This window comes from Astyanax mexicanus, chromosome 14 (genome assembly GCF_023375975.1).
Source record: "Astyanax mexicanus isolate ESR-SI-001 chromosome 14, AstMex3_surface, whole genome shotgun sequence".
NCBI classification, from domain to species: domain Eukaryota; kingdom Metazoa; phylum Chordata; class Actinopteri; order Characiformes; family Acestrorhamphidae; genus Astyanax; species Astyanax mexicanus.
In genome coordinates, this window is record NC_064421.1 from 13,652,655 (window position 1) to 13,724,743 (window position 72,089).

The window sequence follows — 72,089 nt, forward strand, 5'->3', positions numbered from 1 at the left end:
GTAACAGATGAGTGCAGGTTAATATAGCTGTTTATTGGTTTATTGAAGCTTAATGATGATTTTTTTGTCATTTCTTCTTAAAACAAATTGTTCGCTAGGGGCTTTGTTTTAGCCATTATACCCAATGTTTGTGGTAATAGAGGGTCTAAAAGGATACATCAGTTGCATCTTAAAATCGGTACAAACATTGGCTGCATTTCTCAGCTGTGTACAAATTATTCTTTTTGAAACAGCCTTCTATGCCATAGAGGCTGACAAATGGAGACTGCCCATTAGAGATTAGTAATTAGAGATTGTATAGTAAATATCAGGTAAAATCATTAAACAAACAAATGATCACCTTATTTTATTAATCTGTAACAAAGCACATTTTAACATAACTGTTCACACACTAGCAAAATTTCGAATGCAAATAATGTCATGAACACAAGATGAAGTAGATTATTCATATATTTGTTTTATTTTTTCTTAAAAAATAATAGAATAGATTGTTGTGCATCTCTGTGGTAGGGGGAGATTTTGTGGGAGTAGAGGGTATGGAGAGATGTGATACAGTCACTTACTAGGCTGCATTTTGTGTAAAGTGATACTTCTATTTTTCCTTTTCATCCCCTCCTCTCTGTGGTCTTGGGCTTTCCTGGACTCAGCTGGTCTCTGCAAATGCAGTCATTTCTAACTCCCATGGGGCTCTGCACCTCCCCAATGTCCTACACTACTACACCATTCACTCTCTCCCTTCCTCTTACTCTCTCTCTCTCTCTCTCTCTCTCTCTAATTCCATGTCTGAATCCATGCATAACCTTCCATGGAATGATAAAACAGAAATTAAACTATTTATCAGATCATTATTTGAACTGTCATTATTTGTAATGTGTGTGTAGTCTCTGTGTATGTAGTGTAGCATGTAAGTGTGCAGTGTAACCTGCTAGCTCCAGAGCTGATTTATAGAGTTGAGACTGGTACTGACTATTGTTGTGTTCTGAGGAGCTAGTTTTAAGATTTTTTTTATATACAGGCAGATAAATATACAGATAGGTATATAACATATATAATAATCAGGCATTAAGAGATGACTTTCATGATTGTATATAATATATCTAATTCAGAATAACAGTGAGAAAAAGTGTGAGCTTTTTTTTACATTAATTAAAATATATATTTAATTTATTTATTTTTATTATTTATTAAATATTTTGTCATTTCCCAATGACTGATTTGAGAGATTCTGTATATTAATATATTTTTACTTAATGTGTGTTATTTAAATGGTTGGTTATATAGACTCAACTCAAAATCTTTACTGAAGACTCATAAACAATCATTATGTTGTCTGTTTTGGGCGTATTAACATTAAGGACACTTTGATAGCAGCCTTACTCTTCTGTAACATTTAGTTTTTCAGTGCGTAATAAGGCATACAGTTTCTGTAAATCTGCTGCTATTCAGTGTACTTCACACTTTATGGTTTGTACCTTTTTAAGGTGGAATTGAAATGTAAACAAGAAACTAGCTTTATACACTTATGGCTTTAGTAGTTGCTCATATATAAGTAGTACTGCAGGGTTTATGCAAGTATGGGGAAATTAAATGTAAGACTTTTTAAGATTTCGTAATACCTCTCAGTGAAAACAATTAAGACCGTTTTCAAAACAACAACAACAAACACCAGTATTAAGTTTATAGACTTTACAGGAAGTTTGCGATTACTGTATTTTAACCTGTACTTTAAACAAATGTAACTTGCATATGAAATCTGAACACTACAAAATGCAATGTGCAAAAATAAAAGCAAAACTGTGTTTACTGTCCAACATAGAATCTGAATAAAATTTTCAGGGCAAGAAAATAGACAAATCAGTTTTAGATTGTGTATGGTAGCAATTAATAGCATTGTGTGTTCCTGAAGAATTTACTAGCTGTTAATGTGGCTGAATAATATATTGTTTAAGGCCCCCTGGATATAAAGGTAATGGACGAGGCTGAAGTTGGTTTGATATTCGCAGCTCCAGATTCGTTTGGCTCGATATTCGCAGCCTCGTATTCCCCGGCTGAAGTTGGTTTGATATTCGCAGCTGCCGCTTCACTGAACCACCGTGAACTAAAGGGAGCGTTCACAAACACCCGCTGTTTATATTAAACACCTCACAGATCAACACTGAAGGAGATAGAATGAAGAAAAGCAGTACATCTGTTTATTAACAATGTAAATATACAATATCGTATTAAATGTAATTTTGTATATTGTAAAATATTTATTTTAATTACTGAATTTATAATTATATATTACAATAAATAATTAAATATATATTTAATAAAATTATATTTTAAAAGCCATTGCGCTCAAAAAATATGAGGCAGATGTTCAAGTGTGATTTTGAAGAACTTTTTCATGTTGGCCCAGACCAAATACACATGATCTGAAGAGTACTAGTCTTCTTCTTTAAGGAAAACTTGGAATTAGCCTGGCCCAAGCTGATTTTATACTTTAAAATGAACTGGCAAATTTTGAAAGACTTTTTCATCTTGGGCCAGAACACATACACATCAGATGAAGAGAACTACTCTCCCACTTTGAGGAAAACCTGCAATTAGCCTGGCCCGAGCTGATTTTATAGTTTAAAATGAACTGGCAACATAGCATAACAATCCATAATGCACAATTTTTTTATGTAAAGCTGATGTTCTAGTGTGATTTTGAAGGACTTTTTCATCTTGGGCCAGACCAAATACACATGATCTGAAGAGTACTAGTCTTCTACTTTAAGGAAAACCTGGAATTAGCCTGGCCCAAGCTGATTTTATCCTTTAAAATGAACTGGGAACATGGCATACCGATCCATAAGGCACAAAAAAGTTTAATTTAAAGCTGATGTTCTAGTGTGATTTTGAAGGACTTTTTAATCTTGGGCCAGACCAAATACACATGATCTGAAGAGTACTAGTCTTCTACTTTAAGAAAAACCTGGAATTAGCTTGGCCCAAGCTGATTCTCTACTTTAAAATTAACTGGCAACATGGCATACCGATCCATAAGGCACAAAAAAGTTTAATTTAAAGCTGATGTTCTAGTGTGATTTTGAAGGACTTTTTAATCTTGGGCCAGACCAAATACACATGATCTGAAGAGTACTAGTCTTCTTCTTAAAGGAAAACCTGGAATTAGCCTGGCCCGAGCTGATTTTATACTTTAAAATGAACTGGCAACATAGCATACCGATCCATAGTGCACAATTTTTTTATGTAAAGCTGATGTTCCAGTGTGATTTTGAAGGAATATTTCATATTGCGCCAGACCAAATACACATGATCTGAAGAGTACTAGTCTTCTTCTTTAAGGAAAACCTGGAATTAGCCTGGCCCGAGCTGATTTTAGACTGCACAATTAATTGGCAACATGGCAGCACAAAAAAAAATATTATTTAAAGCTGATATTCCAGTATGATTTTGGACTTTTTTTTCAGACCAAATACAACAAACAATACTAGAGTTCTGGTATTCTCAAAATCAATGCTTTATATTCATTATTTCTGTGCAAAATGGCTTTCATGTCATGTTGCCAATTCATTTTAAAGGATAAAATCAGCTTGGGCCAGGGTAATTCCAGGTTTTCCTTAAAGTAGAAGACTAGTTCTCTTCAGATCATGTGTATTTGGTCTGGCCCAAGATTAAAAAGTCCTTCAAAATCACACTAGAACATCAGCTTTAAATTAAACTTTTTTGTGCCTTATGGATCGGTATGCCATGTTGCCAGTTAATTTTAAAGTATAAAATCAGCTTGGGCCAGGCTATTTCCAGGCTTTCCTTAAAGTAGAAGACTAGTACTCTTTAGATCATGTGTATTTGGTCTGGCCCAATATGAAAAAGTCTTTCAACATCAGACTGGAACATCAGCTTTACACAAAAAAAAATTGTGCATTATGGCTCGTTATACCATGTTGCCAGTTCATTTTAAAGTATGAAATCAGCTTGGGCCAGGCTAATTCCAGGTTTTTCTTAAAGTAGAAAACTAGTACTCTTCAGATCATGTGTATTTGGTCTGGCCCAAGATGAAAAAGTCCTTCAAAATCACACTAGAACATCAGCTTTACATAAAAACAATTGTGCATTATGGATCGGTATTCCATGTTGCCAGTTCATTTTAAAGTATAAAATCAGCTCGGGCCAGGCTAATTCCAGGTTTTCCTTAAAGTAGAAGACTAGTACTCTTCAGATCATGTGTATTTGGTCTGGCGCAATATGAAATATTCCTTCAAAATCACACTGGAACATCAGCTTTACATTAAAAAAAACTGTGCATTATGGATCGGTATGCTATGTTGCCAGTTCATTTTAAAGTATAAAATCAGCTCGGGCCAGGCTAATTCCAGGTTTTCCTTTAAGAAGAAGACTAGTACTCTTCAGATCATGTGTATTTGGTCTGGCCCAAGATTAAAAAGTCCTTCAAAATCACACTAGAACATCAGCTTTAAATTAAACTTTTTTGTGCCTTATGGATCGGTATGCCATGTTGCCAGTTAATTTTAAAGTATAAAATCAGCTTGGGCCAGGCTATTTCCAGGTTTTTCTTAAAGTAGAAAACTAGTACTCTTCAGATCATGTGTATTTGGTCTGGCCCAAGATGAAAAAGTCCTTCAAAATCACACTAGAACATCAGCTTTACATAAAAACAATTGTGCATTATGGATCGGTATTCCATGTTGCCAGTTCATTTTAAAGTATAAAATCAGCTCGGGCCAGGCTAATTCCAGGTTTTCCTTAAAGTAGAAGACTAGTACCCTTCAGATCATGTGTATTTGGTCTGGCCCAAGATGAAAAAGTCTTTCAAAATCACACTAGAACATCAGCTTTACATTAAAAAAAACTGTGCATTATGGATCGGTATGCTATGTTGCCAGTTCATTTTAAAGTATAAAATCAGCTCGGGCCAGGCTAATTCCAGGTTTTCCTTTAAGAAGAAGACTAGTACTCTTCAGATCATGTGTATTTGGTCTGGCCCAAGATTAAAAAGTCCTTCAAAATCACACTAGAACATCAGCTTTAAATTAAACTTTTTTGTGCCTTATGGATCGGTATGCCATGTTGCCAGTTAATTTTAAAGTATAAAATCAGCTTGGGCCAGGCTATTTCCAGGTTTTTCTTAAAGTAGAAGACTAGTACTCTTCAGATCATGTGTATTTGGTCTGGCCCAAGATTAAAAAGTCCTTCAAAATCACACTAGAACATCAGCTTTATATTCAATTTTTTTGTGCTTTATGGATCGGTATTCCATGTTGCCAGTTCATTTTAAAGTATAAAATCAGCTCGGGCCAGGCTAATTCCAGGTTTTCCTTTAAGAAGAAGACTAGTACTCTTCAGATCATGTGTATTTGGTCTGGCCCAAGATTAAAAAGTCCTTCAAAATCACACTAGAACATCAGCTTTAAATTAAACTTTTTTGTGCCTTATGGATCGGTATTCCATGTTGCCAGTTCATTTTAAAGTATAAAATCAGCTTGGGCCAGGCTAATTCCAGGTTTTTCTTAAAGTAGAAGACTAGTACTCTTCAGATCATGTGTATTTGCTCTGGCCCAAGATTAAAAAGTCCTTCAAAATCACACTAGAACATCAGCTTTAAATTAAACTTTTTTGTGCCTTATGGATCGGTATGCCATGTTGCCAGTTAATTTTAAAGTATAAAATCAGCTTGGGCCAGGCTATTTCCAGGCTTTCCTTAAAGTAGAAGACTAGTACTCTTTAGATCATGTGTATTTGGTCTGGCCCAATATGAAAAAGTCTTTCAAAATCACACTGGAACATCAGCTTTACATAAAACATTGTGCATTATGGCTCATTATACCATGTTGCCAGTTCATTTTAAAGTATAAAATCAGCTTGGGCCAGGGTAATTCCAGGTTTTCCTTAAAGTAGAAGACTAGTACCCTTCAGATCATGTGTATTTGGTCTGGCCCAAGATGAAAAAGTCTTTCAAAATCACACTAGAACATCAGCTTTACATAAAAAAAACTGTGCATTATGGATCGGTATGCTATGTTGCCAGTTCATTTTAAAGTATAAAATCAGCTCGGGCCAGGCTAATTCCAGGTTTTCCTTAAAGTAGAAGACTAGTACTCTTCAGATCATGTGTATTTGTTCTGGCCCAAGATTAAAAAGTGCTTCAAAATCACACTAGAACATCAGCTTTATATTCAATTTTTTTGTGCATTATGGATCGTTATTCCATGTTGCCAGTTCATTTTAAAGTATAAAATCAGCTCGGGCCAGACTAATTCCAGGTTTTCCTTTAAGAAGAAGACTAGTACTCTTCAGATCATGTGTATTTGGTCTGGCCCAAGATTAAAAAGTCCTTCAAAATCACACTGGAACATCAGCTTTACATAAAAAAATTGTGCTTTATGGATCGGTATTCCATGTTGCCAGTTCATTTTAAAGTATAGAATCAGCTTGGGCCAAGCTATTTCCAGGTTTTTCTTAAAGTAGAAGACTAGTACTCTTCAGATCATGTGTATTTGCTCTGGCCCAAGATTAAAAAGTCCTTCAAAATCACACTAGAACATCAGCTTTAAATTAAACTTTTTTGTGCCTTTTGGATCGGTATGCCATGTTGCCAGTTAATTTTAAAGTATAAAATCAGCTTGGGCCAGGCTATTTCCAGGCTTTCCTTAAAGTAGAAGACTAGTACTCTTTAGATCATGTGTATTTGGTCTGGCCCAATATGAAAAAGTCTTTCAAAATCACACTGGAAGATCAGCTTTACACAAAAAAAATTGTGCATTATGGCTCGTTATACCATGTTGCCAGTTCATTTTAAAGTATAAAATCAGCTCGGGCCAGGCTAATTCCAGGTTTTCGTTAAAGTAGAAGACTAGTACTCTTCAGATCATGTGTATTTGGTCTGGCCCAAGATTAAAAAGTCCTTCAAAATCACACTAGAACATCAGCTTTACATAAAAAAATTGTGCATTATGGATTGGTATGCTATGTTGCCAGTTCATTTTAAACTATAAAATCAGCTCAGGCCAGGCTAATTCCAGGTTTTCCTCAAAGTGGGAGAGTAGTTCTCTTCATCTGATGTGTATGTGTTCTGGCCCAAGATGAAAAAGTCTTTCAAAAATTGCCAGTTCATTTTAAAGTATAAAATCAGCTTGGGCCAGGCTAATTCCAGGTTTTCCTTAAAGAAGAAGACTAGTACTCTTCAGATCATGTGTATTTGGTCTGGCCCAACATGAAAAAGTTCTTCAAAATCACACTTGAACATCTGCCTCATATTTTTTGAGCGCAATGGCTTTTAAAATATAATTTTATTAAATATATATTTAATTATTTATTGTAATATATAATTATAAATTCAGTAATTAAAATAAATATTTTACAATATACAAAATTACATTTAATATGATATTGTATATTTACATTGTTAATAAACAGATGTACTGCTTTTCTTCATTCTATCTCCTTCAGTGTTGATCTGTGAGGTGTTTAATATAAACAGCGGGTGTTTGTGAACGCTCCCTTTAGTTCACGGTGGTTCAGTGAAGCGGCAGCTGCGAATATCAAACCAACTTCAGCCGGGGAATACGAGGCTGCGAATATCGAGCCAAACGAATCTGGAGCTGCGAATATCAAACCAACTTCAGCCTCGTAGGTAACGGTGTGTTTTGTGCCATACCAGCTGGTGTAATGGATTTATCATTTCCACGCTGTAGACATTACAGTATGCCAGAAAGACACTGTAAAACTTCAGTTCACTGAAGAGTCTGTGCTGTACTGGTTTCCTTTACAGTCTGAAGAAAAACCTGACCCAGCCTTGTTAGCCTTGTAGCTCCAGAGCTGATGTAAACAGTTGAGACTGGTCCTGACTCTTGTTCTTGCCCTGCAGAGCCCTTTCCTTCTAGTTTTGAGGACCAATTGTCCCTATAGATAGATGGCCAAATATGTAGACACGGATACATTTATAGTGATTATCAAGCTTTAGCTTATTGTAAAACTTAAATTAGGTCAAATTTATGTTAATATACAGAACATGCCATATCAAGCATTAGTAAAATGACAAATCTTGCATACTTTTTTCATTTCACTGTAAATGTAAGTCAGCCTTAATAATGAAGAAAAAACATTTTACTTAAAAAATAGTTTTAATATATGTAAAAGATATTAATATAAATATTTTAATAAATATATTTTTTCATTATTTTGGCTGACTTTCCCGATTTTATGTGATGTATATAAATTACTGTTAAAAAACGAATACAATTAAATAAAACTAAAAGATTTTTTCTTTGTTTTAATGTTTTGATAATTTTGAAAAAAAAAATTACATTTGTGATAGCTTCTTTTTGACAGTGAATTGAAAAAAAATATGTAAGAATTTACGTTTTATTTATATATTTTTTAAATATTTATTATTCATTGTTTTGACATTGCCTAGTTCCTGACATGAGATATTCTGTATGTTAACATATATAATATGTTTTTCTTAACATATGTTACTTAGATGGTTGGTCTAAATATGCGCAATAAATATATAAGTAATATAAATATATATAAAAATGCGTATTTATTTTATATATAAATAAATGCGTATTTATTTATGGAGCTTTTTCCCCATGTCGCTTTTGTTTTGGTGAAAGCTGCCCTCTAGTGGGTGCTGTATTAGTGACATCATCTTTGGCCAATGAGAAGCGGCGCTGTAGCCCCGCCCCTCCGGGGCCGCGGAGACTCGCCGCGCTGCGTGACGCGCACCGTCACCCGGACCGAGTCACGGTTCCTTCAATACGGAGCTCGGCCCGGAGATCAGCCCGGAGACACCGCAGCGCTGCCGGAGGAGCAGAGGACACGCGCCAGACACGGGGCCAGCCTGCGACCTACTGCAGCCCGTGAAGGTTCGTTAAACCAGTCCTGTGTGTGTGTGTGTGTGTTAGAGCAGGGAGGATGCCGAGCACAGCGAGATGCTGCAGAGTGAGGGAGGGGTGGAAATGGCTGACTGATGCTGGGCTGTTGTGTATGTTTTGGACTGTGTGTGTGTGTGTGTGTGTGTGTGAGAGAGAGAGAGAGAGATAGAGAGAGAGAGAGAGAGAGAGAGAGAGAGAGAGAGAGAGAGAGAGAGAGAGAGAGATTGTGGAGGCTGCACTGTTGTCCCCTCCCTCTCCACTCCCTTGCTTTTCTCTTTATCATCATCAGCAGCATCATCATCATCATCATCATCATCATCATCATCATCATCATCATCATAGTGTATGTGTGTGCTAGCGTGTTTATTATGTGTAATTAGTAAAACTGAGCTGCATGTTTTCCTGTGTGTGGAGGAGGACCATGAATCATAATTTCCATGCTGGTGATTGGAAAGGGTTTCTTCTATTGATTGGACCCCATTTTACAGTAATTTAAAGCAAATATATAACAATTGGTCTGATTGTCAGTTGATTTGTAGGAGCAGTTTACTCATCTGATAAATGTATTCAGCTACTTTATGTTGCTTGAATTCAGTAAATATAATAAAATTCTATAAACATGAATTGTCACCCTGCTTAACACCAGGCATGGGTTAAAGGTGTAAGTGGAAGAAGCTCATCTGTTGCTACACAGTTTGTGTTGGTCATCCTCTAGTCCTTCATCATCAGTGGTCACAGAACGTTGTTATCATGTTGCCACACAAATAATGCTATTGGTGGACTGTTCTCACTCCAGCAGTGACACTAAGGTGTTTTAAACCACCACTGCTTGAACCACTCCTCCCAGAACAAAACAAACTAAAACAAACCAATACCATGTCAATCAGTGTCACTGCAGGGCTGAGAATGATCCACCACCCAAATAATAGTAGCTGCTCTGTGATGGTTTAGTGGTGGATCCTGATCATTTGTTGATCATTTGAACAGGGTGAATGGAGGAGGATAAAGTGTGCAGATAAACTGAAAGACTACAGTAAGCAGAAATTAAAATTGACACATATGTATAATTATATAGAGTACCAGTTAAAAGTCTGGACACTTGCATCCAGGGGTGTTTAATTATTTAAAATGTTCTGCATTGTATATTAATACTAAAGTCATCCAAACTCTAAAGAAAAAAAACAGGTTCAACAAACCAGAAAAAAAACAGTTAAACAAACCAGAATATGGTTTATATTTTATTTTATATTTTAGAAGAAGGCAGCTCTTGCTTAGATGACAGCTTTCCACATCTTAGTATTTTCTCACTCAGATTAATGAGGTAGAGTCATCTTGAAGAGCTTTCAGTTAACAGCTTAGCTGAACTAGTCAAAAGTTAATTACTTGAGTTTCTTGCCTCTCAATGCGTTATCATGAGATCATCAGTTGTGTTGTGAAGAGGTAGAGTTGGTCTACAGAGAATAGCTTTATATGTTCTAATCCATATTATGGCAAGAACTACTCAACTAAGTAAAGTAAAACATTTAGAACTCATCAGGACTGCCTCAGGAAAGGAAGAGCAAGAGTTACCTCTGTTGCCCAGGATAAAGTAATCAAGAGTTACCAGCCTCAGAAACTGCAACCTAAATGCTTCACAGAGTACTTTTAAGTTTATTACATAATGCGTGTTGTGTTCTGCTTCATAGTCTGGATAATTCAGTATTAATGCAGGAAAAAAATTAAAAACATTGAATAAGAAGGTGTGTCCAAACTTTTACTGGTACTGTATATAATAAATAAAAGTCTACTAGATTTAATTCTGCTAGATCATGTCAAATTGGATAGAGAATCATCATTCCTCAAAATGGTGTCAATAGGTTTGCTTATCTGAGTCTGCGAAGTTACACTGCTCCTACATGCATAATTTTGATCTGCTTGATGATCATGACACTCTGATATATGTGGTAATGGTGTGAGGCTGTTTCATGAGAATGACCCAGATGCCTGCATGTTGACAGGATGACGCATGTTCAACCACTGGCAAAGCCATAATGGAGGATGAAACGACTGCTACAGGTCATGAACTTTGCATGTAATGGGTATAATAAGAAGAGGCCTTTTGGGTGTGTACATGCCTGTTATACATCTCTGTGATTGCTGTTAAAAATTAAAAACTGAACTGTGACCTTTGTGTGCTAGTGCTTCTAAGAGTGTGTTTTGCTTTATGACCGATCAGTTGACATTTTATTGTCTGACAAGTCTAACAGGATATGATTCTTTCCAACAACATCCATCGTCATTCCATTACCAAATATCTGTGCTAATCTGAAATCTGGTGCAGAGCATGCAGAGACTGTTGTACTGATTTTTACCTTTTGCTTTTATTCAGGTGGAGACTGCAGTCTGAAAAAGTGCGACTTCCATGCGGAACAACAGGAGAGGAAGTAGAGAGATACTCCAGCATGACTTTCCTTTTTGATTAGAATTTGCAGGTAAATATAGGTTAAGCTGGGGTTTTGTATTCTTCTGTGATATATTTTAGGTACATAAACTATGAAGCTATGACAGGGCTCTACACTAATTTGTTGTACTGGTGCCCATAACTTTTTCTATTTTTCGACCGCATCACATTAAACACTGCAATTTTACATGTTCACTTTTTTTTATATTGCCGTCTGTATAGGCAATATTGACTTGTAGATGATTAACAAACAATCTGTTCAACATAAAGTATTTGGTAAGTTATAGAAGAAAGTGTTTGTGAAACACTGAGCTGAAATTCTAACTTAAAATATCTCAAGACGAATAAAATAAAAAGAAACTATAAGTTATAATGCAGCTGTTGTAAGAGCTTAAACCTGAAAATTTCATGGCTCAATGTCTTATGGACTATCCTCCATTGTAGTCGCATTCCCTTCAAATGGCCAACTCCTGCAATTTGCCCTAATCACTACAGGTTAGGGCTGGACGATATGGCAAAAAAATAATATCATTATATATGTTTTTAATTTTGTTTAATGTGATATAATTGCAATACTGATATGAGCAGTAAAAATGACACCACCTGTGGTGTACATCATCAGCCTCACTCACAAGATAACACCTCACCACGTATACAGATGTGGGCATTACCAAGCTGATCTCATTGGGTAATAATTCATGATTAGTTTGCATACTGCTGTTAATTGACTTTTGGTATGTCAGTGTTACTAGATATAGTTGGTGGGGTTTTGTGAGTAACAGGCTGATCTTTAAATAACTGGCTCTGTTCTGATTGGTTGCCCTGCTCTGAGCCACGATCAAAAAAATCAGTTCAACAGGCTGAAACACTAATTATAACTTCATTAGGAAGGGTAGGGAGAAACTGTCATAGGCTGAGTAGGTTTATAACAAAACCTAAATTTGTTTATAATCGTTTTTTTAATTTATATGTATTAATTAACTTGTTTTTTCCTCATTTAGCAGAGCTGAGACTGCTGTGAGGAAGCTTGCCATGCAGTGTCTGCAGAGACTCGTGGAGGACTGATTCCACCTTTTCCATATGGCTCTTCCTAAGAGCAGTTCCTTCCATCCATATCTTCTGCTCTGTCCTTTACTCTGTGGACTCTGGTTCTTCAAGGGCTTCAGCAGAACTGACCCCAAGCAGACATGGCTAAAAGAGACTACCTGGTGGATGCAGCCAAGCAGATCCGCATGGCACTGGACAGGGAAGTCAATGAGGACTATGAGGCTGCATTCAGCTATTACAAGAATGGTGTGGACCTGCTGCTAAATGGAGTTCAAGGTAGTGGGTTTTAATTTAATTTAAAGCTTTAGATTGTTTCTGCGTATTGTTATATAAGTTCTAATGGTATTCCATAGTTAGATATCAAAATACTTCCTCCTGCGTTGTACAACTCTACACAACAAATCTAAAACATGACTGATCAATTTTGACAGATTTTGAATACAGTTTAAATGTATTCATGTGTAAGGGGTGGCATGGTAGTGCTGGAAGATCCAGAGGCCTGGGGTTGTGAGCTCATTCTCTGCTCTGTTCTCTGTCTGTGTGGAGCTTAGTGTGTTCTCCTTGTGCATGGGCTTCCTCCATGTGTTCTTGTGTCCTCCCTCCTCCCAAAAGTACACAAATGTACACTTGTCCCATGCTAAATTCTCCTTGAGTCTGTGTATGTTAATAGTTGAATATAGTTGCAATGAACTGGCGCCTTGTTCAGGGGGTATTCCTGTCTTGCACCAGTGATTTCCGGGTACATTGTGGGTAAGGACAGTTTGGAAAATCTGTAAAGGCTGACAGAATATAATGAAACAGGAACATGGTTATCTCTTAAGGAAATGAGAACAGAAGCTTATACATATAAAAACACAAAGAAGTATAAATATAACCGTTAAAACACATTTCCACACAGAAGCTTCTGACATCCTCTTTTAGCATGCCCTGCAGGCACATAACAGTATTAGACGTTATCCTGATAAACTTAAACATTTTGTCATCTAACATCATGAACAACATTCAACCTGACATTAACTTCTGTTGACACTGAATATCTTGGATTCCAATGTAGCAGATAGCTTCAGTTCATCTCAGTCACTTTGGGTTTATGGTAGAGGTGACTGAAATATAATGTTTTGGTTGAAACCAAACAAATGAAACATACGCAAATCATTTACTTATGATTATTCTAATCCTGAAAGTACCTCAGTTCTACTCAAGTCACTTGAGTGAAGTTCACACAGAGAAAGGCAGCCAGTCTTGTGATTAACAAATGTTAAGGCTAGGGTGCCACAGCTAACATGACTATTCTAGTCCTGTACAGCTTACATCTTTCAGAGCTGAAAAACAGCCAGTTTGTGAAAGTGTAGTAAGCTGATTCCAGTCATGATAAGTAATGCTGAATGCTTTATTTAAGAGTAAAAGATAACAACACACTTCAAAACTACAGTTTGTCAGCTCGTCAGCTCTCTCCCTTACTCTCTGCTCTTTACAGCCTGCTACTGCTTAAAAAGCCTCAATTCCTGTAAAAAGAAACACTGCAAAATATAAAATTAATGAGCCATTGTTCTGTGTTTATTATTTTGTTTTTAAACTTATTCAACCAAAACAAAAGTGTTTTTGTGCCATTTTTATCTAAACATTTTCTGTTGCCAAATATTCAGTTCACGTGTAGATCAAGGTTTTCTTGAGGCAGTACAATGAACCAGTTTTCTATTACATAAATTTAGTTTTATAGTTCAGGTTATACTTCAGTGTATACTAGGGGTGTGACGAGATACTAATATTACGAGACGAGATGCGATACTGGGTTCACGAGAACGAGACGAGATTTAAAAAAAAAATTTAAAGAGAACGTCAAAAATGAAAATGAGTTTTATTTGACAAAATCATATAACGCAACCTTAACAGACTGGTTTCTCTCACACATTGATTCTATAAGAAATAGAATAAGAATAAGAATGAAAAATAAAAATACAACTTTTTCTAGGTCTTACATAGTGCAAACAATAAGTGCAAACCATAACCAGTCATATTAAGCCTATGGTTTGTGTTTTTTGTCTTCTAAATCTCTTGTAATTTAACTATTCATAACCATAACCAGTCATATTAAGACTATGCTTGAAGTGCAAACAGAGACAGAACATGTTTTTAAATACAGTACAGAGCTAAGGGATTAGTACAACTGCCTATGAGTCATGTGTGTCACATGTAGGATTTACTTACAGAATTTACATATGGTTTGTGTCTTGTTGGTCACTCTGTTACTGTTTATTGTTTCCACTGGAGCCAAAATGCAGCCAGACATACTTAAAACTTAAAAGTAGCAGAAGCATCTTCTATACAAATGCCCGAATTTTCCTCTTCTGGTGAGAGCTGCTCTCACTGTTCAGCCACCACACTCGCTGCTATCACTACTGGGTTGCCAGATCCCTCCTAAAAAGTCCACGCTAAACTGTTTTTTTGTCCCGCAAGACAGGTTTAAGCTTGACGAGAAATATTGTTGCGGTTTAATCTCGCGAGATCTCTAAAAGGAATGTTAAATGCTTTGTTTCATTTCGTATTACATATTATTAAATCCAGCCTAAGCTTGGTTTGCCACCAGCATCTTAGTTCACTGTTGATCCTGAAAGGGTTAAAAGACGATCATATATTTAAGATTATCTTAACTCTGAGATGCTGTTGGGAAATGGGGCCCTGATATAATACTGGAATTTGAGTTGACTTGTCTCCTGTCTTCTAGTGGATCCAAACAAGGAGAGGCGGGAGGCTGTGAAGCGGAAGACCACTCAGTATTTGAAAAGAGCAGAGGAAATCTTCAACTCTCATCTGCTGAATAACCTCAGCAAAGGAACCACACATTTAGGGGTATGTGAAATGCATGCAGGTGTACGAAAATACATATGAAATAAAACATTGAAAAACAATTTACAAATCTAATCTAGGATAAAATTACTATTATAATATACTCTGTATACGTGTAGTCACTTTCCCTCGAAAATATTGTATTTTTGTTGTTTTTGATCTTTTGAAACAATGTAAATCTGGTTATTGTTCTTTTATGATAAATTAACAAATAGAAATGCTTTTTATTCTCCTGTAAAGTTGCCATTTTGGAGACACACATGCCTGTTACAATAACTAGGTTATTGACTTTTTGTACAATATATGGTCATGGCCTCAATTATTTTGCAGACCTCACTACTGCTTATTAAATTGACTCATTCTGAAGAGTAACTTGAATGAGCTCATATTTTCACTTTGTTTATTTTAACAAATTTACATTTAATTTAGTAAGGATATTTATTTTTGTATTTTAATTCCAGTGTCTAAATTTCTTAATAATTAAAATTATTCACTATTTAAAATGTCAAATTATTATTATTATTATTATTATTATTATTATTATTATTATTATTATTATTATTCACTATTTATTTAATGTCAAAATGCATTATTATGTTACTGTACTAACATTATATTAGAGGCAATAATATTTCAGCTTTGACCATTTTACTCACATAATGTTACTCTGTGCTCATTAATACAACACAAGCAATGGAGCTAAGTGTACAGAATCTCAGCATCACTCCCAATTTACACACAGTGTAACAGCTGTCTCATCCAGTAAAGCCAATCTGAGCTGCCTGTCTGTTCCTCTTTGGATTTAAACTGCACAGTGGTATCTCTCTCTCTCTCTCTTTTACTTTACCATGAAGTAAGATTAAGCCTGGATGCACTGAACTCTGAGCTCTTGCAAGTTGTGTAATTTCCAGATGTGGGCCTCCTTCTGCAGCTGAGAGTTTGGACTGTTAGACTGTTGGCTTTGAGGTCATTAACCCTAGAACGCTAACGCCGGATGATTTTCACCCACACAATTTTTTCATGTAATTTTCATTGTGTTGCTGCTGTCTGAGTTGCATGGGACTTTGGGTAGCTTCAGGGCGCTCATTAGTGTCATTAATGTTATGGTTGATTCCCTCCTCCCATCTATGTTTTTTACAAGAGGCATGTGTTTGGCTGATTTTCATTCAACGTTAGTAATGGAGAGTATCATATTTTATGGGTGTAATTTACCTGATGTTAGTGTTTGTGTGTTTAAATCAGGCACTCACATGTCTCAGAAATGGGTGGACGAAAGACCAAATTCCCAGCAGCATTATTTTTTTGTTAGGACAGTACCTGTTAAGAATTACCTGGTTTTCCAATATTTTTTCTGCTTTAATATAGGGTCATCCATGGTACCTTTTTTATTTTATGTGATGATGTATGTTGTAAAATTAAAGAAGGGTTCCAAACGTGTCATACAGTGTATACCCAACGTTAGTGATTGTGTTACTAATTTTAACGCCAGTGTTCTAGGGTTAAACATCAGGTGACTAAAACAGCTTTGATTCTGCACTAATATGTAGCTAATGTGATTTTTTTCTTATTCAGGGTTACAGCAGCCTCAGATTCAGGTCTATCAGACACCTCAGCTCACCTGTGGAGGATCTGGAGATGTGCAAAGTTGTGGGGATTATTGATAAAGTGAGTAAAACAAATCCGTTTTGTGATTATTGACTGTTTTGTAATTTATAAGTTAAGTTGTGTCCTGTCTGGTGCAGCCAGGTGAAGTTGTGGTCTGAACTGAGGCAGCAAACAAAACACTGTTTTCTAAAGATAAATGTAAAACCACATAAAAAACTGAAGTGAAACTTCTGTTTAGAAACTGTCAAATGATATGCAGTGCAATACACAACCCAAACTGACACAACCAGTTGGTTTCTTTTACTGTTGTTCTGGCATTGTGTGATGAGTCAGTATAAGTCTTGCTTATGTTTAATGGTACTTATTGCAAGATTAAAATACAGGTAACTTAAATACATGTAGACTGACTGTCTATTCTTCATTGCCACTATAACTTTACTCTCCGGAGCATATACAGTACCAGTTTGTTTTTGTAAACAAAAAGAAACCAGAATATGTTTTCTACTTTGGATTCTTCTAAGTAGCACATGTATCTTTGAGGACAGATCTGCACACTCTTGGTATTTTAATCTCAGTGTCTTCATGAGGGAGAGTCACCTGGAAAAGTTTTCTGAGCGTCTTGAAGGAGTTCCCGGAGGTGCTGAACAGTAGTTGCTGCTTTTCTTTCACGCTGTGAAGCTCCAGCTCATCCCAAATCACCTCAAATCACCATCTCAGTTAATCAGGTTTAGAATCGGGAGTTGTGGAGGACAAACAACCTTTTTTTTACTGCATAATCCCATATTTGTCCCCTAATTATATAATTTCATGCCTTTAATATTAATGCACAATTTAAAAAGTGTATGTATTCTGTGGTTTTTGTACATTTGGAATCACTGACCAGGTTGAGTGTGAACTGTGTGAGCCCAGAGCTTTGTGTATTGTGGTGCTGTTACAAATTAATGATCAGTCAACACTGAAATGTGTTAATACATTTTATTGATATAATTTATTACTCTTTAGTTATTCATTGCAACCATACTTTTCAAAAGTTTTACTTAATTATATAATGGATTTGCAATGGATGTGTAAAAACATTTAAATGTGAGGTCAAGTGTCGACTAATTAGTAATTTGTTACAGCACCGCACTCTTACCTGAAACTAAAGAAATGCTGCCCACTCACACAGGATTCTAAGCAGGGATTTTACAACCCTTCCATTTTAGTTCTTCTGTTGAATGCTTGCTTTGCGCTCTATGTACCATCTCCCTAGTGACTAAACCCCAGAGCTGAAAGCTGTATGTGTGTTTTGTGTCTGTAGGTTCTGACTGTTCAAAACCTGATTAGTAAGGATACATTTGTGATTAAGGTAAGTGTTTAGCCAGCGGCCATGTCTTATTGCTTTAACTGTAGCTTACAGAAGAGATTGCACAGTGTATTTCTGTATTTCTCTGTTGCTGTCTGGCCAGAAGGCTGATAACATCGATGGGAATACTCTTAGGTCTCCTCCCCTCCCAGTGAAGCTGTCAGCATTGATCCACTTAAAAGCGAGTGTGCCTCTTAGTCTGAGGCGTCTCATGTTCCTAAAGCCAGACAGAAGACTGGCTGTAAAAACAGACAACTATAGCCTGAACATAAGATTTAAATGTGTTTTTTATTTAGGCACTGGTCATTGTTAACTGTGATTTAATAATAAGTAGGTAACAAATGTGCATTCAGGTTTGTAAATCATTTACACAATAAACACGTAGTATTCTGGGAATTTAGTTTACACAAAGAATAAAAAAAAGATTACTGGTTATTACAATTTATGTGTATATTTAATACATTAATACATCTTTTGTGTGTATAGAGCCTTCCTAAGTCCAGCTGGGAGAGCCGAGAGCGTCCCACTATCATTCCTCAGGGGGTTCCATTCATGGTGAAGCTACTGAGGTACTACATCAGTGAGGACTCAGTGTTTCTGCATCTGGAACATGTTCAAGGTGAGTCAAGTACTCAGTTGGTTTTGTGCCAAGCCAGTGGCCAATCGGGTACATAGTGCCAACTTTTTATTATGCAGGAATTTAAAGAAACACCCTAAGAATTGGAATGTAGTGTGGGTAAATGTGCTTGTCTTAAAATCTTTTAGTATTCAGTTATGTTTAACATTTGTACAAACGTGTAAAACCAAATCAGAAAACCAGCACCAATCCAGGCATTATGCAAATTCCAAAAATGCAGTGTTTTTTACATTTATTTATTGTAAATAACAAACAAGATATTTCATATTTTGTCACCTCATTTACTGATGTTTTTGGAGTAGATTTTATCAAAAATAGCTTTTTTGAGATACTTTTCAGCTATTTTGCAGTAGCTAGTTTGTTCTGAATAAAATCACTTTGCTTTTAACTGTAAATGTCATGGCATGTCACACTAACTCAGAGTTCAGTTGCACCAGTTTTAAATAATTTTTTACCATTTAATTGGAGACACGATGAACCCAATATTTTTTTATTTATTCTGCTCAACGTAATAGAAACAGTTTTTGTTAATAGAAACATAATTAACACACCCCAAAAATAGTAAACAGTCTTCTTTTCAAATATGTTCTGCACCTATGTAAATATATGTTAACACCTGTTTAAAAAGAAGTTGAGATTTTTTTCTAGAATCTATAGGGACCTATAGGGACCTATGAAGTATTTTTAGAAAATTGTGTGTTGTTTTCTGTTTTTGTTTTTCCATTACATTTCTGATTTTTAGGTTTTTATTTGTCCTGTCAGGCGATCAAAAAATAATCAGATTAATTACGTGATCTGTGATTTAATGTAAATTCACCTTTAATCACAATCAGCATTAAAGTATTTTGAACTAGCTGAGGAGCAAATTAATGAATGAATGAATAACTTAGACTAAAGGCTCCCTGTAATAAACATTAGTCTAACATATGCTGTAAATACTGTAAATCTCTTACAACACTCAACCAGTTTTTATAGATTCACCTTAAAAGTACATTTCTAGGATTCTAGGTAATATTGTTTTCAATTAAATAAGTCAGTGTAAGAAACAATGAGCTATTTTAAATTTGCATTGGTACACGGAAAACTCTCTATTTATATATAACTTAGAGCTGAAATATGTTGCTCTGTGATATAAAAAAATATATATACCAGCCCTTCATACAATGCTAAAAATAAGATTCATATATAAACAGAATTTAGATATTTCACCATATTATTTTTTTCTGTTAAAGGTTTTCTTAGTAAATAAAAAACATTGGCTGTTTTTCATGATTTTTTTTCCTGTCGTGGGACTTTTATTTTGAAGAAAAATGGCAAATTAGTCTGTCAGCCACCTGGCGGTGCTAATTTTTAGAAAATTGTGTGTTGTTTTCTATTTTTGTTTTTCCATTACATTTCTGATTTTTAGGTTTTTATTTGTCCTGTCAGGCGATCAAAAAATAATCAAATTAATTACGTGATCTGTGATTTAAGATCACAGATCCATGTCCATTTTGAATCCAAAATTAATGGACTGACACTCATTTTGCTTTTGCACTGTTGCTCCACAGCTATTGGCACTGTGTCCTAGATGTCCAACTTTCCATCAGAGATTTCCTGAAGCAATCAGACTGCTAAATGAGCTTTGGCAGTAATTGCTTTGACATTGGATGTGGATCATTGTTTCTTGTTTGTTGTCTGTTGTTCTGCAATGTTGTGTCCAGCTTTGCCCCTCAGGAAAATAAAGTTAGTTCAGTTTAGTTCAGTTCAATTAAATTCAAACCTTCTTGTTTTAAAATAGCACTTTGTCCTTGTCCTTCAGGTGGTAGACTCTTCTCCAAACTGCACAAGATCAGGAGTGAGCTGGCCAGAGAGCACCCTGACTGCTTCAGCCCGCACCAGAACAAGATCCAGCTAAAAAACAGCTATACATCCCCTGCTCTGAGTCAGCTCTACCACCTGCATGGAGGGGATAACCACAGGATGCCTGCAGTTCTCGACATGGAGAATTTGGAAAGCTCGGATGTAGACTCGCTGGCTTCCTGGAATGAGACCCAGCATCAGCTAGAAAGCTGTGGAACTCACTCCTACTGTGAGGAAACGGGATGTCTGCAGAATTCCAGATATGAAAAGAATGGATTGCAGCAGCAGAAATCCTCAAATTCTGGTGCAATAAGGACAAATTCGCTTTCCTGTGTTGGTCCAGCTAATGGTCAGCATAATCGTCTTGTATCTCAGGACAGTTTTCCGCTTCCTGTTCATCCCTGTGTAATAGTGGACACTCGAGATCCACACAGTGTCACCACTGACCTTTTAGGAAATGATGTCCGCATTGAGTGGGCCGACTCCAGCATAGATCTGGACAAAGCCTGGAATGCTGCTGAACTTGCTCAGGACCACAGTGGTTTAACAGCTACAGGGTCAAATTCTGATATTCTCGGTATCAACAGTGTACCTCAGATCACTCTGAGCTCCTTATTTGGAGGTGGCACCCAGCCAACCCTCTGTAGCACTGTCAACGTCCTTCCACAGAAAGTCCGCATAATTCCCAACAACCTGCATTTACCTCTGCAGAGCCAAAACCAGGAGGACATTACTCATGAACAAAACATGCAGAACTCACAGCCTGACATGAATGCTGAAGGTTCACATTTTGTCACAAGCTTGAACTCAGGAAATTCTCAACCATGCACAGTTTCTCCAAAGGAACACAACATTCAGAGACCTGTGAGTTTCTCCTTCGACTTCGTGAAGATGGACAGAGAGAAGGAGGAGCAGAGAGAGTTTGTGGAGGTTGGAGAGGAGAGTTGGGAACTTCTTAGTCCTCCGTTTACAGAAGGAGCGAGGGATCCTCTCTCCAGCCCCCCTTCCAACACTAGAGAGGCTGGCGGACTGCATTACCTGCCCGAGGTTAGAACCCAAAGCTTCAGCGCCAAGCCTCAGCAGGGTCGATGGGGTCTTCCTGAGGGGGAGGTACGAATGTGGGGTGCTCAAATCCTCCTGGCTCTTGAGAGCCTTCATGAGCAAGGCATTGTGTGCCAGGATCTCAACCCCAGGAACATCCTGCTCAACAGCAGTGGTGAGTATGTCACTATTATTCATGCTGTATTCATGCACTATTATGTATGCAGAATATATAGCGTACTTTAGGTAAAAATTTGCTTGTAATATATTAAAGGAGAATTCCAGTGTGAAATGGACTTGGGGTTTAGTGAAACATAATGACTATGAACTTTAGTTGAGTAGCCCACCTCTGTTTACTCCCAGCATTTTGGAATACAGTACTTTTAAACAACGTTCCCAACAGGCTGGTAGCTGGTTTCAGATGATCCACTTAACCCACCACCATACTTTCCATTTCAAATGCAAAGAAATACAACACAACTACAAATTTAGCCCAAAAAATATTTTTATTGTGAAAGACTCGGATTTTAAACAATTATATATGATGTGTAATACAATAGACTACTATAATATTAATGTAACTAGCTTGCTAATCCACTAGCTAGCTTTGTCTGGCATGTGACTGTACTATCAACAAGATTGGTCTCAATATAATGTGTTCTTCAAATATTTTACAGAATATCTGTATCTTAAATCTTAAGTGTGCAGAATACAAAATAAGAACATTTTGGCTAACAGCCTCCCAGCAACAATACTCTATTGGAGGAGACGTGGCTCACATGTTGAAGACCACTGCTGTTTACTTTTAACTTACTTCATTACTCATGGAATTATAGGCTTTACAATAAGATTACTTAACAGTACTCAGCTGATTATTAATAGACCCTAGTTAAGGCATTATTAATCATATTTTTTTTCTTAACTAATGTCTCAATTTATTATTAATTACATTTCTTAGGATTAAAATGTAGTAATGCTTAATACTGCCTTAAATATAGTCAATTAATAACTATTTCAGGCATTACTTAACCATATAACAGTGTTTATTATTGTTGTAAGTTTTATTAGTAAACCTCATTGTAGTGACCTAATTATACATGACACACGTAGATACAGATAGCATGTAATTTGTGCACCTAATGGTGATACCCTCTATTCTCAACAGGAAACGTGTGCCTGACCTATTTTGGGCAATGGACAGAGGTTCAGTATGAAATGAGCCAAAAAGCGATAGAACAGATGTACTGTGCACCAGGTAAGCAAACCGTTCCAGTTCATAAAAGAAGTGAAGTGTTGTATAATATAATGTTATGTACATGTATTTTATCTGTATGTAAACTGTCGTTTGTGCACAGAAATTGGGGGTGTGTGCAAAGTCACAGAAGCTTGTGATTGGTGGAGTCTAGGAGCCTTACTCTTTGAACTTCTTACTGGAATGGTAAGTATGTTTACTTTAGTGAGTAAAATAACCATACAGCATGTATTACTTAATGAGTCCTGTTACTTATTTTGTATTGCTTAGTGTAACCTTGGTTCAAAAGCCAATTTCAGTACGCATATAAAATAGGGTTGCAACAATGAGATTTGCATGGTATGGCAACTGTTTCAAAACTGATTCTTTTAATCTTTTTTAATCTGATGTCTTATCAATTGACTGATTGATTTTTATCTTCTAAACATAGTAACAAATTGTTGGGATACTCTGTTTGGCTCTATTGTTCCCCCAGTAGCAGTATATTAATAGAGCAGAGTATACCTAACATTGGTACACTGCTGCAACCCTAATATAAATACGATCTTTTTTTTATATGCAGATTTTTTGTAATTATTCAGCTTCAGCTCAGTAAAGGCTTATTAAAGTTGAATAGCTGGGTCAGGGGCCAGTCAGTAAGCTATCTAGGACCAAGGTTGGGAATCATGTCTTTAAATAAATCTTGTATGAGTATCTTTTGGTTAAACTGTGAATACTGCTTACCTCTTTTCTGTGGCATCAGCCTCTTTGGCAGTGCCATCCTACAGGAGTGCATCCACACACACAACTCCTCATCCCGGACCACCTGAGCACTGCTGCTGCCTCTCTTCTCACAGAGGTAAGTCTTTTGGACAAACCGGCAGTGATTTTTGGTGGTTAGCATGTTCACCTACCAGCACTGGAGCGTTAAGTTCAAGTTCTTATCTGGGTGGAGTTTCCATGTTCACCCCGTGTCTGTGTGGGTTTCCTCTGGGGACTCACAGTCAAAAAACATGGTGATCAGGTTCATTAGTCACTCTAAAATTGTCCTTGTGTTGGCTTCTTGTAGGTGTGTGTATGTTTGTTGAGTGTAAAGAGTAAAGGTTGTGTAGAGTTGATTATAAGCATCCTTGTATTCTATAAATATGATATATACAATGATAGTAAAGCAATTAAATACTAGATCAGGTGCATATAGGACCCATCCTTATATGTTTAAAAAATAGAAAACTATTTTTATTTGTGTGAACTGGGAACACCGCTTTATAAAAATGCTAATCTCAAAAAGCATGCATGTTTCTGGTTGTATCTCAAATGTCTCTGTACTCCCTACATAGTGAATTACATGTCATAAAACTACAAACCTACACACAGATAGCACTAGATTTTAGATTTCGTCATACAAATAAAAGTAAATAAGCTACAAAAGTACAAATCAATAGATCTATAGATATAGATAAAGAGTAATGTATAATTTGGAATTAAACCTCAGTTTTCTTCCTTCATCGTGGTGGATTGATGTTTTTCTTTATGATGTACAATCAGCCCACACAGAGCTAGCAGATTTATGCAAGTGTCTCCATTTCACAGAAATATTTGTTAAATGTCTGGACTAGGGGTATGCTGTTATGTATCGTATAGTACACAATATATAATAAAACAGTAATATTGGGATTTTAAAACTTCATATTGTGATTTTAACAGTATTCTGTTTGAATTACATAGTTTTTGTTACATTATTATTATTTTATACAAAGTATGCGTTAAGTTACTGTTGACAAAAGACAGAAAAGTTTATTTTTTTGTTTTATTACTGATTATGTGAAACTGTTATACATGAAGTGAAACTTTACATGCATTTTGTTTGTAGTATATCCAAGTAAATATTTGTCAGTGTTCTGACATTGTTAATATTGCAAAAACACTTGTATTATTGCAATATTTTCCACCCTTAGCCTGTAAACAATTTAACATACTTTGTGTTGTGCTTTTGTGCCGCAGCTCCTGCAGTACGACGCTGGCTGTCGACTGGGCTCTGGAGGTGGAGGTGTGAGTGATATTAAGTGTCATCCCTTCTTTAGCGCTGTTGCTTGGCACACACTGAGCAGTTAATGAACACAGAGGTGAATATGACCTGGGCTGCAGCACCAAACACCATGGTTGAACACCACCTACCGATTGGAGGTTGCTGGATTAACTGTCCAGTGAGTGAGTGGCTCCTGGGAAGGATTATGAATACATCTCTCCTGCCCCCTGGTGGTGAACAGCAGATGCAACATCAGTATTCTCCAGCCAGCCCCTCCCCTGCAGTCCTGAAAATTGTATCAGCCAGGTATGCAGAGTTGCCAATTTATTGGGTGCAGTAATTGTTGTCCATTTTTATCAGGTATAATTGCTATATAGGTGCACTTTGCATCAAGGGTATAACGACTTCGACACAGGTTTCCACAAAAGATGTTACTATTTTTTTTCCACTGTCATGGCCTAATGTTATGCAAGTATAACTGACTGATTTTAAGGGTGCATTTTGTCAGAGGGCCAAACCGTGGGCTCTGAAAATGATTTAACTGAACTAGACTGTGGAGTTGACCAGTAGAGCTCTTTAAACTGAACACAAGGCACATATCATTGCTGTCACGCAATAACCTTGTATCTATATATTTTTTGGCTATGTAAATTTTATTATTATTTTTTTGCCTATAGTGTTTCTCTGTAAAAGATACAAGGTTTTAGCATGACCGTGGCTACCACTTCACATTCTAGGCATCTATTTCATCAGTTGGATTCGTCCTTGCCCAACAATGGAAAGGTTAGACCACCACAGAACCACATTTTCTTTGAATAGTGAACCCCACCAAGCTCAATTTTTTTTTTTCCCCCCTCCACAATCTCTTCAAATTTACTCTCAAACACACACTCACTCTCCCCCTCACATACTTACCCACATTCTGGTGCTTACACGCAGTCTCTTTTTCTTCACTTGCTCTCTTCACACACACACACACACCTTTTCTCTCTCTCAATCAATGCAGAGAGGTGGCCAGTAATTGGATGCCTAAAACAATGTAAAGTGCATCTATATAGTAGGTGTGGTCATTAAGTGCAGCACTGAGGCAGATTGTGCCTAATAAATATAGGACTGAATTGACAGTAATCGCATGCCCTTCCTTAAATTCAGTGATAAATGTTGATTCAGGCTACCCTCTATGTGTTTATTCATCAGCCTTTTACAACATCTTGGGCATTAACATATAATTTGCACTTCTGTTTGACCAATGATATGCAATATTACCAGTATTAGCACTGCATTTGACCATATTTTACAAGCATGAAAAGTATGACCCTTTTTACAAATCTTACTGATTGATATTTTCAACATTCATGTTCTTACATTACTAAAAGTGAATAAAATAACTTTTACTGGGTTGTCTGTCTAAAATTATGTTAGTCTGTTAATGGCCAGTTTCTCAGACAGGGATTAATCAATGGAAAATAACCATTTAAAAATGCTGCATAGTACAAAACTAGGCTTAATTCCTGTCTGAAAAAAGCGTGACATTTACAGAATCAGTCATTAACTGTTGTTCATTACATAAGTTGCAATTTTGCAAAGGTTTTCTAATTTGAATGATCTTAAATGTAAGCGATTACTTTTCGCAAAATAAAACTAGCACAATTGTGATCTGGAACAAAAATGTGGACATATAGTGCACCTTCCAAAATTCGCTCCAAGAGTGAGGTAGTCAGTCATTTTAAACACGTGCTTTGTGCAGATCTCTGAGCCTGAGAATAAAACTACTAATATTACCACAAGCCCCCTCAGTAGGCATCCAATCTAATAGCACAGCTACCACATCCTGTCTTGCAGCGTAAGTCACAGATGCAGCACGAGTCTGACGATTTTTTTTTTTTTTTTTTACTTTCAGATTCACGAAAGCTCTGCAGACTTACCCGCAGTGTGCTTATATTTTTAACCACATAGTTTCCATGTCTGTCTGGACTGTCCTGTAAAAAAAAGAAAAGCAGCGACACGGCTGTTCCATATGTTATCCATAATTATTAGGACAAGGTTGTGAAGACATGAACATACCAAGACAAGTAATCATTTTCTTCAATTTATTTGTTTAAAAGCTTTCCTCATTAAATATTAATTTCTTTAAACAGCATAGACAGAATCTGTTCCCAATGAGTCTGATCTCAGTTGTTTGAGGGACATACTAGTTACGTATGTATCAAACATTGAAAGAACAAAAAATAAACAAAACAAAAACAGAAAAATAGAACTTGAGACCAATGGCAAAATGGAACAGTGTTTCTGGTCTGCTGTTCATTTGATGGATGACAACTTCTTCAAATACTCTTTACACAGAGAATATGAAACATAATATACTGTATACTAGTGCGCTTGCTTTGCCATTCAGGGGACAAATAACTGGACAGTTTGAGCAACTTAGTTATAGGACTGATAATTATAAAACTTGTACAATTATTTTAAATTAACTGTGTAAGGATTACAATTATACAAGTGTTTAAAAAATGGCAGAAGCATTGGGAAACTGCATGACAGCCTTCCTGCTAAGAAAATAAGATCCCAGCTGAGAACATGTTATACTATAATACCCTCTCCATAATTCTAGCCCATGCGAATTTAGATTTCCCTACTCCCTCTTTCCAGTGAATGAACCATTGTGAACCAACATAGTGAAGTGTTCTTTCTCTAGTTAACCAACATCGTTAAATCATATGCAGCAAGGAATATCAGGGGACATTACCACTGTGTGAGATGGGAACTCGTTTGGTACTTTGAGGAAGTCTGCCATTCATGTGCGTTTCTTTAAATCCTCACATGTCCAGGAGAAGCACCCTGGGGTCCTCGACAACAGACTTGATCTTACGGAGGAAGGTAACTGCCTCTCTGCCATCAATTAAGCGATGGTCGTAGGTCAAAGCCACGTACATCATGGGCCTGATCTCAACCTGAAAACACAGAGAGAGATCAGAAGCCAAACTGTGAGGAGCTGGTGTAAGAAAACCAAGAAACAGCAAAAAAAAAATAAATAAATAAAAATCGCACTCTAAGCCAGTCAGTATAAATCAATTTATTTTGGACAATATATTGTAAACTTTTAATTATTAATAATATTTAGACATTGGAATATAATATTTCATTTCTTGAATAAAGTAAGACAAATTAACACTGGCTAATTCAGGTTTAAGGGCTCTTCTTCCAAAAAAACACAATGGGCAGTATTGAGGTCAGCAAACACAAACATACAAGCATACAAGCATGCATATCATCACTGTCCAATGAAAATCACGTATCTTCAAAACAGCAACTTCACAGGAGAGAGAAAAAACCTTGTAAACTTTCAATGGAAGTCAATGGAAAAAGAGTTTATTTCAGGTCATTTGGAAGAGTTTCTATTGGTCTGTTCATCAAGACATTTTGGCACAGTGTAAGGGACAGTTTGACTTCAAATTATGTAGTAAACTGAAAATCGACAAAAATGAAGTTGTGTTTTTCATAGGACAGCGACGATATAGTCTAATAAGATGATAATTATTGAGAGGCCTATTACAGTCATGAATTTCTCGTACCTTGCCTCCAACAGCCACCGGCCTGTCAAAGATGCCGTGCATGCCCAGAATGGCAGATTGTGGTGGGTTGATTATTGGTGTACCAAACATGGAACCAAACACTCCTCCATTGCTGATTGTGAACGTGCCACCATCCATGTCCTCCACCGCCAGTTCATTCTTACGAGCCTGTACAGAATAAAGCATTCAGTTAGCTTCAGAATACAAAGCAGCAACAGTCAGGCTATCTGCAAATGTTATGGGCAATTATTACATATCAACTGAAAAAAATCCCTTAAGGACATTTCTCTTCACTACAGTTATGAAAAAAACATTAGATCACACAGACTACCATAAGCAGAAGGGAAAGTGTTAACAGAGTCTCATCTTTACACCCATTTGCAATCTTTTATGGCTATACTGTTTGGAGCCAGGCAGGACAAGCCTGGGCCCACATAATGAGGGCTGTAATCTCTGTGCCACCATAACAGTCTTCACCACACATATGAGAGAACACGTACTAGACAGTTCTGAAAGAGCAGGCATTTTTTACACAAGCTCTTATGGAGTCATTATTGAAGAAATAACTGGATCTACAGATGGTCTAATCAGCAGATCAGAGAATCACGTGACCTATGACTTGATAAATCATTGTTTACTGTAAAAGACATTTTTCACCACTTTGTTGCATTTTGGTGTTCTTAACTTTCCCACTTTCAAGTCAGCTTTTCTATCTACTGGTTTTTAAAAGTACTGCTAGTGTTTACATTAATTACTCTGATGTCAATGATCATATTTTCCCAGGAACCATTTTATCAGTTTGGTTTGACTCTATTCTGCTTTCATGTATACTGACATGCATTTAAATGTCTCACATTTTTTACGTCCAAATGTATTACAAAGTAAAGTCGTAAGTTACAAAGAAACAATGTTACAGAATCGGATTAAACTCAGTCTTAAGTTTCTAAAAGAGAATATCAGCATTTCTTCCAAGAATTGCCTTGAAGAGCATTTTCATTAACCTAATGTTTATTATTTTAAGGAAAACTTTTTGAATCTAGCCTCAGGACCATGTACTAACAGAATTCTGTAAAGCATAAAGTTATATTATTGACAAACTTGACACTACATGACATCTGATATAGTAACTCAAAACTACATAAATTAGTTTCAAAATTAGTAACAGAACAATTTAGAACAGTTACTGATTAAAGTCCAAGTCCAGTAAGAGTACATACAAATACATTTTATAATACAATAATTTGTTTAATGAACACTTATACATTAGTGTTTTTTTCCCGCATATTGTTAATTAACTATACAGTACATTTACTGTAAATTCATAATGTATTCATAACGAAGCCACCAAAAAAAAAAAAAAATAATCAATAGTCGCTAGTCAATTCTAAAATGCAAAGTCAAGGATAAATATGTAGAAGAAACTGTTTTATTGTATTAAAGGAAATACTCTACTTGTTGAACCTCTGTTTTTTAGTACTTATGAAAATACTAAGAATTTGATGTTCCAGTGCATGCTAAAGGGCACTATGCTTGTTTTTCTGAAGTTAGGCGGTCTGAGTTTCCCCCCACTTCACTTAACATCTGCTTAGCTCAAAATATAAACCACCATTCATTTAGGTCATATCACTAATTTATCTAAATAAGGCTTCTGGTTAGTTGCTCCATTTACAACAGATACCAGAGTCTGCAAGCACGGCTTGTTCACTTACGTTCTCAGTGTTTTCGACCAAGACTTAGCTAATGGTACAAAGTGCATTATGAAAGCTTGAAAACATCTAACATTATTAGCCATGACATACAGAGTGTGACGCACTTTGAAAAACCTTTTATTTTAGAGACGCAAAAGATTCCTACCTTTTCTCCAAGCTCATTTATGGCTTTCTCAATGTCCGTAAAGTTCATTCCTTCCACTCCTCTAACTACTGGTACCACTAGTCCCTGTGAAGATGACAGGTGGAGGAGACAGATGAATGTGTGAGACATACAGATCTTCAATACTAAATGTATTACATATAATGTATGCATGTATCTTAGATTGATGCCTATACACCACACAGTCATTTATCTTGACACACAACAGATACAGCAAAACAAATCTCCTGTAAAATAACTTAAAACAATCAAGCGTACCTTTGGTGTTGCTACTGCCACACTGATGTCCACATAATCCCGGTAAACAATCTCTTTGGTTGTGTCATCAATAACTAAAAGCAGGAGAAAATACATAATAAACCAAGCTTTCAGTGTTTACGAGTTACATGGTACATATTACAGTATATTAGATTAAGTATACCATGACGCAAAGCAATCCAATAGACTTGCACTCTTGTGTATTGGCAGGAACCAGGTAATATGACATGAGTCAGGATACAGGGGTTGCAATTTAATATATTGCGACACTGTAAATAAAGTGATATATTGGGCAATATATTTTTTTAAACAACATTTTAGGACAACATGGTGTAGCCTTATTTAGTGGTGGGATTTTAAGCATTGTGTACAATAAACCCCTTCTGCCACCATTTTTTAAATTTCAATAATGATGATAATTATTAATATCATATTTAAAAGTGTTTAAAGAAACAGAACTACAGTCTCTGATTATTAAACTACAATGTGCTCATAAATGGTCAGTGGCTCTAATAAAATGAATTATTAATAGAAAAACAGAGGGGGTGGTAATACTATGGGTAATATGGCTGATACTGATGCTACTTCATGCAGCAAAAAATTGATATGGCAGAAATAAGCTTAAGCAAACTTACATACATTACTTATATAAGCAATTAGTGTCCATCAGCAACCCGATTTAATGAAAGAGATCATGTACAACTTGTGAGTGGAAAACCGCTGGCCCTTTTAGATGCAGTACACAGTGGCTTGCTACTCAGATAAAACCTGGTTAAATGTGGCTTGCCTATGTAGGCCAGGCTTCTGTGGTTTTGAAGGAAGCAGCGGGGCAAAGGTAGTCTGTAAATCGTGATCTTAGACTCTGAACGTACGACCACAGTAACCACACACACTTGCTGCTAGTCGAATCTGAAGTGGTGACATGAAAAACGTGACCAGGACTGGAGGACGTACCGGCGTTGACTGCAGGCTGGTCCATCAAAGCATAGGCAGCGGCTTTCACGAAGGCAGACATGAAGCCCAGTTTGATGTTGTGCTTCTTCAGAAAAGCATCTTTGTACACCTTCCTCATCTCTGTGATGTTGCTAGAGTCAGGGACAAAGAGGACAAAATTAGCATGGACAGCAAGCTTCAGACAGTCATTTCCAGTGGCTGAAGCGGTGCTTACATTAGATTAGAATTAAACACTAACAACGTTTACAGAAAATGAGCTAGACGGTTTTTGATGAATAGTCCACAAGGTTGCTACTGACAGCAATGCAAAATTTCCTGTAGAAGCAACAACCTTGAAGTCCTACACCAGGGATTTTACTGACAGTGGTCTGAGTGTATGATAAAAATGGGGCACTTGCCCAGCTCTTTTTAATTGTCTGTTTTCCTGTCTCTAACTCCGCTTAAGCTCTAGGGTTTCTCCGCTAACAGAATTAGCACCGTCCCAAGACACACACTCTCCGAGAAAGGAGAGAAGACGAGATAAAAATCTTCACTTTCCAAACCTCTCAAATCTTATTGGCCTGTCATAAAAGCCCATAACGTTGCACGCCGGCCGCTCTCCGAGGGCCGCTCTCAGGGGAGGGCCGGGCAGATGCTCTTGGCCCCTGACCGACCGTGCTCCTTCGTCTCCAGACTAACCCTGGCCTGCGGAGTCTTCCTCCATCCCATCAATGCCAACTAGATTTGCGCGAGTACGAAACCACCGAGCAGCCGAAAGCTGACACCACCATTTGCGGCGGGGAGAAATCCTCAAAGTGTCATCTTCTAGAGTGAGGGAGGGGCTCTGAGGACATTAACGTTTCCTTGTAAATTAATAAACCGTGTTTTACCCAAATCTTATCTTTGTTTTACCGACATTAGTCCCAAATATTTACATTCCACGCTTTAAGTGGGCATTGGGTTTCAAAAAGCCTTTCCTGTAGGGCAGATTCCAATCTATAACCATTTGTGTTAGCATTGCTGAGGTTCTAATCAGGTTTGGGCAGCAGGCAGGATTTTCACTGCTCTGGCACAAGACGAGAGTGAACTCTCCTAAGAGAGAGACCCATTGTTCTGTATCGGGAGAACCAATAACCGTCCTTTTAGATTAAACAAACGAGGTGCTTGTAGTGAATCTGACCTCATGTCCACTTCGTTGAAAGTTGTCAACATGGCGCAGGTGTTCTGGGCTTCCTTCAGCCTTTGAGCAATCCTCAGCCTCATACGGTTCATCTTAACCTGCAGGTTGAAAAAACAAAATTAGAATTTATTGGTTTTAAAGTTGCATGATCATGAAATGACAGAAAATGCAGTACTATGTAGAGGTTTTAGGCATCCAAGCATAATAATTAAAGCAATTGCTCTCAGCAATGGGAGAGTACCTAAAACGTGTGTAGTACTTATAATAATTATTATACACGGACAAAAACAGTATTGTTTGGTTGAACAAAAGCTTTGCTAAGAAACAATTTTAAACAGAAGTAAATTTAAAATGTCTCCTTTTGAAAATACACAAGAAGGCAGGTAAAGAAATATTGTAAACTATTTTATTTCCAGCTCATTGTTAATTTAATATGGATGAATCTGCTGATTTCTAAGGCTAATGTGCACTATGACAACCATGAATTTCCATACCACGGTATGTCTTTAAAAAAAAAGTATACAGCTTCAACCCTACACAGCTACAATGTGTAGCTAACTGTCTTTTACTGCTCTAAAAAGAGGATGACCTCAATGCATGCTCTCTTACCCTATGTTCTGACCTGGCCCCCTTGGCTGTGTCTGCAGGTGCAGCAGCAGGAGCTGCAGTTGGTTTGATGGCTGAAACTTCAGGGTGAAGGGGTGGGGGAGAAGCGGGGAGAAAAAGAGAATGTGTGACGTTAAAATCATGGCTGAGGATAAAAGACAACCCATGTGACTGAACATCTTTTAAATAATTTACAGAAAATTTTAATATTTAGTTACAAAAGACATGTGTGTTAAATGCATTTCTGTAACCCAAAACAACTCTAAAAAGCCAGATATTTTGTATTATTAATAAATCATGTTTGCAAACAATGTTCCTCAGCCTTCGTCTTCAGGGCTCACCTGGTTTAGAAGCGATGGGCTGTGCTGGCACTGGTGGCACCGGGGGCATGGTGGTAGGGATGGGCCCAGCTGCAGCAGGGGTCGGAGGTGGTGGGGGAGGGGCTGCAGCTGCAGGTGCTTCTGCTGCTGGGGCAGGGGTCGCCTTCGCAGCACCAACAGCTAAAAACAGCAGGAAACAACAAAGCAAGACACATTAGTTTCCATTGTTTACTGACAACTATCTACTGTGCTGGCAGTACAGGTCACTGTAATTTAAGATTTAAACATTTATGCAAAAATAATCTATTATAATTATGAATGCATTGTAAAAACAGTGACTATAGTATACTCTACCCTTCTAATGTTTATTTTTAAAAAATCAAGGGATGGATACACACACAAAAAATAAAAAGAAAAAAATGAAACTTAGGGTCGACGCAGAAGTATAAATTGGCGAATAAATTTCAACGAATGCTGCCACCAAACATAATATCTAGTCTGATGGCCAAAAAGCTCAAATTGGGTCTCAGGCCTCAGGGTCCCATTGTATGAACCATAGTCAATATTTATGTTTTGGTGACACTCTCCCATGAAGCTTTGGCTGTTCATTTCACCAAAAATTATGAAAGCAATTAAAGCAAAAAACATCCAAGAGAGGAAATATTTTTTAATAGGCAAGGTACAATACCATTAAATGTGACAAACTTTCACTCTTGCAATTTAATACTTGATACAATACGAACCTCCTTTTTTCAGTTTGAACAGAGGAGTGCCTCCTTCCACTTTGCCTCCATCAGGAACCAGCAGCTCCTCAATCACTCCAGCAGCAGGAGACGGTACCTGCACTGATGTCTGCAGAAAAGGAGGAGGAGAAGCACCTCACTGCCACAAACTGCAATTAATCACCTGCTATAATTTAACCTTTATACATCAATCTGTCATTGTTGTAAGTCTAGCAGCTAAGGCTTGATCTGCATAGAGAATAATAGCCATTACACATATTTACACATATTCATATTTGTTGATAAAATAAAGTGAGTCAAAATTGTTTATGCACAAGGTAAACTGAAAGCATGTAATTATGTAGCAATTTTAATTTATTATTAAAACCTTTAATGGCTATTTTAGGGCCGCAATGATTTGTCAATATAATCAGAAATGTTAGTGCCAACATATTGATTCCTTAAACACAATAAAACAAATAATAATACATAACATAATAAAGGACACCAATATTAAAACTTAATATTAATATATCTGTCAATCTAATTACTAAAAAACTCAACTTAAAATAACAGAATTTTGAGGACAAATGTAAACAAAAATATAAATTCTGTTAATATTCACATATTCTACAATCTCCTGAAAATGGAACCATCTGGCATGTTTGTGGCTGTCTGCTATATTTATAGTTATTTTCAGATTAAACTCTTACTTTTACATAAAGGTGCCAAACTATGAAAATTAGGGCTGCACAATATATCATCAGCATGTGCAATGTTTTGTGCAATGACAAACAACTAAATATCCACCCATACTTACTGTGCTCCAATCATTAATAAATTACATTATTAATATCTTGATGTGTTGGATCTTTGATATTAAGCGAAAATTCCTGTATTTTCCAATATTGCGACATATATTATAGGACAATATTGATTAGTGCAGTCCTGATTAATGTCCTGCAAAATTGCCCGAAGGTCCTAAGATTCAAGCTGTTATGGGACTTCTAAAATAAATCATTCAGGTTTTTTCCTTTTACCTTATCAGTCTCAATTTCACAAACCACCTCATCTTCTGTGACTGTGTCACCAACAGCTATAAGACAAGGCAACACAGTTCATGTGAACAATGAATTAATGAGATATAACTATGAGCATAAATGTAAGATATAAACTGTTTTAAATGAGGTAAAAATAAAACATTCATACCTTTTTCCCACCTCACATCCCCCTCTGTGACAGACTCCGCAAAGGCAGGAGTCTTAACAGTGATAACCTCATTCCCTGTGATGGGAAAACAACATTTCAGTTTACCACCAATTACCACACAAGTAATACCACAAAGGACACTCATTTTAGACTGAATTGTTGCATTTTCTTGCAGTAACACTCACTTTAACGAAGATAAGGCATTCACGTTAACTGATTAGTGATAGAGATGACAGAGAAAGCAAAACCCTAAAATAAGCAGGACTGAAAAATTGCAGTCAAGTGTCTTGTGCAGTGGCACAGAGCATTCTAAAACAAGAAACATTATCATTATTGGACAATTCAAAGAGCTTCTTTACCAACAAGTATCTGCAGAGCAACTTCACTTGAATTCACTTAATTTTTTAGTGTAACAAAATAACATCCTACAAAAAATAATGTTAAAATAATTAAAGTAATGTTTCCTTGCAGTGCTTTGTAGGCAGGGCAGCCGGCCTTGACAACAAATGCCACCAGCCTTGACTATTTACCCCAACAACCCCGCCTTCATCATCAAGCAAGAAATCTCCAGCACAGCCAGTGTACTCCAAACTCAGAACAAGACACAAGAACATCTAAAAGTTCATCAAAGGTTCTGCATAGGCCTGTCAAGATAACTGTTTTTAATGAATAATGCATTGGCCCACAAATGATTGAGAAATGATTTTTGTATAATGTTATAAAATATTGTTTTGCGGCTATTAAAATAAATAAATAAATAAATTAATTAATAATAATCATTTGCACATCATATTAAGCAAAATCAGTTTATTGCTGTGTAAATGCTGTAAGTCAAGCAATAAGAACAAAACTAATTTAATGATATGTTATATTACTGGATGTTTCACAGTTTGGTTTTAGCAATATTCTGACATTTACATCTCATCCTTATATAAAAGTATTTATGATACTTGAGTAATTTTGACCTTTATTCATTCAGGTTAGGGTAAATTTCAGAATATTCAAAAAATATTAAATTAATGAATGAAGGGTGTTTTCTGTGAATACAAGACTCAACACAACTCTTACTGTGTTGGACATTGAACAGTAAGGAAACTATAGAATACAACTAGGAACTATAGGATAACTATGCACTTCCCTTTCCTTTCTGAATTCCCACAGTGACAGTTACTTTTTCCATTCACAAATCTAAACCTGGGTTGAGCAACAGGATTTAATTGGAAAAAAATTGGAAATTGCTAAAAAATATGCACTAAAAATATGCAATATCAGCATAGTAAAGAAAAGCTGAATCCTAGTTCCATGCACCCGCCATACCCATCTTTTACAGCATTATTACCAATGAATTACATACTGTGAGCCGCAGTGGTCTTGAAGTATCTGATCTGGAAGATGCTGGGCCTGGTCTCACAATTCCTTTAAGTACAGAAGACATTTTCACAACATTTTAGTGTACATATTTAGAAACGGGAGGGGTAGAAACAGCTGATGCATTAAATTAGACCTAAAGAAATACTTACAAAGTGTCCTTGACTGAGATGCACTGAGAAGATGATATGCCTGGGAAAAAAATCAAAACCATTAACTTTTCAGACTGGATACAAGCAGTGTCAAGACTCTTGCCTACATAATTTTAAATGCATGACGTTTAAAAGAACAGTTTATGGAATTTGACACTTCTTTAAACAGTCTGCAGCCAGCAAAGACCAGAGATTTTGCTAGAGGTCATACCCAAATCTAGTGGGTGACTTTGGGCACAGTTTACTAGTGAACAATCATAATAAAGTTACTGCCATTATTTAAGAACCCAAACATGTTTGTTTAAACTGCTACTTTCAAATCAGACCAGATCAGCCAAGCACATCATTTCAAAATTTAGGTAGAATTTTAGCCTATTCTTCCTGGCAGAACTGCTTTACCTCAGTCATATTCTTTGGCTGCCTCAAGAATACAAGAGAACAACAAGATTACAATCTTACCTGAAGCAGCTCTTCTTGCTAGGACATTGTTACTCTAGAGAAAAAAAAGAGAACCATTAGCCCATCAAGGTCTAAAACAAAAAGTTGCAAAAAAATTACCAAAGCCACAATTAATCACTTCACCAACTCTTTAGCCTTATTAACCATATTAACCACATGAGACCATGATTATAGAAGAGTAAACAGACAGCACTCTTCTGGAAGGAACATGTACTTTAAACCTAGCCCCCCACTAGCTATATTTAACCTGCACAGCTGACATGTTACCCGTCATTGGAGTTGGGAGTTAAATTTCACAATATATGTAAAAGAAAACTATGGGACTAAAAGTTAAAAGACAGCCTTCTAACATAACATTGACTTTGATAAGATTGAATTTAAGAAGAAACACTCAAAAGTCCCGCAACCTGCACTTCCAGATTACAAATTTGTAGAACACAGTTGGAAGGCCCTTTATTGACAGGTACAGAGGTCATAGAGACAAAGATTACACAGAAGGTACGGGAAGGCCTACCAACATACCACCAAGAAACCTATTTATCAGTTATTTTATGTTTCTCAAAGACAAATGCGCTGGTATTGCAGCAATTTTTGCCATTGGTTTTTCCCAAAAAAACATTGAATAACAAATATGGTCTCCAATTCAGTCCTTTTTCTCAAATTGTGTGCCAGTTTACCCTATGCCATAAAACCAACCTCAAAATGGACACATGATTTATTTCAGAAAATAAAACTGTAACCTACAGGCCACTACAGGGTGTAAACAAGTCATGCAAGAAATTAAAATGGACAATATCAAGGTCAGCAAAAATTAATAGGGTCATGTCCATTTATTGTACAATAACAATTATTGTGACAGTTACATTAAGGATAACACTTAAGATTAGAAAGTAGTTGTTTAATAATATAATATAATGTAGTTTAATAAATAAAATTTAAATAAAAAAAAGTAGAACAAACAGACATGGCCTTAATAATTTGTGCAGACCTGAAGATCCACTGTGTTCATTTAATGGGGAGATCACATTAACGCAATGTACTTCTTACATTTTTTTTTAAACTTCTTATTAAATCTTATTATATTGAGTGTTAAAACTTCGTTTGAATTGAATGTCCAAATATTCTTAATAATCAGATGTTTACTGCTTGTTAAAAGACTGTAATTGTAAAAAAAAAAAAAAGAAAAAAGAAATGTTATGATTATATCAGTTGTATAAATTGATAACAATAACAGTGTTTGTGACTAGTATTGTGACTAGGCAGCTTAATGGCATATATATATTAAGAAAGCTGAAAGGTCACTCAGTAAATGAGTTAATGCTGCAGTGTTTACAGAAGATAACTAGCTAGTGTAATCAGCAATTAACCTTTGAATAAAAGTAAAAAAAAAATAATTTCAAGAACACACTACTGCAACAAAATTAATGCAAAGTAAAAGTAATGTAATTATCCTGAGATACTAAGCGATCATTTTGAGATGTTCTCATTATTTTGAGGTAATAACAGATTGTACACATGCTATGTAAAGGCTCAAAATACTGACCTAGACTCTTAAAACTGAGATAGTACCTTTAAAAGTAAGATAGTAAAGTAAAATAATGACTTAGTATCTTACACATAAGACAGTTTCTCAAATGAATGACTTGAGGTTCTTAAAACCTAAGAAAGCAGCTTAAAATAATGACTTTAGTCTCTAGAAAAACGACTTAGTATCATTAACCCAAGCTAGTATCTCAAATTAATGACTTAGTATCGTAAAACTAAGACAGTGTCTTAAACTAATGACTAAGTATTTTGGAAATTAAGATAGAATCCCAAAATAATGACCAAGTATGTAAAAAGATTATATCTTAAATTAACGACTTAGTATCTAATAATTGCGACTTAGTATCTCGGAATAATGACATATTACGAGAAGGTCTATTAAAATGTGTTAAACGGTGTTAGTGAGTTTATAGTGCAACAGTAGTGAAACTAGCTTGGTTACCAAGGTGTACAAGGAGGACTTTGCCATGTTAGCTTAATGCTAGCTAGGAAAATGGAGCCACAAACTTTACAAAGCATATTTTAAAATATACTGACTCCCAACTTAACTACTTTAGTTTAGCTTAGTATTTAAAAACTAGGTGTCAGGTCTGAAATAAAAACAGTGCTAATTAGTTAGGTTAGGATAACTAAAACAACTACTAGACATAACTACAGCAGTTTGTAGCGAATGTGAAACTGGCAAACCAGCCATTTGCATTAGTGTTAGCCTAATGTACAAACCAAAACACGGTGTACAACAGTAAATTAAAGAGAATAAACAAATAGACAGCGTTACTGTAGACACATTGGTATCCTAATAAAGCTATTTCGATAGCTAGCTAGCTAACGCGGTGTTGTCTGACCTCTGTAAACGGACAGATACTGGAGGAGACAGGAAGGTTTAATGCTAGCTAGGTAAGCTGAGCTAAGCTAAACTAAGCTAAGCTAACTAGCATTCAACATGGAAGACCCTTTAGGGAGAGTTTCTGCAATGACCTCAGCCAAGCATTCACTAAACCACAGGAGAAACTGCAGGAATAAAGGCCGTTTCCAGCGTATAAATATGGTGTTAATGCCATTAACTTATCTACATACTTATGTTAATAAACGGTTATCTAGATAACGAGGTAATGGGGTGGGTACGGCAGCGGTGACATACTGCCCTTGGTCCAGCGGGCGAGGCCTAGCAGAGCTACAGCCAGCGCCGCCCGGCCTGCAGCAGCGGCTGCCCGTGAAAGCAGCGCGGGTACAGTCAGCCCTAGACCGCAGGAGCTCAGCGCACGTACCTGCCGGAGGGCGGAGATGGAGCGGCCGAAGGTGCGGGTGAAGCAGCGGGAACGGGACAACATATCGGCAATCCGCGCCTGCCGGACACAGAGCGGTAAAGGCCCGCAGGAGGGAGCAGGAGAAGCGGCAGAGAGACACAACCACGCCGGGGCGAACCAACAGCAGCCAGCGGGAGGGGCGGAGGATCAGCGTGGATTATACCAAAGCTAAAAACTCCCTCACATGTCCAAAAGTTTGTGGACAGCTGCCCAACCTGTTCTGTACTGCAGTAGGTTAGCTATGCCTAATAATTTAGTGGACACTAGGTGTGAGCAATATGGCCCTAAAATAATATTACGATATTTCTTGGCGACATGACAAAACATTGAATTAAAACTAATAATAATTTCAAGAACACACCACTGCAACAAAATCAATATTATTTGACAGTATTGTTGCATACGATATGAAATGGCACACTACTAATTGAGATTTCCACCAGATTATAATATTAAGTAAGTAAATGAATCAACATGTCATTATACTAATAATGCACTCCATATATTCAGGATTGAAGTAAAATAAATTAAATTAAGATAGTATATCGAAATAATGATTTAGTAACTCAAATCTGAGATAGTAAATCTAAATAATAACTCTGCATTTAAAAACTGAGATTTATTTTAACTGAGTTTATTAAAATAATAACTTGGCATTTCAAAACTAAAATAGTATATCAAAATAATAACTTGGCATTTCAAAACTGAGATTGTTTTTCTCAATGATCAGCTGGTCTCAAGCTGGATTTTTTTTAGCAGGGAATGCATTCCATATATCCAACACTAAAGTAAAAGAAATTACACTTCACAGATATTATTTCTCTAGTAGATATGTAAAGGTAAGTGTTAACAGTGTGAATTTTTATTTTGCTGCAAACAGCAAAAAAAGTTGTACCCTGATGGCCAATATGGCCCTAAAATAATATCACAATATTACAGGGTATTTTTGCATTAACAATATTATTGGCGATAAGACAAAACATTTATAAATAATCATTTCAAGAATACACTACTGCAACAAAATGAATATTAAATCTGCCCATAGTGTTGCATGCGATGATATTGCACACCTTGAACTGAGATTGAACTAGCATTTATGGGTAAAAAGCTACTACCCTCTCCCTAACACCCAATTTCTAAAAGCGATAATGACTATAATGTTATATTAAAATGTTAATGCTGATAAATTTGGGATGCACTAGGCTTCCTGTTTCAGCTGCATATATGCCCATTGGAAATGAATGTATTTTAGTACAATGTAAATATATTAAAGAACCCGCATTTAGATATTTTTTGCTCGAGTTCTTTTGAGTCTCTGCCACAGACATCCTGAGGTGTGGCTGAGGGGCTGTAGTGGTGGCACTTACAGTCCACAAAGAGGGCCTCTTAAACTAAAAAGTTTGAGAATCGCTGGGCTACAGGGGTATAATGACCCACAGTATTATGCTGTGGAGTAATGAAACTGTGTTCTTTAGATTGATGGTGCTTCTTCCAATACTTTAGAGATGAGTTGTGGAGATACAGGGAATTTGGGGATGAGGTATTTTGGAAGACATTCAGCATTCTGACCTCACCATAATGCTCTTTGAATTGAATCAAATGCTCACAGCAGTGCTCCACTCCATAATCTAGTGGTAATCCATTCCTGGGCAGTAAAGGCTGCAGGATAAACTATTTTAATACCCTTTATTTCAGAAGAAACAATGAAAAAGCAGGTGTCCCAATACTTTTGTCCATATAATAGCATATTAGTGGTATTCAAATGGACACATTTAAGGTATTTAGCAGACGCCCTTATCCAGAGCGACTTACAACAGTGCTTACTTCAGAATATCCATAGCTAGTTTGTAGAGACTAGGATCGAGAGATACACCAAGCTTGATAATGTTTACAACCCTATAATTATTATTATTATTATTATTATTATTTTAAGATACGTTTAAGAACTCTTTGAAAAGATGTGTCTTCTGTCTGCTTTTGAAGAACACGAGTGACTCTGCTACTGGGAATATTTTATAATAGATGCTGGAACATTGCTTTAATGATTAGACTGCATATAATTTAAATAATTATTAATTAATTGTTAGTCTTTTAACATAACAATCTGCACTAAGCATGTCTGTAAAATTAGTTAAATTTCATATTAAATACAAAGGTTGATATTAGTTTACATTAGTTAGCAAAATCTTCTATAATAATCATGTATCAGCTATATAAAGCATACCTCTTTTTGGGAGAAATTAATCATGGTCTTTTTTCTATTGTAAGTTATTTAATGTGCCTTCATGAATAGATAAATAAGTCCAAGTAAAACAAATTATGATATATTTAAATAACTGTATTTTCCCCCAAAAAAGAAATGTTGATATATAGTTATTTGCAGGAAGGGCATTATGAGGGCTACATTACAGAATATCTAGATTTGGGTGTTAAACGGCAAACGGGATGATAAGCTTGTCTGATTGGCTGTTGTAGATGAGAAAAGTGAGGAGAGTGGTGTAAACGCAGGGCCTGTGTGAGTTGGCCTTGTCTGTGTTCTGATGCTCAGGCTCCTCCTCTCCATCCTGCAGAGAGGGGTTGGAGGCGCAGCCCCACTGACTCTCACTGCCACTCACAGCGAGCAGAGCAACAGGTAAGACACGCTTCTCTCCTCACTCTTCTCTCCTCAGCTCTTTTACCGCATCACAGGCCTGTACAACTTCTGTTTACAGCAGTCTGCATGATTAAGAGTCTGTGCTGTTCTGTATTTTGTTGTTTGTATGTGGATTTATTTAGTATATTTTAGAGTTTTGGTACAATTTTAAAGCCTAAATGCAATTCAGAATGAGTATTTCATTTGTAGCACATTTCATAAATATTATAAATAATATATTTGTATTGAAATGTTTATATATTTTTTGTATGTTTTTCATATTATTTAACATTGTTGCTGTTGCAAAAGCCTTGTATCTACATTTTCATATACTTTTAACTAGTAATCTGTAATAGAAATGCTCTAAAACTGACTTAAAATAAATATTTTTACACTGATTTAAAAGTTTAGAAAAATGTTTTTTTTCTGCTGTGAAGGTGTCATTCTGGAGATACATATTTAGGCTAATTGAATCCAATGTAAATGATATTTTTTTCCGTAATGCTCTCTGTTTAGGTCCTTGTTGGTAGCTGTTTAAGCATCATCAGTCATTCCAATAACACATAGTTTTTGTTATACTACAATATATCATTTAATACTGTACTTCACTATTTAAATTATATATTTCTCTTTAATCGGGAAATATATATATTTCTTTGGAATAAGTAGATTAATTTTTACATCATAGTTTTCCTTTTCCATGAATACTTGCTTATTAAATAAACAAACAAGATTTGATCAGATAATTGTTTCTCTGTACATAAAAAATAAAAGTGATGCATAGCCCATATAGCCCACATTACTGCACATTTAATAAATATTAATATTAATATCAAGCAATTCCATTCTGTTTACTCGATTAGGAAAGTGTGTACATTTTGTTGTAATTTGTTGACGTATACCAGACATTGTGAAGTACGGAACTGCTCTTACATTCTTCCTCAAGCTGGTAAAATGAAACAAATGAAACATGTGTTTCACATTAAAGTTTTAATTTTTACTATAAATGTTTTTTTCCTAATTTTTGTTTTTATTTAAGTTTTTTGTTTTGTATCTTACTTAATGTGTTTAATGTAGTTTATTTTTTACATGTAAAATCAGTAAAATAGTAAAAGCAAGCAAGAGAAAATACTAACACATATGGAATTATACAGCGGTCAAAAAAAAAAGAGTTTTAAAAATATCTTATATATTAGATTCTTCAAAGGAGAAGCAGCTTAGTCTTGATACAGCTTTGCACGATCTTGGCATTCACTCAAGCAGCTTCATGAAGAGCCACCTGGGATGCTTTTGCGATAGTCTTGAAGAAATTCCCACATATGCTGAGCACTTGTTGGCAGGCTTTGAAAACAAATTTCAGGTATTTTAGCATGAACCTTTAGAACCTTTAGATGAAAATGTCTAGAAGGTTATGAAAAACATATCCTCAGAAAGGGTCAAACGTGACTGCTGCTGTGTGTGATTATGTGTTGGCTTGGATGTAATTTTAACAACTGATTTTTTCATTTTTTCAGATTGTTTTTTAGGTACTCCCTGAGTCACTGTATGCTAAGTGAGGTACTGTGTGTAACGAAAGTAATCTAGCTAATTGCGTTAAAAACATGAATCTAACGCCACCAGACCAAAGCATTCATAAGCCTAATGAGGGCTGTCTGGAGGACAACAAAACAGACCTAATGTTGCCCTGCTTTCGCAGAAGCATGTATGAGGAGCCTCTCTCATCTTATCACAACGGATCCCTGATCTCTCACCTCCTGCGCAAAACCATCCACAACAAGCGGCCCGCTCTCAACAACAGCCACCTCTACTTACCGTCCACCTCCGTATCTGGAGCCGGATTGGTTCCTGAATCAGGATCTACTATGGCTGAGTCTGCTCATGAGGACCGAAGCAGCATGTCTTCCAAGGACAGCCTGGGGGAATCAGCATCCCCTGGGGGTCCCGCCTCTGCTGAACGAATGAGTGTCGAACCTGAACGTCCACTGAGCGAGCATCTCCAGGCCAAGCGGGCCAGGGTGGAGAACATCATACGAGGGATGGCCGGGTCACCTAGTAACAGATCACACGGAGAAGTTGAGGGTGCAGAGGGTGAAACCTGCAGGTACAGTGCAGAAGTGTATAAGGAGAGCAAGCGCAAGAGGAAACTTCCGCAGCACCAGGATCACAGTCATTCCGCAGTGTTGACCCCAACTGGCAGCCCTAACACAAGCAAAGACGAAGAGTGTCACAAGCTGCGAGAGCAACTGCAAAGCATGCAGCGCCTCTTACGCCAACTCCAAGAAAAATTCCTTCAGATGTACGACCACAGCAACTTGGAGAGCGAAGAAAAAGGGGAAGGAGATGTTCAGGAAGACATCAATGAGCCGCAGCTGGATTCGAGCACCTCCTCTGACAACAAAAGGCTCGCCAACAAGGATAGAATGAAAGTGGACGGCGGCTATCTGAGCTCAGAGCGAGATCAAAAGAGCCTGCAGGAGATGCTGAAGTGCGAGCTGTCCAGAGCTGTGAGTGAAAGTGTTGATATGGTGTTCCGAAAGCTCTCCATGACCCTGCAAAGCCAGTCACCACAGCCACAAGTGTGTCAAAGCCCAGAATACACATGTGTCGAGAAGCGAGGACAACAAGCCTGTGCTTCAGAGCTGTCTGACTGTGAAGATGTCTCAAAGCCCAAGCCCCTCGAGTACTATGAGAGCACCCCAGTCGCCAGCCCAGAGCACCAGACAGAAGCCCTGTCCCTAGTGGTCCGTAAACCTTCCCTAAACCAGCTGAGTTCATTAAGTCAGCAGGTGAAGAGGCCGTATCCGCTGCACCAGACTCCTTTCCAGTTCAGTTACAGTGCCCCCCTCCACGACAGCCAGATCCTAGAGCACCTCCTCAAGTTCGGACCTCACGCTAATTTCGCAGGGATCCCATGCCTTCCCCCCTCCCTGGACCGCTCGTCCCCAGATTCGCTGGACCTTCCGTGGGAAAGCATTGCCATGAGGTCCAAGGTGAGCTCGGGACATCTTGGTCAGCACCATCGCCCTGGGGCGCTGGGACAGGTCTCCATAGACAGCTTGTGCCTCCCTCACGTCAAGATGGAGTGCGGAGACCTGCAGAGCATGGCAGAGAGGAGCACCTTCATGTCCCTAAATATATCCTTTTACAGAGTTCTGGGTAGGACACACATTGGGCAGTATTTTCAGGTCAAGAAGTTGCTTTGCAATGAAATAGTGAGAAGTGAGTAATTGTATTTGTTAAAATGTTTTTTTCTGATTTCTTACAGTATCAGCTAAATGTGATACCAATTTCACATTCTTCCAACTTCAACAAAAAAAGTGTTTTCCTGCACTAAGGCTATTTTCAGACCCTTAGCCCAAATCCTATTGTTTCTGGCATATTTTAAATGTATCCAGATTGATTTTTGATACTCCGGGTGGCAAAAGTTAGTTACAGACTCTGACCTCATGAACATAGAGCTGATTTAAAAAGAAGAAGAAAAAAAAAACTGAAAACAAACAACCTATCACACCCCTTGTAATTCTGAAAACGCTTGTTAATGAGCTAATTATTATTAATAAATGTAGGTGTGTTGGGAACAGGGAAATTACTAAAATGTGCACGGCAAAGTGCCTCGAGCACCAGGACCAAGAAACCCTCCTCTTACTTAATATTCATGCAAATATCCACACACTTTGCTTAACTACTTTCAGATCCACCTCACTTGCTCTTCAATTTACTGTTATTTGCTATGTAGTGGTATATACCAGATTTAACACAGAGAAACAGCTGAACAAACTACCAGCTCTCAACCCTACCTTGGCGAACAATGACTCGTTGAATTGAGTGCTGCACTGAGCAGTTCCACTAACACAGACTTCAAGGAGAATTTTTACTTTGATCTTGGTAACCCCAAAGAAAATTGTAGCATCTTCTTTAATCTGGGCCCAGTAATGACTTTAAGTCCAGAAAAAGACAAATAAAAAGGAATACAAGGCTTTGATAAGAATTGTCAGGAACAAAAGCCAATTTTCAAAGGCAGAAAAAGCAGCAGTTTCTGTTCAGGAAATTCTCTTGATTTTTTTTTCTCTTGACTTGAAAAGGTGCGGAATATGTTTCTGTACTCTCAAAGTGATTGGAATGGATCAGAGAGGTCACTCTCGGTTGTTTGTGAAAAGGAAGCTCTCTGCTATCATTATACTTCAGCCTCGCTGCGCAGCGTATGGCATATGTTGTTATGTACACATGTTGGGGAGCATCAGACATTTGGCCTTTTATTATTACGCTGGAGTATTTTTGGAAGGATGATTACCTTGTGAATTTCACTTTTTTCACTGTTATTGCAGCTCGAGCGAGTGGTCAGAGCTGGACTCCATCCATGGAGCGAGTGATTTAAGATGCATTATCAGCTCTCTTTCAGGATGTGCTTTATCTTCCCCCTGCATTGGGCTACAGCTTGCTTCTCTTTGAACAAATTCTCATCAATCTTTTATTTCACTATCCACATTTCAAAGGCACTGTTTCCTAATAAATGCATGCACTGTTATGACCTTCCAGTGGATAAAAAGCGATTACCTGAGGTGTGGTTCCTTTCTATACCGTGTTGGGGGAAAAACTCGCGCAGACCCCTTCCTCGGCCTAAACAATTACAGAGCGTTTAAGTGCCACTCGGCTCGGGTGTAAGAGATCCAAATTGGGCTCTCAGTGTTTTCACAACAAATCGGTTACTATTGGCAGACGTGAAACTAAATCCGTTCAGTGGAAGTCTCTAATTGAAGTCCCTGATCTAATTTGTTTAGCTCTTTTTTTCCAATTAGCACATGCTGTTGTGTGTTAATTGACTCGATGGTTAGAGTAGAGTCGTCTAAATATATTTCATTTGCACTGCACAGTAAAGTCACCAGTGCCAAATTAAATCCTAGAGACTTATATATGTGGTTACGTGTGGTTTTCTGCCATGCAAAAACCTTGCTTTTTTATGTGTTGTATGTTTGTTATGGATTGATTTTGACCTTAACTGTGCTACATCCAAGAGGGCCTTACACCCAACCACCTGAAGAAAGCCAAACTGATGTTCTTCTACACACGCTACCCCAGTTCAAACGTACTGAAGACTTTTTTCCCTGATGTAAAGGTACGTAACATTTCAGATCCTTACTCATTTCTAATCTGGCTTTAAAGCTGCTTCATTTTCAGTGATTTTAAAAACATTTTTAAAAATGTACACAACAAGTAATTAATTTAGTAAATCATTAAATAATGTAAATGTAATAATTATTGTGGCATAAGTCAATATAAAAGTATTTGATTCCAAGTAATTTTGGACATTGTAAATATATATTTTTTATTTATGTAATATCTTTATGTAAATATTCACATTATTTAAAAAGTGAAAAATATAGAGAATGTGAAAAGTGATTTTTCTTCAAATGTTTGACAGCACCTACTTATATTATTTACTATGTTTCAGAATTTATGAAGAAAAACAGTAAAAAATATATTATATACAATAATGATACAAAATAAAATAATAACAATTTTGGATCCTTCTTCAAACTATTTTTTTGTCTCTTTTTTCTTAAACACATTGAGGAAACATGCAAAGGTATTTATTATTTATTGTATATAAAGATTTTGTATTGCACATATATACATGCATTAATATATACTAAATTAAATAAAATTTATTTTTATAAGAAACTTCTTTATTAAAAATAGATTTTTTTTAAATATATATATATCTGTAAATTCATACAGCCAAAAAAAAAAGAACTATTAGAACTAAACCTTCAGTGTTTTTTCCTCCATGTGACACTGAAGACCGGCTAGACTGAGACTAAATATCTGCTTTAATTTGGTAAAGGACTTTAGGTGCCAGGGGCTGCTGGTTTATCTTTAACACAGTGTAAAAAAAGTTCCTCAAGTCAGCAAAAGAAGACAAAAAGAGAAAGGAGATGAGGCCGCTGCCTTCTGTGTTCACAGTTAACCCCTCGCTGCAGTGCAGCCAGTGAGCTGTCAACACACAACAATAGAGCTGCGTCGTTGAGCAGCGGAGAGAAAAGAGGAGTTTAGGCCCTGCAACAACAACCTTTTCTAGCCCCACATCCTGTGAGTGCGGTATATGTCCTGAGGCACAAAACTGGGGATGACTCATCTAAACAGGCAGAGCGACAGCAACCTGTTCGGATGGACTTGTTATCTCCTAAAATCCTAAAAATAGACCTTTAATTGAAATTATTATGTGATCTATATACAGTGAGGATATAGAGGATGATGTATAGTGTTTTTACAGTGATGCTAAAATCTGGTTTTACATCTCACCCTAGATCCGAAATATCTTTGTGTTTTATAATTAGTAAACTTTTTTTTTTTCAAAATAGTTACTTTACTTTTAATTTACATACTGAAGATTCTGAAAAAACATTTCAATTCATGTTTTATAAACAAACATATTTATTAATCTAACTGTTGTATTTCTGTCAGAAAAGAAATCTAATTTATTTGGAATTTTAATATTTAGAAATTTCTCAAATTTGGAATGCTTCTCTAATGTTTTTAAGATGGAAAAAACAAAAACAAAAACCAAAAGCACTATTTTGAAGAATCTAAAATAAAAAAAATATATAGAAAATGCACCGAAAATATATCATGCTGCAGTGTTCTATCCTGTATTTACTATTTCTTACACTTTAGAATAATAGTTGTCACTCACAAGATAATACCTCACAACGTTTATAGGAATAATTAACAGTTAAGTAACACTTAATGATCAATTAACACATTGGCATCCCATGACTTTTGGCATGTCAGTGTATTTGAGATTCTTTAAAGTATGTGCACTTTTCCTCAACGAGAGTTTGACTGCGGATTCTTGGTAGCTTCATAAGGAACCACCTGGGATGGTCTTCTAGCTGTCTTGGAGGAAATTGCCACTTGTCAAATGATCTTAATGAAGAACACATAAGCAAACCAGATTATATTTTTGTTGCCAGGACTGGCTGTATTTAGGAAAAAAAAAGAAACACATAAACACATATCAGCATGGTTTCTTAAATCTTGCCCTGGATTTTTGGATAGCAAAATTTTTCTTCTTGCACACTTCCAATGAAAATCAAGCTTGTTTGGTCTCTTCCTGATTGTATCTGTGGTACTTTGACAACAGCAGCTACTTGTAGGTCCCGTGATGAAATTTTAGAATGGACAGTGAAACAGTTGATTTCTAATTGTTTTGAGAGCTTCTTTAAATCCTCTATCAGTCTCATCTATATCCTTACTTTCCCTACTGGTCCAAATGTCTCAGAAAGCTCTTTGGATCTGGATATGGTGATCCACTCTCTTGAGCAATCAAGATCAAACCAACTATTTAAATGTCTGAAGAGGCTGAAATGAGATAAAATCCTCTCTAATTATGCTCTAATTAGTTGATGTGCTGCAACTCATTTTAAGTTTACATGTTTTAAGTAATTATAAATGTGAATGTGCCCTAATGCTTTTGTATTAATATTCATACCATTTTATTTTAAAAAGGTTTAATATATGTTTGTAGTTTTAATGGATTAGTAATCTTATCTGCATCTGTTAATATTGTTTAAATGAAGACAGTCCAAGACCACAGGTTTTAATGGGGTGTCCTCTTTTTTCATTTGACTGTAAGTACAAATGGAAACTCTTGTAGGAGAAGGAAAAGTACTTTAAACATTGTTATACATTAACACGATTTCAGCATTAGGTCATTTGATATGACAGCAGCAGCAGTAGGCCTATATGACTGCAGTTAAACTTTCCATATCATTAAATGATTAGTTCCTCCAGACGTGTGTTGAACAGCGAGTGGTGCGATTGCTTTAGAGCAGGTTGGCAGACAGCATCCTGTCTGGTGTGGCTCCTTCCACCCCTGCAGCACTTCCTGCCAGGGCCGATGGGACTGCTGGGCTCCCCTGACCTCCAGGGGTCGGCGAGGAGAGCCTGGCCGAGTCTCCTCCTTGTCCAGGGCCGACCCTTGTGTGGGAAGTGACTGTGAACAAAGGCAAAGTTAATCCCAGTGTCTGATTCCATTCCTATCAGCCAAAGTCACTGAGAGGGAAGCTTCCTTCTGGCCTCTTACACAGTCGCGTTCTCACCCGGTGCACAGTGAGGGAAGAAATGTCTTTGATGGCGGTTCAGCCCTTGGGCGTTTTTTTTCCTCCCTCCTTTTTTCTTTCTCTCGGTTTTTGGATGAGCAGATATAATAACAAGGCTAATGTCAAGACTGAGTTTAGCCCAGTGTTTTCATAGCGGCTAGTTTGGGGGCAATAAGCCGGTGGGAACGAGGAATTGGGTAATGACTTAAAAAGATTGGTGAGTGCTCATGAAACCGACCATGTAATCAATGAGAACAGAGCGACGGAGGAGAATGCAAAAGATTCTGCATTCGTATTGACCACAAATACAATAAAGCCCACCACAAAATAGAAAAAGCTAACACAAGTAATAAACCATTACAAGATTATGTACGACTACAAGAAGAAATGCAATAAAATTCTAAATATTTGTCCGAAAATTAAAATGAACAAAATGAAACATTTTTACTGAATACCGAACAATTTGTTTCTCACAGGTTTTCATCACTACATAAATTAAATAGCCTAAATTTATTTTAAAAAGCAGTTACAAACAAAGAATGTATATTTATTTAATAAAGTTTTAACTATAAATTTACTTTAGCAGTGCTATTACAGTCATAAATGTGCTGCTGCTGCTGATGATTTAAAATCCTCTGTTTCTTCACTAAAATAAACACTAAAATATAACACTTTTCCTCAGTATAAATTATTCTGTCTTTCAACATATTATGCCAGTTTCAACTGAATATTTTCAAATGCTAAATATTCGGCGCATCCCTTACTTAAATTGTTGATCCTGTCTAACTAGGTTTTTTTTTTCTTATCCTTTTTCAGTTCAATCGCTGCATCACTTCCCAGCTGATCAAGTGGTTCAGTAACTTCAGAGAGTTCTACTACATACAGATGGAGAAGTTCGCCCGGCAGGCTATCGTGGATGGTGTGAGTGATGTGAAAGACATGGCTGTAACCAGAGACTCTGAACTGTTCCGCGCTCTCAACATGCACTACAACAAGGCCAACGACTTCCAGGTACCCTTACTTCTGCACAAATTCATAAAGTCAAGAAATTAAAAACAGCAAAGTAACAGACGAATTACAGATTTTGGTATATAATATATTGAGTGCTATTATACTAAATAGTCCACATCATACAATTATATATATATATATATATATATTTTTTTTTTTTTTTTTTTTTTTTTTTTTGCATTGTTCTTATCACATTTGTGTCTTTTGCATCAAAAACATATCCTTATAATCATATTTACATTAACATTTTTTAAGAAACAGGCAGTTTCTTATTGTGCTTTAAAGACTGATTCCCTATGATCAATATCATGCACACATTAATGTATTTAACTGTTTCTATTTCACATGTTTATTTGCAACCAAAATATAAAATTTGTCCCTGTTTAAAAAAAATGGTAATCCAAGTTACAATAAAAGAAGCATTCGTATTGGTTTGTTTATTATAAAATTGCTATATGATGTCAAGAAGCCACTGCCAGATTACAAATTATTTCAGATTTTTAAATACAGCATGACCTCTGTCCTGATAGGCTGCCCTGCATGTGTTGTGTTTCATTAAAAATAATAATAATAATAATCATTTAGAAAAAGCATCTAGGCTCAAACACTAAAACTTCAGGCAGATATACAGTACATAAATATGTTAGAATTTATGACACTGAAACAGGCTGCTTTTGTGTACGGACTAGGGCATGAAAAGCACAATTGGAAAATTTTACAGTGTTTACATTTATATTATTATTTTATTCAAAGAAGACCCCATATTTTTCTTAATTTAAGTGAATTAAAACCACTGTTGCGTCTACGAATGTATGCGTTTTTATGGTTTCATAAGTTTTTGTGCTTACTGAAAACTAGTTAACTATAAAAAGTGATCATATAACCTGTGTTATATGTAATATTACATGATAATTTATTAGCCAATGGCAAAATTGTGTATACATACAAATTACTTTAATAATTTGTGTTATTCAGTGTAGATGATACAGAATTTCACAAATATTGGCTAAAGAGAAAGCAGATGGATGTACTTTAGATGTAGATATAAACGCATAGACCTAGATGTAACTATCCAAGAAATCATTATTATCACATCAGAATCTTCTTTTTTCTTCTACGCATTTCTTTGTTTCTGTAGGGTCACTTTGAAGTATCTTTCTTTGCAGTTCAGACTCGTCATTTAAAAACAGGGGAGGAGGATGAGATGTGAGGTGTGATGAACGCTCATTATGTTAGACACTGTGAACAAAGGTTAATAATGTTCTGGTCTTCATGTTCCATGTTATATAATTGTATAATTGATTTTATTGTTTTATATAGAACTGTCTAAAAAAAATATTGACCACACAAAGAACCATTTGAGGGTGTTTTGTCTTTGTGGATTTTTACATTGTCATAGTCCAATACAGAAGCAATGCTTTTCTAAAGAGCCCTTAAAGACCAGATGATTGGCAAAAGTCATGGGACACAGTGTCCATCTTAAGCTACCCTCTTTATATGCTCTTAAAAGTAAGAGATTGGAATTAATATAAACGGTGTAAAAATAATATAAATTTCCCCCGATAAGATAACAAATAGAAATATGTTTATTAACATACAAAATAATATGATTTTCTTACTTGCTCCTCTCCTGAGTTTTCTGTAGTCTTCTTGCAACCCTAATTATATTTTCTTGATTTCTTCATTCAGAAGCTCCTGAGGGCTTCATTACTTGAGTCAGGTGTGTTAATTTAGGAGCCTGGAAATGATAATAATGTTAGGGAGATTAATGAAGAAGAGTATAAAGGCTTTCCTCATATAATCATAAAGTAAGAGTTCATCACTGCAGACCAACAGTCTGTTTTGAAAAATGTTTTAATTAAACGAGAAGTCAATCAACATTTGCATAGCCAAACTGGTAATACAGTATGTGTCTTGGTTCTAGTTAGAAGTGGGACAATATTTCTGTATCACATTATATATCGTAACTTGTTTGTTTGCAATATATTATTGACAAATGGTTTCAAATATTAATATTTTTTTGGAAACAAAAGGTGCTTTAAGTTCCTCAAGCCAATATAACTTAATGAATTTATTGATTGATTACTCCACATGGAGTGCTAATGGTGGTGGTGCTAATCAAATAAATAGGGTAAACCTGCTGTGAAGAATATTGCTTAATAAATAATTCCTGTTATTTGCTTATTTAGAAGTGTTTTATCCTCTTCAGTAACACAGATGATGTGAAGTATAGTATAGAATTGTCTTGTGACATATTAAGTATTGCAAAATCACAGTATTGTGATATCATCGGTATTGTGAGCAATGTATCGTGATAATATCGTATCATGAGATGCCTTGTGATTCCCACCGCTAGTTCTAGTGAGGTTTCTATTGAGTAAACAGCAGGAATTAGGACAAAGTCCTGCATTAATAAAATGTAGCTTGGATAACCGGCTAAGAGGTTGCAATCCAGTACTGATTTGTACTGTTTTGTACTGATCTGGTCAGCCCACGATCACGTATGGTCAGTGTCCTCGGCCTGACCCGTGTGTCACACTGCACCTGTGGCTGTGCGGCCTTTCGGGAGCCATTATCCAAGGGCCCAGCGCCGCTTTAGCAAACTGTGGGAAGAGGAAGCCACAGAATCCTGCTAAAACAACTCAGGATTAGGAGCTGGCCACGCCTGAGCGAGGCTGGGATTGCTACTGATGCGGAATGCTGAGAAAGAAGCTCCAGATTCCGAGGGCGAAGGGCCGGCCGATGGGAACGAGCTGAGACAGTTGTCTTTACCTTGGGACTAAGACATTCCTTTCCCAGGGCCTGCTTTTGTGCTTGGAGAGTCAGGGAAAGAAAATAGCCTGTGCTGACCATCAACAGCTCGCTTAGCTATTCTACGGGAAATAATGGCACCAGATAGATCCACCTTCTTCTCACTACAAACCCCCCCTCTCTCACACACACATGCACGCACACACACACACAGACACTTGACAAGTGTAAATGCATGCTTACACCTGGCATTAGTATGTTTTTTTTGTATACAGATAGTATCTGGACATACTCCTACGTTTGAATGTACGTAATTAATTTTATATAATTTTATTTCTAATTTTATCCCATTTTCTCCCAATTACATGGCCAATTACCCAACCCACTCATTAGGACTGCCCCTATCTCTAGTGATGCCCCAACACTAGAAGGGTGAAGACTAGCAAATGCCTCCTCCAATACATGTGAAGTCAGCCACCGCCCCTTTTTGAACTGCTTCTGATGCAGCATTGCCGAGTAGCATCACAGCGCAGACTCGGTTCTCATACATCAGCTCACAGACGCGTTGTGCTGATTGACATCAGCGTTCAGATGATGTGGGTAGAGAGCGCCATCTACCCACCCAGAGAGAGCAAGGCCAATCGTGCTCTCTCAGGGCTCCGGTAGCCGATGGCAAACTACATGAACAGGATTCAAACGATTCGGAGATCTCCTGATCATAAAGGCAGCGCCCTAGTCTGCTGGACCACCCGGAGACCCTAATCTTGAAACAATAACCCATATTTTAAAGCAAATAAATCATTTTTAACAAGTTTGGCCACAGTATTAGTATTAGTAATATGTTAAATATGGATTAAATCTCATAACAAACTTACTTCTCCCTCCTCTCCACACTCTCTTTCTCTTTCACACACACACATACAGTTACTGCTTCAGTAAAGCATAGGTTTCCCATATTTTCACTCCTACCTCTTTGCCAGTTTACCTGTTAAATGTTGTGTTTGTAGTATCAGTGTCGGTATTAAAGTGTGTAGTGAGTGTCTTGTCTGATGTCTATATGCTGTGTAAAAGTACAGGCCGAATTCCTGGGAAAAGCCAGAGTTCTTTCATTCATTTTCCAAACAGTTAAATACGAAGCAACAAGCTAGGAAAAATCAAAGCGTTCGTCCAGGCTGGTCCACTAATGAGCCTGACACTGTATTTGCTTTATACACACCAAGAACAAAGGCTGGAGGAGGAGTCTGTTTTGAAGTGAGCGCATTAAAGATTGCACGTAAAGACGGGAAGATCTAGCGTGTTGCTTCAGAACACCATGCTGATGAACAGTTTAAAAGCGAGGGAGAACACTCTTGCCTTTCGCCTTTCACTTCATGCCATCATGCTGCGACATCAAAGGCTGGAGGTTCATTTATTGATTTAGACCAGGAGTGTTTTGCCACTGGCCTCAACTGCTTGCAGTGCTGAATAATATGAGCCCACAGGCCGATGCCCGCATACAATTCACCCACTCCCTCTTTAAGAAGTGGCTCCTTTCATTCTCAGATTGTTAAAATATAGGCTATGCTTCATAGCCGTCCAGCACTAAGACATTCTGTTTTATAATCTTTTGATGGACAGGTCCCTGACAGGTTCCTGGAGGTGGCTGAAATCACTCTTCATGAATTTTACAACGCCATTTCCCTCAACAAAGACTCTGACCCCTCCTGGAAAAAAGCCATTTACAAAGTCATCTGTAAACTGGACAGCGATGTTCCTGAAGAATTCAAGTCACCTTCATACCTGTAGGTAAAGTAGTGACTGTGATTTTCCTTTTCCCCCAGAAGAACATGAGCTTTCTGTAGGCCTACAGGGTGATTCTAGCTGGCGACTCTGATCATTTCACTTTTAATAGTGAAGTAGTGGCTGATATCTACTACAACTACAACTGCAAAAAGTCCAGATATCCTCAATAATAAACTGTAAAGCTGCACCTGTACATGACTTTATATGTGTAGCAAACTGATATGATACAGTAGTAATGTTACATCATCATCAATTTGACTCTGCCATGCTGACTGGGTGTTATCTCAGATAACGTCAGATAATGTAAGCTAAGTTTTCTTTAATCTAAAGTTGTCTTTTTGTTTCTTTTTATTAAGTGAATTGTACTTTACTTTTATACTGCAACTCTAGGAGTGGAACTATTTATCTGAAGTTTTGTTTCTGTTTAATGTTTTGTTTTTGCCTAAAATGTAAAAATAATAAAGTGGGTGTTTCAGTAATTGAACTTGTTTAATTAAGATTAAGACGTCATTTCCATGTGAGTCTCTAGGTTTGGATTTATGTACTGGATTTATGTCTGGAACTCTTAATAACTGTGATATATTGTGTACAGGCTGGGACTTTTATCTCATCAAGTGTCTGTTGTGAATTCTAAATATGTTTTAAATATATGCTTCTTACTGTAGTTGTGTAGTTGTATGGTATCGTAAGACAAATGCATTATTCAAATTATGCTAGTTTTGATTACACAGATAGGCAGCAGTATGTGGAAAATAAACCTATGCGTGTGAAAACCTTGACAGTGTTCATGTAAAATGGATTTTTTACACTTGCTTTTTTAAAATGTATTTCTTTAGTTTAACTTAATTTAAGCCCATTTTAATGCCTATTATTTTAAACACAATTTACCAAAACTAATTTTAATTTTCACTACTGGTTTCACTTTTTTTATGGTCCACACTGCAGATAAAGACATTGTTTTTTCATTCTCTGGTCAACTGTGAGATTTCGGACTATTTGGGCAAAATACACATTTAGGTATTTAATTTTTTGGCAATTATTTTGTCTGGATATTTCCTCAGTTCCTCAGAAGTGTACAAAACGTTAATATTCTAATTCAACATGCCAATTAGATTTCATAATTTGTACAATATAACTAAAAGTGTACCCCAAAAAATGTGTGATATTTGCATTAAGATTTTGTACAAATTAAGAAATTCACACTACAGCTTCTGTACACTGGTGATGCTGTTTTGTAACATTTAAGATTAAGATGTTTTTGTATTATTCCTGAGTGGGGAAAGGGCAAAATGTTATAATAAATGGCATAAATGTCATCATTTCTGCAAAGCCACATATTATGTTTTCTAAAACTGGGGTGTCTGGCAGGTCCTAGGGCCTTTTCTCTTGGCTATAACAGCTTTTGCTGGTTATATAAGCAATAATGGTGGAGCTTATGGTGTTGATACAGAAAGTACTACAAACATGGAGAAATTAAACACAGATTATAACTGAAAAGACCTTACTAAAATCCCCAGATTCATTCACGCTGAAAAGAGACTGTACCACAAGGCATGTTTTAAAAGTACTTTTTTATCATGCTCGATGCAATTACAGACCGATGCTACAGCTACATTCATGTTGTTGTTTCTCTCCATTATGAAGCTAGTTGGGAAAAAATGAATAGTTGAAAAATCATGCAGAAAGAGTAAGAATTTCTACTGTGATTACTGTGGTTTGGGAAAGTTTAGGTCACGTTTGGGCTGTAAATTGAGGAAAAGATTAATTTAATAAAATGTACACATTGTTACTCACAATTACACATTGAACGAATCCTAAATCCTGAATTCTGTCTTTTACCTGTTACATATGTGTGAATTCCTCTTGAGGCGAAGACAAAAATTCAGTAACGTGTTGTCTTGCACCATGTTGTCACCGGTATTGTTTTAAAGATCTCTCCCTCTCCTGCATAATGTTCAGTTCAAATCACCATCCAATCATGAAAGGCAAAATGTGAGAATTAATGCAATTTGAAATAAACCAACTTTTTTGCTTTTTTTTCTTCCAGATACCTCCCCTTCTATATTCTGAAGGTTTTTACAAAGGGGATTGGTTGAATATCATTCATAGCCTGAGTTAACACTTATACTGAAAATACAAACATTTTTAATGGTTGTGGATAAAAAGGGATTCTAACCTTTGATTCTAATAAGTTAAATGAAAGATTTCTGAATCTGAATCCATCAACTGTTCATAGTTCTGTTCTTAAATTGTAAGCAAATGATCACTTTTTATATATTTAAACCTTCAAACTTAATTTATATATTTAAACATAACATTATAGAGAACTTGTAATACAAAAAAAAAACAACTGTCCTCATGTAAGCAATCAACTAATGAGGTTTTTGATGATCCCTCTCATTTCTTTTTTTTTTTTTTTTTACCATATTCACCTGTAGTGTCTTGGCTTTAAATGTGTTACTTAAGGGTCAAAAAAACTTTTTTATTGATCTTCCATTTGTTATCCAACCCCGACAACAGCTGCTCTCCTGTTTAACACACCGGACCCCCAAGCGCACGAGGGCCTTAAACTCCATTGAAAATATTTTTCCCCAATTGCAGGCCACTAAGGTGCTACTAATCCGTGACATAAAGGCAGCTGTTGAAAGAGCAGTAAAGTATGCTGCTCACATTGTCCCCCCGCAGCCGATTCAAGTCGAATTTGAATAAGGCCCTCATTCATTGTGCGGTTTGGCACGAGCACTCACAAGCGCCATGTCTTAAAAACAACAACAATGCATTCTATCCTCGTGAGTAATGCGCAACATGACCTCATAACAGAGATGTGCCACCCAAGCAGAATTCCAGCCACTGGACACTTTTTCCTCCAAGCACCGGACTCGGGCAGAGCCGCCGACTCATCACTCCTCACACTGAGCATGCTCTCTGTTTTCTCTTCCTCCCTTTAGCTTTAGCTCCCTGTCCCGCTAACCTTGTTCCTTTAAGCCCGATACATTTATCTAAGCTGAAGCGTGAAAAGAGGGGGGCAGGCAACCTTCTGTAAATGTTCCAGTTAACTGAGCAGCTCAAATATCAGACCCAGCTGAAGTCAGGCAGCCAACATGTTCGGTGTCTGTGGTTTGCATCAAACCATTACCACCATCACTGAGTTCTGGAGAGTTCTCAGAAAATGAATAAAAGAGATCAGTTAGAGTATGCAGGGTAGAACTATTTTACAGTGGAGCATGAAACAAAACAATATATCTGAAAGGATATAAAACTATCACCCAAATGCTGATGCAAATATACACACACAATAAAAAAACGCGAAAATTATGTTTGGATGACATACTGTCCCACAAATAATAATGACAAATTATATTATTGTCATTGTAAGGTCAATTATATATAATGCTAATGCAATAGCATAAACTGCAATTACATCATTTTAAGGAACAACAATCTCTTAATTAGTATGAACATTCAGATATACAGCGCTGGAAAAAATAAGACCACTTAAAAATGATGAGTTTATTTGATTTTATCATATTAAAAACCTCTGAAATATAATCAAGAGGAAGATGGATGATCACAAGCCATCAAACCAAGCTGAACTGCTTGACTTTTTGCACCAGGAGTAAATGCATAAAGTTATCCAAAAGCACTGTGTAAGACTGGTGGAGGAGAACATGCCAAGATGTATGAAAACTGTGATTAAAAACCAGGGTTATTCCACCAAATATTTAAAACTTTATGAATATGAACTTGTTTTCTTTGCATTATTTAAGGACTAAAAGCTCTGCATCGTTTTTGTTATTTCAGTCATTTCTCTTTTCTGCAAATACATGCTCTAAATGATTTTTTTTGGGGAGATATGTTGTCTGTAGTTTAAAGAATAAAACAACAGTGTTCATTTTACTCATACATAAACCTATAAAAATCAAAATCCAGAGCTGTAGTAGTTAGAATGTAAAAATAAGTATCCTATATAAATAAACAAACATAAACTAATTGATACTGCTTTTGTAGGTAAGTCAGCATACTGATGCATTCCTGATGCATACTGATGCATTCACTCTCTTTACTAAGAAAAACACAACAGGCAATATTGAGATCAGCAAAAATAAGAGTACATATACAATTGTATGAATATCGTAATATAGTAATTATTATGACAGGCTTAATATTGTTTATAATAAAGTGTGTGATGAGTGTATATCTAGAGCTCTATATGCTTCACTTTCATTTTTAGATATACTAGCTTTGTAAGTCCAGTCAATAACTTTTTTCCCTATCAATGGCCAAATTGCAATAAACTTAATGTCATTTATGTTTCATCTTAGTAGTTGGTAATGCTGATTCTCTTATGCTGAACTTTAAGGACCGCAGCGATGTGAACATGAACCTTATTCATGTGATCACTGCACACTCTGAAGATTGCTGCACATTATTTTTGCAGTACCATGTTTCATGTTAATGTTTTAATCAGAGACCCAGTAGGCTGTAACGCAAACATATTAGGCAGGAAACCCTGCAAGGCAGCCAAGCAACAATTACATCTGAAAAGATAATATTAAAGGAATTAAAACATTAGTTTAATTGGCTTTGTGAGGAAGAGGGAAAAAAAAATCAAACTGTGGTAATTATTTCAGAGACATTCTCTTTCAATTAGATCATTCTCCTCAGCATAAATTGGTTTACATTTTCAATTAAAATGAACATAATTGTGCTGAAGTGTTTTGCTCAAATTAATTTGACATGACATTTTTACTGGAAGACACTGTTTTGATTGCCGTGATGATGAGACCAAGGTGGAAAGTGTTTGCAATGGTTCTCAACTTCTGCTGAAAGGTCGTTTTTCATATTTCTGCTTTGTACACTGTGAAATATTGAGCGACTGAAGCTAAAAAGTGATGTAGTATGGGCAGTGTTGGTTCAGCAGTTTAGAGTACTGGATTATTGATCACAGGGTTGTGGATTTAATACCTGTAATCACCAAACTGCCACTGTTGGGGTCTTAATCAAGACCAGAGAGGTTATAATAGCAGATACTGGCCACTGGTTGAAATATGAATGAAAAGACGTTCTCATTATAGTCAACATGGTGTCTGTTTATGAGGAAAGTCTCACCGCTGAACAAAAAGAACCAGTCAGCTCATTGGTTACATCATAATTGGAGGAGAGTCGATGTGCTTATTGGAAAATATCTTTTTGATGTGGAGATCTGTGCAAGCACAGCAGCCAGACAGACTCAAATATTCTGTTTTCTGTGCATTATTGACCCAAACACTATTACTACTACTACCTCTTTAGTCAGGTATTATCAGAGCTTTAAAGCATGTGTTAGAAAGATGAATTTGACCCAAGTTTTAAATATGTTGGTCTCTCTATCCATGTACATAGGCTGGAGCATGTTCTCAAAAGGTGGCTGCTGAGTAAATGAACTTGCATTATCCATTTAAGTTTCAGAGCTGCCATATCATGCCATACCATTAAGAAAAAAAAATGTCATCCTCTCTTGTTAGAGTCTTCTCAAGGCTTTGTCATATTGATGAAAATGTCATCAAATGCACTACATCTGCACAACATAAATAGCCTGGATTTAATACCATTTTACAATAAGGGTCACAAATAACAAAATTTACAACAGTAATAAACATTGTAAAATGGTTAAATAATGGTTAAATCAGTCAGCTAATTATTAATTGACACTAGTTAAGACATTATTAAACATTACTCAATTTTAATGCCTACAATTATTGTAAACAAATGAATTGAGATTTTGTAATGATTAATAATGCCGTACTAGTGTCAATTAAAAATTATTTGAGACATTCTGTGGTAAGTATAGTTAATTAATGTAGCCTTATTTTAAAGTGTTACCCTGGACTCATTAAAAGCTAAAGCTAGTGTGTATATTATACTTTATATCTCCAAATCAACATAACCTAATTAAAAAAAGAGAAACATGGTAACATAATGCCAATCTGCAACCAAAAGACTTTCTAAGTGATTTAAATGTCACACACAAATGACCAAAGTTGGAATAAAATCAGTCTTGCGTCTTAATCAACACGCTAAAAATGTTACATTCACTGTGTAGAATTAAAAGTAATAGTAAATTTATTGTAGCACTAGTACTGCAGCACACTCTATCATCTTAGTTGTTTGGTGTAAGGTGGTCAGGATGACAAGTCTTTTTCTCAATATTTCATTCTAATAAAATCAAGTTTTTAACCATATTTTGTTGCACGTCTCTTTTACTTTTTAAAATATATTCTTTTTAAAATAAACTGATTCTGTTTGATCTCAACTGAGCCACAGTTTCTTGTAAATAGCAGCCTTGTAAATATTGACCCTTCAGGATTTACAGTTTTTGCAGAATTTATACAGATTGTCCAACTTTAGTCTTTTAAAATAATTTTAGTCTTTTTAAACTCTTCTTTTGTATGGTTGGCATTAGATTTAAAGACTCTGTACTATAAAATACACTGAGGGATTTTTTTTATGCAAGAAGGGGAATGATACCATCTAGTGGAATCAATTTAAACAGCACCTTCAGAGCTGCCAAGCAGATACATCAGATAATATTGTTTCTTATGCAACAAGAAAAGACGATCATCACGTATACTGTGGCACTGCATGCTCTAATAAAGACTAAATTTACAACACATTTAACAATTGATTTTTTTTTACATCAGTAGTTTTAAAGGAGTTTTTCGTATTCTAAAAAGATGGGTGCAGTAAAATAAGAAACAGTAATGAGGAACATCTTAGCAACAATAATTCGACTTGTCTCTTTGAATTGATCACTTTTATGATCATTATTATACAGACATTTGGGGGGAAAGAGAGTTTAGCAAAACTTTGCTATTTCTGACTTTGACCACAAGAGGGAAACACTGGTTTATACATATGATAAATAAGATGTTAAAAAATCTTATTCTACAGTAAGCATTTTCTCTTATTTGTTATAAATTATCTGTATCTCTAAATCTACATGTTACTCAGATTTATTTTATTTGTTAGAGAAACCTCAGTCAAAAATATGTGAATTGGAGAAAAAACACTCAAATCATTAGGAGCTGAACTTCAACTCCTTCAAATCTTGCATAAATATCCAAAATATACACTGTTCAAATTGTTATCAGGACACATTTCACTCTCAAAACTTTAGTAATGCATTAATGAACGAGTGGCAAATATGCTGATAAGCAATTTTTAGACATTAAATGACCTTTCAATAAAAAAACATAGATTTATCATTTCTCTCTTTAAAAAAATATGTGCTTTACTATGCTAAGTTGTTATTTTACATATTTATCTAAATAAAGCATTTCCTTTTTTTTAATGTAAAAAATATACGTTCAAATAAACAAAGGGAGAAAATGTTGATCTATGGTTATCCATCGGAGGGGCTCTGAACAAAACATTATCTTCAGTCACCCAAAAACAAAAATGTCTGCACTTCTGGACTGAAGAAACTGAAATAGTTTAAATCTTCTGTAGTTGAGTAGAAGAACTGTTCTAGTATTCAAGAGTATATGAGAAGAGGACAAGGAAGCTGAGGAACAGGGAGCAAAGGAACAGGAAAGAAGCGGAACAGTTGCAGAGGAACAGGGAAAAAAGGAATAGAGAGAAGAGGAACAGGGAGAAGAGGAACAGACAAAAGAGGTACAGGGAGAAGAGGAACAGGGAGAAGGGGAACAGATTGTAGAGGAACAGGAAGAAGGGGAACAGGGAGAAGAGGAACAGTGAGAAGAGGAACAGGAAGCAGAGGAACAGGGAGAAGAGGAACAGGGAGAAGAGGAACAGGAGGGACAAGGGGAAAATAGAAGAGAGGAACAGGAAGAAGAGGAACAGGGAACAGGAACAGAGAGAAGAGGAACAGGAAGCTGAGGAACAGGGAGCAAAGGAACAGGAAAGAAGCGGAACAGTTGCAGAGGAACAGGGAAAAAAGGAATAGAGAGAAGAGGAACAGGGAGAAGAGGAACAGACAAAAGAGGTACAGGGAGAAGAGGAACAGGGAGAATGGGAACAGATTGTAGAGGAACAGGAAGAAGGGGAACAGGGAGAAGAGGAACAGTGAGAAGAGGAACAGGAAGCAGAGGAACAGGGAGAAGAGGAACAGGGAGAAGAGGAACAGGAGGGACAAGGGGAAAATAGAAGAGAGGAACAGGAAGAAGAGGAACAGGGAACAGGAACAGAGAGAAGAGGAACAGGAAGCTAAGGAACAGGGAGCAGAGGAACAGGAAAGAAGCGAAACAGTTGTAGGGGAACAGGAAGTTGAGTAATAGGGAAAAAAGGAACAGAGAGATGAGGAACAAGGAGAAGAGGAACAGGGAGAAGAGGAACATAGAGAAGAGCAACAGGAAGAATAGGAACAGTGAGAAGAGGAACAGTAAGAAGTGGGACAGGGAGCAGAGGAACAGTGAGCAAAAAAACAGGAAGAAGAAGAACAGGAAGAAGAGAAACTGAGAGAAGAGGAACAGGGAGAAGCAGAACAGAGAGAAGAGGAACAAGGAGATGAGGAACAGGAAGAAGAGACACTGAGGGAAGAGGAACAGGGAGAAGAGGAACAGAAAGAAGAGGAACAGGAACTTGAGCTCTGTGGAACCTGACTTTTGCCTGCCCTTCAGACAGCCACTCCTTTGCGTAGTTTTGTGCGATCACCGGTAAATCTTTATTAATTTTAATTGGAGCCCCCATTTAAAAGAGCAATTAAAGCGGATTAATCGAGCCCATCCCATATAATGTCTTCTGTTAATTAGTTTGTCAGCACTGTTTTAATATCGCCTAATGACTTCATATTTCAGGCCTGACATTAAAGAGATGCTGAAAGAAAAGAAATGGCCTTATCAGAATGCGACGCTTTAATGGGAGATGTCCTCCCGCCACGAGGCAAGGTCAGGGACTGCAGGGCCACGGGGGAGGAAGAAGGCCAGGCTGTGTGGGTGGCAGAGGGGCTGTGAGCTCCAGAGACCACATACACACACCCCCAACACGCACACACACACACACGGCTTGCTTTAAAGCCAGCTCGTCACGGTGGCTCTAGAGCGTGTAAACTGTGCTTCAAAAGACAAAAAAGGCGGCTGCTGCTGACGAGTTTTAAACCTTACCCCTGAGATATAATACCAAAGGCTTGACTCAGTTAAAGGTTGAAAGGCCTTGAAATGTCTAATCCTGGCAGCAGTGATGTGTGCAGGAGCTCTACAGCCTGTACTATGATACAATGGGATGATGCTGAGGCCCGGTTGGACAGGACAGTAGGAGATGCTGACCAGGTACTGTGGATGATCAGGTACAAGACAAATGATCTGCAAGCACCAGTTACTGAGTATCATAAATATACTGTATTTCAAACAAAGAATCACTCTGTGATTCATAGTGATTTTTACATCAATCTGCTCAGAGAGAGAAAACCTTAGTAGAAGATAAGTAGAAGAGAGGAAGTAGATAGAGGAGGAGAGAAGTGGAGTAAATAGATAAGTTGAAAGCAAAGAAGGAGAACATTATTGGAGAGGGGAGAAAGAATGAGAAGAAGCAGAAGGAACATAGGAGAGAAGAAGAGGAAAGAGGAGAGGAAAATGAAAAAAAAAAAGCATGAGCACAGGAAAAGGACACTAACTAGGAGGAGATGAGAAAATTGGAGTAGGTGGAGAAGGAGAAGCACAAGAAGAGGGGGCAGAGGAGAGTTAGAAGGAGAAGAGACAATAAAAGAGGAGGATAAAAGGCAACACAGTGAAAGAGGAGGGGAGGAAAGGAGAAAGTAACAGGAGAAAAGATGAGGAGAGAAAAGCGGAGAAAGGAGAAGCAGAAAAAAGGCAGTGGAGCATGAGAAAAGAGGAAAAGACAAGAAGAGGCAAGAAGCAGGGAGTGGAGAACACAACAAGAAAAAAGACAAGAAGGAGAGGAGATTAAGATTGAAAGGGATTAAAGAAAAGGAGAGCTGAAGTAGAGAAAAAGGAGGAGGAGAAGAGTGGAGAAAAGAGGAGATGTGAAAGAGAGAGAACAGAAGAAGCAAGAAAACATGAGAAAAGAGCAAAGAAGTAGACAGGAGAAAAGAAAAACAGTAGGAGAGAGGAGAAAAGGTGAAAAGAGGAGAAAGAAATGGAATTAGAGAAGAGAAAGTAAGCTATGGTCGTTTTATGACAATGAAACTATCACAGAGATAATGATGAGTTTTATATTTAAAGGTAGCTTCTGGATAATAAATACAGGTATCAGAACAGGATCTTACAGCACCAGAAAAGTGGTATATATATATATATATATATATATATATATATATATATATATATATATATATATATATATATATATATATATATATTAGTGGTTTGATATATTAGCAGTATATTTTATACTAAATGTTAATCAGTCTGCTCAGATAGACAGTGGATAAACAGTAAATATATTTGGCTAAATAGGGTAAATCTGCATAATGAGTGGATGGTGTTATTAAGTTTGCACTGTGCATGTGCCAAGGCACTATAATAGATTAATAGGTTAATTAAGATTTTCAAATTTCTATTTTTTGGAAAACTTAACATTGATTGCTGATCAATCGGTCAATTACATTACGCATAAAGTCTTTGAAAATCGGTATATTAGATCAAAACATCATGTTAAAAACTGAAGAATGAAGAATAGTGAGATGAATCTGTTTTCACTGCACAAAAGGTCTCAAAATCAAACCTAAGATTCAACCCTGGATTTACTGCATGACTGTTTTGTCACGATGGCTGTCTTTTTTTTTTTTTTTCATAAAACTGAAATCTACCCCTCCCAGACTCCCAGATCACTCACGAGAGGCCATGCGTTAGTGATGCAGGGTAAACCTACAAGCCCCAGCACCAAAGAGGAGGAACCTCTCGCTCCATCGGCTCACTCAACTGAGAAATCTCCATATGGCTGCTCACTTCACAACCCCCACCAATCATCCTCTGCTTATTGCCTTCACTACTATTCAGCCTGATGATGGTCCTGATGTGGATGGAGCAGAGAGAGAGAGAGAGAGAGAGAGAGAGAGAGAGAGAGAGAGAAGGGAAGGGAGAGAGGATAAGTGAGCAGATAATCAGACCTCATGATCAACCCAAGTGACCACTGACCAATTAAGTAACAATAGTTGGGGCTGAACAGAAAGGAGAGATCCTTTTGTAATCTCTCAGCGTCTGGAGCTTTAATCAGGATTAAGCCTGATTTAATCCGAGCAAGTCACTGACATCCTTCATGCTCACAGGGAATACGGAGGGAGGCAGGAAGAGAGAGGAAGAGAGAAGGGTGAGAGTGGTGGAGTGATGGAGTGAGGGACAGAAGTTGATTAAAAACAACACAGCGGAGGAAGAGCTCATTGCGTTTATTGAGGCTTTGGCGCTCATCCCTGCTAATTTGCACCGGCCTCTCTCACACCTCCATTCCTCTCCACTGGATTCATAAATCTCGTTCCTATTATCCTGCTAATTAGCCAGGATTACAGGAGCATGTAATGCCCCCACTTCCCCATAGATTGATTGGAGGACGGTCTCTTTGTTTTGAAATCACTTTCTGATTGATGTACAGAGCCCTAGTTTGCAATTGTAATAGCCCAGATGTTAACAATCAAATGTGTTTCCGCTTCAAGAGGTAACAGTCTGTCATGGAAGAGGAGCCAGCCGAGCGTGTAACGACACCTCACTGAAGAGCAAGGGGGAGAGGAGAGGAGAGATGAAGAAAGAAGAGGAGAAACAAGAGAGAAAAGAGGAGAAATGAGAAAGTGGATAAGATAGGAGAAGACGGGACAATAGAGGAGAAAAAAGGAGAAGAGAAGTGTAGGGACCAGATGAAGAGTAGAGAAGAGAAAAGAAGAAAAGACAGAAGAGAGAAAGAGAAGGACACTGGAGAAAGGGGGATAAGATGACTGAGAAAAAAAGTAGAGGAGAAAAGAGAAGTGGTTAAGAAAGAAAAGGAAAAGACAAAAGAGAAGTGAATATAAAACAGAAGACCAAAGAAGAAAAGCTTTAACAAATGAGAAAATAACTGTAGAAAGGTACAGATAAGATAATTGAGTAAAGGAAAAAAGAACAGAGGATAAAGTAAAAGTAAGGGATAAAAAGAATATAAAATAGAGTAAAGAAAAAATAATTGGAGAACAGAAGATAGGACAATAGAGAAGAAAGAAGAAGTGAAAAGAGGGAAGGGAAGCTGAAGGTAAAAAGAGTATAGGAGAAAAAGGCAAAGATGAAGAGAAGCAGTTGTCTTGTAGGTCCAACAGACCAGGCATGGAGTTGCTAGTGTTTGTGTTGTGTATTGACCACAGGTTATCACATCATATTAAGGTCTTTAAGAGTCTTTAAAAGAGATAATGATGAGCCATCAAGTGGCATTCCAAAGACAACAAACAATTAAACAAACAAACGTATCAGAACAGAGTTCTGAATCTCTCCAGAATACACAGGTACAGTAAATGCATTATTTACTAGCAGTTAGTTTAGTATTAGTATCTTACAACAAACTTGGCAAAATTATTCTGAACTATCATTATGATATCTAGCAAGGGTGCATCAATAAATTAGTGTTTTAAAGTGCTAAAAGGGGTTCAGTCTCAGGCCTCCTCAGGTCCCATCCACCCATCAGTTTTGTGAGCTGTGGCAGATGCAGAGCACCAGTAGAGGGCACAATTGCCTCACCGAAGCTCATCTTTCCCCTTCACTCTTCTCATTTTTCCTCTCCTTGCACTTCAACAATAAATCACTTTCCCACGTAGTTAATGGATATAGAGGCAGATCATGAGTGAGCTATCTGTGGTGTGATAATTTAAGAGAAGATCCCCGAAACTGATTGTGGTGAAAGGTTATTTATTTCAACAATAATGTGGAGGAAAAAAGATGGAGTCAAAGTGAGATTAGTGTGGGGTAACTGAGGGCTGCTGCACTTAAACTGGGAAGCGTGGAAATTGGGTTCACACTGGCGGCAGAGGGAGAACGGCTGGCTTTACTCAATCTTTTTACATAAACTGCACACTACACTTGTATAGCTGTGTTATGATGTGTGTGTGTGTGTGTGTGTGTGTGTTTGTGTGTGTGTGGTTGGTTGTATATGCATGCACGCAGCAGAGCTTCCAGCGTTTAGACCTTGAGAAATGCCCTATTTGTCCTGTGGCTGGATGAATAGGCCCCCAGCTCTATCCCCATTATTAAGACATAGGAGGACAACATGGTCAGATTTAATGCTATTGCACGGCTGCAAGAAAAGCATGGAATTAGAGTTCAGGCTGATATTGTGGGTTTTATCTCAGATCATTTGAATATGTGAAATATTCCCAACCGGATTATCTGTATATCAGGATATGCTTTAATTCATTGTACTGGATGAGTTTGTACTTTGCAAAAGTTTAAGACAGACATACAAACATTAAATTAAACCAATTTTCTCAGCAATTATAATGTTTTTGTCTGACAAAACACCACATAATATTTTAACAGATGCAAATAACCTTAAATTCAGGAAAAAGAAAAAGAGATTTTTTTTTTTTCATTTTTAGTTCAAGATTTCATTTTGGATGCCCCAAGCCAATCACAAGTGTTGTGTACAAATTAATATTTACACTTACAACACTATTGACAAATTTGGAAATCTTCTCAGTGCTCTCTATCTATCTTGGACAGTGGCCAATTTTTCTAACATTTTTAACATAGTCACCTGCATGTGCAAAGTTGTCAATAAGGTAAAAGTGGCTATGCTGCAAAATCTATAATATAATATAATAATATTATAATAATATAATATATGTATAATATGTTTTTACATATGTGTATACATTATTATACATTTTATGTACTTTATAATTGTGATATCTTCAATTTTAAAACAATTCAATAAAAAAAATAAATGAGAAAGTGGTTTTAAAATTCTGATTGGTAATACATATTGATTTTACATAGTTTTACATTTTCTCAATTGTATTTTACTTAATTATATTTTAATTTAGGTATATAGACACATTACATTTGTGATTTTTAAAGTTTTTAAACACTCTCTGCAAATGAAGAGCTCTAAGTGTACTGTTGGATGTGTGTAATCTTAGCCCCACACACTGAGCTCTCACTGGGAGCTAAATGGGTCTTGACAAGCAATCACCCTAACTTCTATCCCATGGGAGCTAAACTGCTGTGAGACAGGCCTGCTGAGGAGCTCCTCTCCCCTCGTAGGTCAGGGTGCCCAGATGTCTCCCTTTCTATATCCCAGATGGGTGTGTTGGAGCTGCAGACATCTCTCTAGAGAGCTCCAGGGCTTCAGGGCTGGGTGGCAGTTCCTCTGTGAGGTCCTACCTGCTGCTAGCCTGTGCTGGGTGGTAAGGGACAAAAGGTGACAGCCTTCTGCTCTCCTGCTCCTTCAGTAACAGTTGGGTTCCTGATGGAAATCTGGAAGGACAGATTTTATATCGTTTATATAAAGGAATGGATTTAAATGGCTGATTGGTGATTGGTGTTCTGATGAAAGCTGATGATGATGAACTGTCATCCTGTTCTATGATGTAGAGCAAAAAATTGTTCTTTTACAACTTTAAACAAAACCAATACATGATAGAGAATAAGATCAGTAATTGTTTATGCAATTATTCCTTACAGCATCCAGTCGTTCTGCACACTTCTCCGATTCTTCTCCAGAAATGGGCCGTGTTTAATGTTAATACTGTAGCTTTTGTGCTTCTGTGAGAGAAAGACAACAAAAAATGGAAATGACAATGAAGCCCTGCCTCCCTTTCAACTTTCTGCTCCCTTTATTAAAAGTGGAGGGTGATTGATAACCTGTCAGTTATTGGAATAATCAGGACGAATCCCGCCTGGCTCAGCTGAGTCGGCCCACCACCCCCATTTTTTATCCCCCCCGTATCAGCCCAACACATCCTCTCACTATTCAAAAGCTGTAATTGAATGAGTTTTTGTCATTATTGTGATTAATCATATTAATTTGTACTAATTAAGAGATGGTTTGAAGTGATGACAATTAGATTAATGAAATTAGTTTTAACTTTCCCCCCCCCTCTACACACACCCCTCACGCCACCTCGCGTCTCCCCTTACCTTATAACATAAAAGCAGGGCGAAATCATAGCAGGTCTGTTATGAAACAGTTGGCAATCTGAATTTTTGGACTAATTGAATGTCTGATTTTATTAATGATGAAATTTATAAAAGTCCTTGGGGGGAAAATTAAAGCAGATTCAGCTGGTGCAGGAGGGAAATTAATTAAAATTCCTGGAGATACTCTTCACATTAAAGGCACAGAGCCTCCACAACCCCGGGCCGGAGAGTTTGGCCTAACATGCCTGCGCTGTACAGGAAAAAATATAGGCCTCTAAGTGGCTCCTGAGACAAGCTTCCCGAGCTGCGCAGATT

The 72,089-nt window shown here is 36.9% G+C and overlaps 3 protein-coding genes across 5 annotated transcripts; 2 read left to right on the forward strand and 1 right to left on the reverse strand.

The window, feature by feature from the left end:
* Positions 1-8,715: 8,715 nt before the first annotated feature.
* Positions 8,716-27,382, forward strand: rps6kl1 (ribosomal protein S6 kinase-like 1). Of its 3 annotated transcripts, XR_002650375.2 has the most exons (13): positions 8,716-8,879; positions 11,257-11,359; positions 12,330-12,651; positions 15,101-15,225; positions 16,795-16,887; positions 18,128-18,175; positions 18,659-18,791; positions 20,611-21,867; positions 22,858-22,947; positions 23,048-23,130; positions 23,687-23,782; positions 24,925-25,255; positions 26,850-27,382. XR_002650375.2 is itself a non-coding variant. In XM_007257330.4 (12 exons), exons 3-12 carry the CDS (start codon positions 12,516-12,518, stop codon positions 25,033-25,035), a joined length of 2,172 nt encoding a protein of 723 aa, XP_007257392.2. In that variant the 5' UTR covers positions 8,716-8,879; positions 11,257-11,359; positions 12,330-12,515; the 3' UTR covers positions 25,036-26,737. The 3 variants fall into 3 exon arrangements, 2 of the variants coding, with proteins under 2 accessions (XP_007257392.2, XP_022528832.2); XM_007257330.4 differs by lacking the exon at positions 26,850-27,382 and having other exon boundaries at positions 24,925-26,737; XM_022673111.2 differs by lacking the exon at positions 26,850-27,382 and having other exon boundaries at positions 12,333-12,651; positions 24,925-26,737.
* Positions 27,026-40,585, reverse strand: dlst (dihydrolipoamide S-succinyltransferase). Its single transcript, XM_015607893.3, has 15 exons — positions 40,414-40,585; positions 37,601-37,634; positions 37,142-37,181; positions 36,976-37,037; positions 35,622-35,696; positions 35,453-35,508; positions 34,434-34,542; positions 33,712-33,870; positions 33,374-33,450; positions 32,765-32,862; positions 31,606-31,736; positions 30,652-30,725; positions 30,376-30,459; positions 28,522-28,689; positions 27,026-27,900 (listed from the first exon to the last, which is right to left on the reverse strand). Exons 1-15 carry the CDS (start codon positions 40,474-40,476, stop codon positions 27,766-27,768), a joined length of 1,365 nt encoding a protein of 454 aa, XP_015463379.1. The 5' UTR covers positions 40,477-40,585; the 3' UTR covers positions 27,026-27,765.
* Positions 40,586-44,156: 3,571 nt separating this feature from the next.
* prox2 (prospero homeobox 2) lies at positions 44,157-57,506 on the forward strand. Its single transcript, XM_007257328.4, has 4 exons — positions 44,157-46,218; positions 48,090-48,197; positions 52,000-52,194; positions 56,563-57,506. Exons 1-4 carry the CDS (start codon positions 44,686-44,688, stop codon positions 56,728-56,730), a joined length of 2,004 nt encoding a protein of 667 aa, XP_007257390.3. The 5' UTR covers positions 44,157-44,685; the 3' UTR covers positions 56,731-57,506.
* The last annotated feature ends 14,583 nt before the right edge of the window (positions 57,507-72,089 follow it).

Coding starts and splice junctions, on each gene's coding strand:
- rps6kl1 (XM_007257330.4), top strand. CDS start 12,516: ATGGCTAAAAGAGACTACCTGGTGGATGCAGCCAAGCAGATCCGCATG. Junction 18,176..18,658: donor AGGATACATTTGTGATTAAG/GTAAGTGTTTAG, acceptor TTGTGTGTATAG/AGCCTTCCTAAGTCCAGCTG. Junction 23,131..23,686: donor TTGAACTTCTTACTGGAATG/GTAAGTATGTTT, acceptor CTGTGGCATCAG/CCTCTTTGGCAGTGCCATCC.
- prox2 (XM_007257328.4), top strand. CDS start 44,686: ATGAATCTAACGCCACCAGACCAAAGCATTCATAAGCCTAATGAGGGC. Junction 46,219..48,089: donor GCACCTTCATGTCCCTAAAT/ATATCCTTTTAC, acceptor TAACTGTGCTAC/ATCCAAGAGGGCCTTACACC. Junction 48,198..51,999: donor CTTTTTTCCCTGATGTAAAG/GTACGTAACATT, acceptor ATCCTTTTTCAG/TTCAATCGCTGCATCACTTC.
- dlst (XM_015607893.3), bottom strand. CDS start 40,476: ATGTTGTCCCGTTCCCGCTGCTTCACCCGCACCTTCGGCCGCTCCATC. Junction 35,697..36,975: donor CAAGACCACTGCGGCTCACA/GTATGTAATTCA, acceptor TTCCCATCACAG/GGAATGAGGTTATCACTGTT. Junction 34,543..35,452: donor GTGAAATTGAGACTGATAAG/GTAAAAGGAAAA, acceptor CCTTTTCTGCAG/ACATCAGTGCAGGTACCGTC.